General features: G+C 45.6%; 1 protein-coding gene across 1 annotated transcript; it reads right to left on the bottom strand.

Annotated features, from left to right (window-relative positions):
• Positions 1 to 32,881: 32,881 nt before the first annotated feature.
• Positions 32,882 to 69,437, bottom strand: MREG (melanoregulin). Its single transcript, XM_030581094.1, has 5 exons — positions 69,142 to 69,437; positions 57,584 to 57,743; positions 37,721 to 37,811; positions 34,992 to 35,155; positions 32,882 to 34,634 (listed from the first exon to the last, which is right to left on the bottom strand). Exons 1-5 carry the CDS (start codon positions 69,420 to 69,422, stop codon positions 34,500 to 34,502), a joined length of 831 nt encoding a protein of 276 aa, XP_030436954.1. The 5' UTR covers positions 69,423 to 69,437; the 3' UTR covers positions 32,882 to 34,499.
• Between the last annotated feature and the right edge of the window lie 2,652 nt (positions 69,438 to 72,089).

Raw genomic sequence — 72,089 nt, 5'->3', positions numbered from 1 at the left:
TAGTATGGAGTGCGCCTATACCGGCCTTCTCCTCAGTTATCTGAGCCCCGGAAATAAACCCCTGAGCTTGGTCTAGTTGTCCCAGATGACTGTCATGTTCCTGCGTTTTATATAGAGTCCAGGCTGACGCTGCAGTGTTGGCACCATGCAGTAGAGTGTCAACAATATCTCTTCTTTTTCTTTTTTCTGCAAGTCTAGCCTGCTGCTCTAGTAGGCGTATAGCCGCACCCTTGGAGCAATTAGAATAAGTACTAGTAATTTGGAAGTGAGTGAGAGGTATGGAGAAATGGACAGTTCCCAAGGTAGCATTTAGTATTGTCCATCTGAACCCTGATAAATGGGGGTTTTCAGTGGGCTCATACCACAATTGTTGGCTTTGCACCTGAATGCCCTCTTTGGCCAGTGTGATGTTGATTGAGTGTGAAGGGGTGTATTGAAGTAATGTGCAAGTCAGGTTTTCAGTGATGGGAATGTCCTGAGCACAAACAAACCCTACAGCCGCTAAACATATTCTGTTAACAGTAACATTAGTTCTTGTGGCATGAGTGGCTACAAAACATTCGGGACCCTCATCCGTGAGGGGCCAACATGTGCCTGGGATTAACATAAGGTCTATATCATGGTCAGTGTCCCACGTGTCTATAAAATTTTCGGCTTGGTCAGATTCTCCTGTGTATGTTAAATATGAGGTTATATTACGATAACTAAGGTATACCATACCAAACGCATTCCATTTAACATACCGTTGGTATACTTGACCCTGCAAGGAGAAAATCAACTTAGTTAGACAGTAGGAAAACAAATTAGTGGAAGAGGGCCTAGGCCATTGCCTGATGGTTGAGGTTTTGGGCAAGTATGGATTTGCATGGGGCTCAAGGTGGGTACTAATAGATGGGGTTACTATGGGAGGATTACTTAGAGGAGAGACCGTGGGGGGAACAGTGGAAGTGTGGTCTAGTAATTCTGGAATGACGTAGCATGGCCAGGGGACCTGTGGTGGGTTGCAATCAGCTGTACCGGGGAGAAATCCCAAATACCAATGTACCCCACATGACCAAGCCTGTCGGCCACAAGAGCCTCCCTGATACCACATCACGTAACGTCTTTTATACCATGGCCAATTTTTAACGTCCTCTATAGTAAGAGTTTTGGGTTTAGCAGTGGAGGCTTCTCGAGACCTTCTTACTTTCTTCCTTTGTTCGGCAGCAAGGTTTTGTTCGTCACACAGAGTGGAACGGGGAGTGATTTTTCCCTTTTCTTTAACTGCTATCCCGCACATTGGGTAGGGTGGGGTGGTTGTTTTGGCTTTTGGTTTTTCTGTTGACAGGAGACGTAGCGAAGTAGTCTTTCGGGCAGCAACTGAGAGTAGGTAAGAGTCATAAATGTTTAAAAGAAACATAAAAAACATTAGAATGGTAATAATCCAGATAGAGGGCATTAGCCACTTTCGCACTCGAGCAGTCTGTTTGATCTTGGTCTGTGGATCGGTCATGATGCCTTATATAACCTGCCGACTTCGAAGGTGATACTTGGGTTTTTGCTTAGGTTCACCTGCTGACGTTGTCAGCCGAGGTTGTAGAACAGCCGGGGTACTGATGGGATCCAAAGGAGGCGTTACCTTCTTGCAGTGAGATGCGTGTACCCAATTTGGGAGTCCTTGGCACTTTACTGCAGTGTGAGTAGTCAGTAAGACCTGGAACGGACCTTTCCACCTGGGCTCCAAGGCAGACTTTCGTTGGAACACCTTACAGTAAACCCAGTCACCAGGCTCCAAGGGATGGCATGCGGTCTCAGCTGGATCTGGTAGGGCACTTTGGACCTGTGAATGAATAAATCTGACATGTCTAGTTAGCGTCTTGCAGTATTCTAGTACATTTTCATCACTGAGTTGCAAATGCTGGGAGTTTGGGGATAGGGGCGGAGACACTGGCATTCTCATTGGTCTAGCCATGAGAATTTCATGGGGAGACAACCCATGTTTACGCATGGGGGTGTTCCTCATTTGCATTAGTGCTAGAGGGAGTGCATCCGGCCATTTAAGGCCTGTCTCTGCACACAGCTTTGCTAGCTTGTTTTTTAGATCCCCATTTTTTGCGTTCCACTGCTCCCGCGCTTTGAGGATGGTGAGCACAGTGCAAGCGTTGGTCCACATGAAGGGCCTTACAGATTTGTTGAGTGATTTGACCTGTAAAATGGGTTCCTCTGTCACTGTTAATTGAGACAGGGATACCAAAGCGAGGAATAAATTCCTTGAGCAACTTCTTTGTTACAGTGGTTGAGTCTGCCTTGGCGCATGGGTAAGCTTCCACCCATCCAGAATACATGCACACACACACAAGTACATACTCATATGAACAACACTTAGGCATACTTATAAAGTCTATTTGGATGTTTACAAACGGTCCCCAGGGCGGTGGGTGTGCTGCCTGGGTGGTTCGAACCGGTCGTCCACTGTTGTATGCCAGACAGATAGGGCATGTTTGGCAGTATTGCTGGGCAATGCTTGTAAACTTTGGAGCATGCCAATATTTAGCTACAGAAGCAATCATCCCCTCCTTGCCTACATGGGCTAGCCCGTGTGCTAGCCGGGCAAGGTGCGGGAGCAGAGCCAAGGGTGCCACCAGGCGACCGTCTGGAGCATACCACAAGGCATCCTCTGGATGTTTGGAACATCCAGACTGTCTCCAGCAGTTTTTCTCATCGTCTGATGCTGACTCCTGTGTAAGTGCTAAGTCCTGTAAAGAGTCAACTAAAGAGACGGGCTGGGACATACAAAGAGTAAATATTTCAGTAGGAGCCGGAGACCCGGAAAGGGCCGCTTGCTTGGCGGAGGAGTCCGCCAGTGCATTTCCTCGAGTAACATCGTCATGGGGTTTTTTATGGGCTGCACATTTGACTACAGCAATAGCAGACGGTAACTGTAAAGCAGACAAAAGAGCATTGACATATGGGCCGTGGCTAATAGGTGCTCCGGTAGAAGTAAGAAATCCCCTATATTTCCACAATTGCCCATAATCATGTACTACTCCAAAAGCATATCTTGAATCAGTATAAATAGTAACAGACGCCTCGGTTGCCAAACAACAGGCTCGAGTAAGAGCAAACAGTTCAGCAACCTGAGCTGATTTTACTGAAGGGAGAGAGAATGCTTCTATAGTTCTGTGTTGATCGCATACAGCGTAGCCTGCTACCAGCTGCCCTTCCGCATTTCTTAAACAGGAACCATCTACATAATAAATCAACTCGGGATTTTGCAGGGGAATATCCTGTAGATCAGATCTGGGAGCAGATAATTCAGCAGTTATAGATAGACAATCATGGGGTTCCCCATCGGTTACCGTGGGGAGAAGAGAAGCAGGATTTAGTACCGGACATCTAGCCAAAGTAACATTTGCAGCATTTAACAGAAGCATTTCATACTTAGTGAGTCTAGAGTTTGAAAGATGCTGTGTTTTGCTTTTAGTTAAGAGAGCGGTGACAGCATGAGGAACTGCAACAGTTAACGGACTGCCGAGAACTAGGGAGGCGGAGGCTTCAACTAATATTGCAGCTGCTGCAACAGACCGGAGGCAGGGGGGTAACCCAGCTGCTACCGGGTCTAATGAAGAACTAAAGTAAGCTATGGGTCTGTGTTTTTCTCCGTGAGTCTGAGTAAGAACACCCTGGGCTGAGCCCTCTCTTTCATGACAGAAGAGAGTAAATGGTTTTTTATAATCGGGTAAACCGAGAGCAGGGGCTTTGGTTAAAGCAGTTTTTATTTGTTGAAACGCTTCCTCTGCTTCCGTGGGCCATGGAATAGGGTCAGAGATCTTATTAAGAGTTAAATCTTGTAAGGGCCGCACAAGAGACGCATAACCCAGAATCCATTGTCTACAGTAGCCTGCCATTCCCAAGAATCCCCTGAGCTGCTTTTTTGTAATTGGCCTGGGGATCTTTTGAATTGCCTGTACCCGCGAAGAAGACAAAGCGCGTTTTCCTGCAGAAATATCATGGCCCAGATAATGCACTACAGGGAGACAGAGTTGTAACTTTTCCCTTGAAGCCTTATGACCCTTTTGAGCTAAGGCTTGGAGCAAAACCAACGTATCCGCTTTTGAAGCTTCCAGAGAGTCAGAAGCAAGCAACAAATCATCTACATATTGTATTAAGACAGACCCATTTGGAAATGAGATATCATCTAGATCTTTCTTTAAGATTTGAGAAAAGATAGTAGGGGACTCAGTATAACCTTGGGGTAATCTGGTCCAAGTATACTGAGCTCCCTGATAAGTAAATGCAAAAAGAAACTGACTATCCACATGAATAGGAATAGAAAAGAAAGCAGAGCACAAATCTATCACAGAAAAGTACTGAGCAGTGGGAGGTATACAAGAGAGAATAGTAGCAGGATTTGGAACCACCGGAAAAGTTGGGAGGACAGCAGCATTAATAGCACGTAGATCTTGTACGAATCGCCAGGTGTTTTTTCCGGGTTTTCGGACGGGTAGAATGGGAGTATTACATTCACTTACTGTTGGAACTATGACCCCCTGTTTAAGTAGAGCAGAAAGAACTGGACGAATCCCCTCCTCAGCTTGCTGAGAGAGGGGATATTGCCGGACTCTAGGAAGAGGTTTGCTTGGATTAAGTCGAATTTTAACAGGTTGAGCAGAACAAATGCGTCCTACTTGGTTAGCATGCTCAGCCCACAGTGAAGGGGGTACCCTTGCCAGTAGTTCCTGTTGCAACAAGGAAAGACTGGGATCGGGTTCCCGATCTGGGGCTGGATCAATTTGGAGGAGACCTAAAACCTCATTATGAGCCGGATCTGGGACCTCTAAAAAGACCCCTTCTGGGGAGCAAAAGATAGTGCAATGAAGTTTGCATAATAGATCTTTTCCTAAAAGGTTTACAGGGGAGCATGGACTGAGGAGGAAGGCATGGTCAGCAGAAAGAGGACCGATAGATATAGATAGAGGAGATGACACAGGGTGGGGAATAGGAGTATTTCCTACCCCCACAGCAGTTACGACTTCAGAGGAAAGAGGTACAGTAGGGAAATCTTGTGCTTTTAAGGTAGACCTAGAAGCTCCTGTATCAACCAAGCAAGGGGTAGGGACACCATTTATTAGACAAGAAACGGTTGGGCCAGTTTGATCCACATGAACAAGGGGGGCGACGACGATGTTATTAGTCTCCTGGCTTTCCTAGTAGTTAAGAGCTGGGGCTGGTGGAGCAGGAAAAGGCAATCCTTCCTGTTTTGGAAACTGTCTAGGGGGTCGTGTGGGACAATCCTTAATAAGGTGTCCCTCCTTTTTACAATACCGACACTGGTTTTCCCCTAATTGGGGACAATTGGCTCTCCAATGTCCTACCTGCCCACACGAAAAGCAGGCTGTGGAACTGAGGTTAGTCAGGGGGCTACTTCCAGCAAAAGGTTGATTTTTAGTTACAGCCTGTCTTGACCTTTTTCCGGGCCCTTTTCCAACAGAGTTTTGCATACTTTGGATTTGTAAAGCCATAAGTTTAGATTCTGTTTCATCTTTCTTTCTTTCTAACTGGCGGTGGAAGTGCTGTGCAGCTGCCAGAATTTCTTCTAAATTTTTACCTTCCCAATCCACTAAATTAACCCTTAACTGTTCTCCTACCTTTGGCAAGAGTCCTTGCACAAAGGCTGCCACTACTGCTTGTGTGGCCGTTTGTTCTGCATTATTGATCCCTGAATGTCTTTCAAACACTTGCTTTATACGTTCCATATAATCGGCCGGATTTTCTCCCTTACTTTGTTTACAGGCATTTATTTTGGCCCAATCCGTTTTCCTTGGGCATACATTGAGAACTTCAACAATTAGGTTATTTCTTCTTTGGACCAAATCGGCCTCTGACATCTGGCTGGGGTCATCCGGCCAATTTGCCCTCGCATAGAGGCGAGTAAGGGTCTCTTTGGGCACTATAGCCGATAATAGCTGGTGCATATCAGCATGTGAGGGGTTATAGCACTTGATTATCATTTCCAATTGTTCTTGGAATTTAACGGGATCTTCCCTGATTTTTGGAAACTTTTCAATAAGGTTATAAAGATCACCTGGTGACCAGGGAGCATGTACTGTCATTAAACCTCCCTGGCCTCCTGGCAGCTGACGGAGGGGGCAAAGGGCAACAGGTTTAGGTGGTTTGGGGATTTTTTCAGCCTTTCGCAGAAACTCCTTACGGCGGGTACGATAAGCCACTGCATCAGGGTCGTCAGAGACCGGGGGGTGGCGGGGATTTAAAAGGGAGTCATATTTTGGTGATGTCACAAATTGCTTCATCTCTGCTATAGTATTTGACAGCCGCCGTAGCGGCGAATCTGGAGATAATTTGTCCCAGTTAATTTCTTTGCATTCCCAATCTATATTTTCCTCACTTGATACCTGTTGCCAATCGTCTATACATTTTTCTCCCACTTCTACTATAGCTAGAGCTTCCCTTAAGTCGTCGGACATATCAGACCGGGGCGTAGACCCACCTGAAGGGGTCTTGGGAGGTGTTTGTTTATCAGAACCTGAGGGAGATGAGGGAGATGTGGTGTCTGGATGGTTACCTTGGTTGTCCTCTGCCTCACTTCTATCTCCCGGTCCAGCCCCACCCTCTGCCTGAGCATCTGGGCTATAAGCGGGCGGCCTATTAGAGTTATCGGGCCACTGTCTACATTCCAAGAACAGATCAATTAGCTCATCGGAAGGGGGTGAAGGGTAGATTCTTTTTGGGGCAGTCGGTTTCGGGCGTGTTTGAGACGGGCAGAGGGGAACTACGTTTAAGGGAGGGGGACTGAGCAAATTTTGAGCACTATTTAATTTTTCCTGTGCCTCTTTAAGTTGGGTTTTTAGTTTTTCTTGGGTATCTTTTAACCCCCTAACTTGGGATTCCTGACGCCTTTTACCCATTTCATCATGCCATTCAAAATAAGCATCAAACTGTCCCTGTCCTACAGAGTTGGCAACAAGAGCACCCCTGAGGTGCACAATCCTATCAAGATCAAAACTGCCCTCCACAGGAAATTGCAGTTTTGGGTCGTCTCTAGTATACCAATTCCACTTTTGCAAATATCTACATGTCGACGGGCCACGGTGCACATACATATAAGCAGCAGGAGTGCCTTTTGGTGGGATTGGGATCCCTTTAGATTGGGTAGACCCCATTTTCACTTCAGCCCTTTGTTTCACACAAGCCTTTCACACCAGGGAAGCGCTAATCAGGATTACCACGGTTCTAACACCAGTGGTGTCTTTACCTGCCCTGGGCAGGGGAACTAGGTGGAGTAGGCTTTCTCTGACCCGCCAAACAGCAGGTACCTACAAGGAAGGAGGTAAAGGATGGGACGGGCTCCTTTCCGGAGAACCCGCGGTCCCCGTACGCCTGTCGTTAGCCCAGGGCACCAGCCTTAAGCCAACGATGCTTCTGAAGCTACGGACTCAGCGGTACGGTTTTCCTGGAGGCTTCCCTCCTCTCCGAGAAGGGAAGGGAGCTTATGGCTCCAGTGGGCAAAATAGGGACTCTGCGGTCCTGTAAGGACAGTGCTCGAGGAGCGGTCACAGGGTCATAGGTCGTGGAAGGGAAGGGAAGAGGGACGGGGAAACACACAAGCACCCAACAGGCTAGCCACTTACCAAGGCTTGCCAGCTGGGAAGCTTCACAATCTCTGCACATACAGAAGCTCAGCTGTGGGGCTTGCTTTCGAGACACTCCCGGTCACGAGCTTTTGCTTCGCAGGAGGCTCGGGGCGTCTTCCCACAGCTGCATTCACTCTGGCCGCTTGGCCCTCACACACACAGACACAGGCACTTTCTTGACACAGACGTCAAGGCGAAACCACGGAACACTGGAACATTAAACCCGGATCCCCATCAGACCTGGTAGGAAGGGGACCCCTGATCCACGCCTGGATCAGGACTCACCGGACCAAAAGGAGCGTGGTCCGTGGGTTGTTAGCGGTACCTTTGAAACCACGGGAGCCTCTGGAAAGGCCAAAACCTTGGAATCTTAGAAACCTTAGAGAAAGGGCATCTGGTCTGTCTGATAGCTAAAAGTTCGAACCCAGCTTGTGACTTACCCAAACCGGAGCCTACAGACTAGTCCTCTGCCAAACCCCATAGAGATTTCAAAAGGTCTCTTACCTTTTAATTGGGCCCGGGGGTTGGAAGGAGACTGCCTGCGGTCCTCCGATCCAGGAGAAGCCCTCTTGTGGGTTCCCGGCCAATGCACCAAATTGTCGTGGAAATTGACCACCAGTCAGTTGAGTTGATCAGACAGCCTGAGGCTCCTTTATTGATTAATCATAGATTACAAGCATATATGCAGGGAGAGACGACAGGACCTCTAGCAAGAGGGAAGTCGCTCTACCTTACAGCAATAATACCTGGGGTTATAAAGCTTAAAACCGCAAATTACCATATGAGCTTATACATCCGAGGATACCATATTTGGTTAATACAATTACATTTCTTAACCATCTGCAAAAACTTTTACCATTACTATACTGGTTATGAGCTAATCTGCAAGCCTGCTTTTTGCAACTTCCCCTTTATACGGGTTTTTTGTTAATGTCAGGACTTTGACACCTGGTTTTCGCCTACTTGCAGTGTCAGCAGCTATGTTTCTTAAGCAAATTTGAGGAACTTGGGCCCAAACTGCATGTTCAGCCAAGTTTATTAGAGGTTAATTTTCTGTGTGCATAAGCCGCTTAATAAACTATAGTAGCCTAGCAGTTGTTAGTTTATTTGGCAGTAATGGATAGGGTTTTTAAGGGACTTTATGTCAGTTTAACCCCTTATAGCAGCATTTTGTGTTTTAGCAGCATTAAGTAACATATTAGTAGTGTATGATATAGTTAAATCAGAAAGTGAGCCTCAGGAGGGTTAGTATAAAATCAATGTTTTTACTTTGCTATGTATGTTAGTGTGATTGAGGCCTAAGGCCTTGATATGATTATTAACTTGATTAAGACCCGGTCTTTGGGCCTGGGGTCGGCTTTCTTTATCATGTTCTTGGGTAGCTGAAGAATTGGGTCCTTAAACACTTTGGGCGCTTAAATCCTGGCCCTGCTGAATGGGAGTTTAGCAGGGGTGCCAGGACTTCACCCTTTATGGAGGATTGTTTGCTGCAATATATGGCTTTCATGGTGGTCATTATGCTGGAGGAATTAGTGTGTGTATTCCCCTTTGCCCCCTTTAATTATTATCCACACTACTATGTCTTTTTGAGGCTGCTGCTGCTGCTGATTGCGTATTATGTATTTGGACTCTTGTAGCAGCTAACAGCCCCAGTCACAGACAAGCACTCCCCACCTGTGTTAGGTGCTGTACAAACACAAAACAAAAAGACAGCCCCTGCTCCAGGGAGCTAACAGTCTAGGTCCACGTTTACATGGCTGACCAACATTTGCTGAAGTTCTTACTTAACTGTGGGTGGGAAATCTGGACCAAAGAACTTGGTGAGGGACTGAGACCCTTACAGAAAAGCAACACAACAGAGTTTTGGTCCAAATTTCTCCCCTATTTACACCCAGACAATCCTGTTGAAATTAGTGCAGCTACACAAGTGAAGTTTATGTCAAAATTTGGCCCTATGTATTTTGTGAGATCAACAAGAATTATTTTTTACTTGATTTGTGCAATCAAATAGGGATCCCATTGACTTAAGTGCTGTGATGCAAGAAGGCCTCAGAGCTCAGTTATACCCTCGATCTGCACTCCCCAATTCCACTGACTGGAAGGGTGTTTGGCTTGGCCTGATTCTGTAGCTGTTAGGATTTCTGTGGAGTACTACCTCATAAAGAGCCAGATCCTCCTTTCCTTTTTGGCCGTGAATGACCCAGACAGACATCTCACAGGCCAAGGACTCCATCTGCACAGGAGCATGGCTGGAACCAGATGCTGCAAACAACAGACCAGCAAAGGAGCCAGAAGGGTTGCTGGCTATTTGCCAGTCTTGCACGTGTAGGATGCAAGATGACTGAGGATGAGCTAACTAATGTGTGAGAACGTTTGTGATAGGGGAGTAGACCCTGGAATGGGATATAATTCACCATGCAAAAAGACTCTGCTAATTAGTACACTAACAGATCCATGACCTGCATCTGTCTTTATTCTAAGAGGATCTGAGTAGCATAAAAATGTTTCAGTAACTGTGTGGTCGAAGAGCAGTGACCTGTGTGACCCAGTTCAGAACCCCTTTTCCGGTGGAAGCCACTCTGTCCAGGAGACCCGGGCACAGAGCATGTAATATTTTACAGCTGTCTGATGTTGACAGCTGAGATACTCACTTGTGCTGCTTGCTGAGTAATGCTGTCCTTGCTGTGGACTTTTTAAAGACAACATGTCAAGATAAAGCAACAAAGAATGATGTATTTTGCCTATCTTTAATGTAATAGTGTGAATGACCCTGTAGTGTCCATTGCACTAGAGAACTTTTAGACTTACTCATTTCTGATAATCTCTGATCTCCGTCAAACAGTAAGGAAACGCTATTTAAACTGAAAACAATTGTATCCCCCTGTGTTATGGGTATGTTAGTTATTTACTCAGAGGAACTTGGAAATATATTAGCTTATGTGCCTCACTGTAGGTCAGAAGTGACTTCAGTGTTGTGTAGGCTTCATGCTGGTAAACGTCACTCAGCCAGTTCAGTGGGTCTCTGAACAAGCTGAAGTAGTGGGGTCACTTAGAATTTTCCTCCAGTAGTTCTTATAACAGCTAGACTCAGCATGGTGAACTCTGCTGTACTCCACGGAATCTGGATTGCAAACACTTTGGGACAAGATTTTTTGTTATGGCTGTACAGTGCCAAGTTCCCTGATCCCAGCCACCACAGTACCAATGAAAATAGCAATTAATAGCTGAATGCCAAATTTCATACAGAAGGCTCTTTTTTTTAATAGTTTAAAACACCACGGCACTTTTATGGCCGATCTAAGTTTTGACACGAGCAAAGCAACCATGCATTTGCTCCTCTTTCCACAAAGTGCTGGTTCCATGCAAACACATTTCACGGGATTGTTGGTTTGTTTCCCCAGGCTTTGCGGGCTCTTGTGGGTTGAAAGGTTCAAACTTTAGAAGGCTGCTTGCTTAGGGTGGATCCCACTTTCTCTTTTCTTTGAGACCCTGCAGCATTAGTGATAAGCCCAGGTGAGAGCCTGGGAAGGGTTGATAGAGAAGAGAGAGAGAAAAACTTAGGAAAGCAGTTTGATTTTGCAAATAAAAAGGAGGGCATGTTCCATTCTGTTAAGTTATCTGTCTTTCTCATTTAGGAACTACACAGCAGTGTCTGATTCCATAAACACAGGGTACGTCTACACTACGGGATTATTCCGATTTTACATAAACCGGTTTTGTAAAACAGATAGTATAAAGTCGAGTGCAGGCGGCCACACTAAGCACATTAATTCGGCGGTGTGCGTCCATGGTTCGAGGCTAGCATCGATTTCCGGAGCATTGCACTGTGGGTAGCTATTCTGTAGCTATCCCATAGTTCCCGCAGTCTCCCCCGGCCCTTGGAATTCTGGGTTGAGATCCCAGTGCCTGATGGGGCAAAAATCATTGTCGCGGGTGGTTCTGGGTAAATGTCGTCACTCCTTCCTCCGGGAAAACAACAGCAGACAATCATTTCGTGCCCTTTTTCTCCGGATTGCCCTGGCAGACGCCATAGCAGCAACCATAGCAGCAACCATGGAGCCCGTTCAGCTTTTTTTTTTACTGTCACCGTATGTGTACTGCAAGCCACTAACAGAGGCGTTACTGCAGCGCTACACAGCAGCATTCATTTGCTTTTGCATGATAGCAGAGATGATTATAGTTGTTTTGTACTGTCTGCTGCTATTGTAAATTGGCAGTAAGATGACGGTTATCTGTCGTTCTGTACTGTCTGCTGCTATCATGGGTGCCCCTGGCTGAGGTCAGCTGGGGGCGCAAAAGCAAAACTGGGAATGACTCCCTGAGTCAATCCCTCCTTTATGATTTCTAAAAACAGAGTTAGTCCTGCCTAGAATATGGGGCAAGTGTACTAGAGAACCAGTGTATCAGAGAGCACAGCTGCTCAGTGTCAGATCCCGCAGAAATGATGAGCTACATGCCATTCACGGGGGGTGCCCCTGCAACAACCCCACCCGTTGCTTCCCTCCTCCCCCAACCTTCCTGGGCTACTGTGGCAGTGCCCCCCCCCATTTGTGTCATGAAGTTATAAAGAATGCAGGAATAAGAAACAGTGACTTGTTAGTGAGATAAATGAGAAGGATGCAGCCTCCCGGTGCTGTGACAGTCCAGGCAGGACATTAAGCGGTGCGGGGGAGAGGAGCCCAGCATCCCGCTGCTATGACAGTCCAGGCAGGACATTAAGCAGTGCGGGGGAGAGGAGCCCAGCATCCCGCTGCTATGATAGTCCAGCCAGTACAGAATCTTTTATTTACACAGGAAAGGGAGGGGGCTGATGGAGCTCAGCCCCCAGCGGCTATGATGAGGACGGTTACCAGCCGTTCTGTCCCATCTACTGGGAATGACCGAGAATCATTCCTATTTTCACCCAGGCACCCCCGGCCGGCCTCGCCTGAAGCCAGCCAGGAGCACTCACGGGTTGATAAGAAGGACGGCTAGCAGTCCTACTGCACCGTCTGCCACCGGGGAGGGGAGAGGAGAGGAGCGGATACTGCTCTTCACTGCGGCAGCATCGCATCTACCACCAGCATTCAGTAGACATAGGGTGACATTGAAAAAAGTCAAGAAACGATTTCTTTCCCTTTTCTTTCACATGGTAGGGGGAGGGAGTAAATTGACGATCTGTTCCCTGAACCATGCTGGATAATATGTTTGAACCTACAGGCATTGGGAGCTCAGCTAAGAATGCGAATAGTTTTCGGAGACTGCTGTGGACTGTGGGATAGCGGGAGTCCTCAGTACCCCCTCCCTCCCTCCATGAGCGTCCATTTGATTCTTTGGCTTTCCGTCACGCAGCACTGTATAGACTGGAGATTTTTTTCAAACGCTTTGGCATTTAGTCTTCTGTAACGGAGCTCTGATAGAACAGATTTGTCTCCCCGATACAGCAATCAGATCCAGTATCTCCTGTACAGTCCATGTTGGAGCTATTTTTGGATTTGGGACTGCATCGCCACCCATGCTGATCAGAGCTCCATGCTGGGCAAACAGGAAATGTAATTCAAAAGTTTGTGGGGCTTTTCCTGTTTACCTGGCCACTGCATCCGAGTTCAGATTGCTGTCCAGAGCGGTCACAGTGGTGCACTGTGGGATACCGCCCAGAGGCCAATACCGTCAATTTGCGGCCACACTAACCCTAATCCGATATGGTAATACCAATTTTAGCGCTACTCCTCTCATTGGGGAGGAGTACAGAAACCGATTTAAAGAGCCCTTTAAATCAATATAAAGTGCCTCGTAGTGTGGACGGGTGTGGCGTTAAATCGGTTTAACACTGCTAAAATCGGTTTAAATGCGTGGTGTAGACCAGGCCACAGATTAACCCATGCATACAGGAAGCTTGTCATTGAAGGGCCCATGTGTTTGCCTCTTCAGCTGCACTAGAGGAAAGAGAGTGGATGAATGGCCGCCCCCATGAGTACCAGCACATCTGTAATTTGGCAGCAGAATGCTGGTGAGCATACTTGGGAGGGTCTGGCCAGTGGTGCTGGCTGCATGCCCCAGACGGGGTACATGTTGGCATGGTGCACTCACAGGGACAAGTCAGCTCCCTCTGCTCCCCCACAGGATGTTTGTTCAGTTTTGAATTGCTCCAGCAAACAGGATCCTCAGGCCTTGTCTACAAGGAAATTTGCCCTAATTGATGGTCAGCCCCCCATGTGGCTGTGTAACACCAACAGACCCCAGGTCATCAGCGGGCGGAATCCAACTGGGGACCTCTGGAGCTTAGTGTATGAGCCTTTACTGCATGAGCTAAAAGCCAGCTGTTAACTAAGCCTGTCAAGCAGACTCATTTTTATCCCTCTCTCTAAGTGGTCTCAGTGCCACTAGATGGGACAGAACGCCACACCCAGAAGGTGTGTGGGTTACTAGGGTGACCAGATGTCCCGAATTTTGGGTCTTTTTCTTGTATAGGCTCCTATTACCCCACACCCCCAGCCCGATTTTTCACATTTGCTGTCTGGTCTCCTTAGTGGGTTACAGCTGCACCAGGGCAAAGCCCCCAAATAGAAGAAGTCATAATTTACACTGGAGGGAGCTCTGCCCTGTTTGAAATTGACTAGGATTGGGACTGGTTGCTGGGATTGGGGCAAAGTCCCCCTGTAGACAAGCGCTCCGTGCTTGCAGGTATCCAAACAAATAAATCATATTTAGCTGTATTGCAGCAGCCTCAGACCCAAAGAAAAGGTAATGCAAGCCACAGCTATGTCATGAACACAGCCTGACTCGAACCAAGACTGACTGCATGTTTGTCAAATTGAATGCTTTGCATAGCTGTGCTGCAGGCAAACATGGTAACAAAGCAAAGGGAGGGCAAGGAACCCTTGTTAACGACAGATGGCTCCTTTCTCAGCTCTTTTTCCCTTAGTAGTTATTATCTTGGCCTAAAGAGGCCTGTAAGTCTGAGGATTTGGGCAGTTAATTTCTAATAAGCCCTGCTGTAAAAACAAAAAGGGCCAATTCTGATTGGGTGTAACAGAGGGCGACCAGACAGCAAGTGTGAAAAATAAGGACAGGGGCTGTGGGGTAATAGGAGCCTATATAAGAAAAAGACCCCAAATCAGGACTGTCCCTATAACATCGAGACATCTGGGCACCCTAGTGTAACATGGTCCACGGAGTTCAGTGGAGTTCCAGCCACGTAAAGCAAAAAGGGTTTTGACTTTGCGTGCTCGCTAACTCATAGAAAGATAGGGCATCTACTGCTCATCCTTTGTGCATAACACTTTTACTAATTTTCTTTTTCATTTTCATTTTTTGCCATGAGTTATGTTTGGCTCTTCTGCACACTATTTCTGCCTGTGTGAAATGTTACCTCCCAAAAGAACAGGCTGGCCCGGAAGGAGGAGACACCACCACAATGACAAACATTTGTTTTGGGCATGAGATCTCCCTTATAAATTCAGACAGACAGTAAATATTTAACAAGAGGAGAGAAAAGCAGGGTACACTGTTTGAAGAAACAGGCAGCTGCTGAAGGTGGAATTGTGGGCAGATTATTTAGTAGCCTCACCTTCCTACAGCCTCACCTATTTTTTCTAGAAAGGTGAACTTTTTTTTTTTTAAGCTCCTAAACCATTTCTTTGGCGGAATATAGTGGCAAACAAATAACTATGTTTTGAAACACAACTTCATAATCAGAGCTGACTTCAGCTGTTGCCATCACCTAACATTGACATCAACAATTAGGAGGCAGCTGCTTTAATTGATTTAAGAGTTAGTAATGTCATAAACTGGTAAAGGAGACACCCAAGGGCCTGGACTCAGGTCTTGGCAGGTAAAATACCTTACATCATCTGTTAATTCTATTCATTCTTATTACGCACATTAATAAGGTAGACATACTCTATGTCCACAGCTCTCCTTGATATTTACTGTACGGATATTTCAAGTGAGCATCCCCACAGTATCTGTGATGTCAAGTATCTTCCTGCACTCCAGCCTGGAATACAATTTTCTTTTATACTAGTGGGTCTTTGGCATTAGAACATGGGCTCCCTGTTACTTAGAGAAAAGGCTTAGCTCACCCAGGGGTGAGATGGGTGGCAAACTGCAGACAGTTACAGGGGCCTGATTGTCAGAAGTGTTGAGCATTTACTCTCTCCAGCTGGGCATGCAGAAGTTGAGGCATTGAAAATCCCTATTCATTCATCAGTATAGTTGCAGTGGGAATTGTGGCTATTATATTTCCAAAACAAACGTAAATGAGGTACCAAGCGGCTTTCACTTTTAGATCAATGGTTTGAGTCCCATTCAAACGGGTTGTTACTTGCTGAAAGCTCCTTGGAGACCGAAATGAAATGAGCTGGTGGTCACTGGCATCAGGCCAGTTATAATGTTTAGTATCCTTAGTGAGAAGTTCTGCAAAGAGGCCAAGAACTATACGTCCATGGAGGCTGAACTACACTGTCATTCCTGGTGATGGGCTTAGATAATGAAGCTTCGATATCCCAGATCGCATGGAGGGTAGCACCCCGTACTGCCACATGTGAAGGGCTTTTGATCAGCTGCTGTGTATCTCCTTTTATTGGCTATGCAGCAATCTGTAATCCAAACTGTTAAAATACCACCTGTACAGTGGAGTTCCTAGAAATCCAAACTCTTGCTTCTGAAGATGGCAAAATGTTTCAGGATTTCTTCATTACCAGTTGGAACTGCCTTGATATGTTGCAAATAGACTCATAGACTTTAAGGTCAGAAGGGACCATTATGATCATCTAGTCTGACCTCCTGCACAATGCAGGTCACAGAATCTCACCCATCCACTTCTGTAACAAACCCCTAACCTATGTCTGAGTTATTGAAGTCCCCAAATTGCAGTTTGAAGAACTTAAGCTACAGAGAATCCTCCAGCAAGTGACCCGTGCCAATGCTGCAGAGGAAGGCAAAAAACTTCCAGGGCCTCTGCCAATCTGCCCTGGAGGAAAATTCCCTCCCAACCCCAAATATGGCGATCAGTTAAACCCTGAGCATGTGGGCAAGACTCACCAGCCAGCACCCAGGAAAGAATTCTCTGTAGTAACTCAGATCCCAACCCATCTAACATCCCATCACAGACCACTGGGCATACTTACCTGCTGATAATCAAAGATCAATTGCCAAATTAATTGCCAAAATTAGGCTATCCAATCATACCATTCCTTCTATAAACTTATCAACCTTAGTCTTAAAGCCAGATATGTCTTTGGCCCCCACTACTCCCCTTGGAAGGCTGTTCCAGAACTTCACTCCTCTAATGGTTAGAAACCTTTGTCTAATTTCAAGTCTAAACTTCCTAGTGTCCAGTTTATATCCATTTGTTCTTGTGTCTACATTGGTACTAAGCTTAAATAATTCCTCTCCCTCCCTAATATTAATCCCTCTGATATATTTATAAAGAGCAATCATATCCCCCCTCAACCTTATTTTGGTTAGGCTAAACAAGCCAAGCTCTTTGAGTCTCCTTTCATAAGACAGGTTTTCCATTCCTCGGATCATCCTAGTAGCCCGTCTCTGAACCTGTTCCAGTTTGAATTCATCCTTCTTAAACATGAGAGACCAGAACTGCACACAGTATTCCAGATGAGGTCTCACCAGCGCCTTAAATAACGGTACTAACACATCCTTATCTTTGCTGGAAATACCTCACCTGATGCATCCTAAAACCACATTAGCTTTTTTAACGGCCATATCACGTTGGTGGCTCATAGTCATCCTGTGATCAACCAATACTCCGAGGTCCTTTTCCTCCTCCATTACTTCCAACTGATGCGTCCCCAGTGTATAACTAAAATTCTTGTTATTAATCCCTAAATGCATGGGTAGGGTTCTGTGGCCTGCTTTGTGCAGGGGGTCAGACTAGATGATCACATTGGTCCCTTCGGACCCTAGAATCTATGAATCTATGACCATGCACTTTTCACTATTAAATTTCATCGTATTACTATTACTCCAGTTTACAAAGTCATCCAGATCTTCCTGTATGATATCCCGGTCCTTCTCTGTGTTAGCAATACCCCCCAGCTTTGTGTCATCCACAAACTTTATTAGCACATTCCCACTTTTTGTGCCAAGGTCAGTAATAAAAAGGTTAAATAAGATTGGTCCCAAAACTGATCCCTGAGGAACTCCACTAGTAACCTCCTTCCAGCCTGACAGTTCACCCTTCAGTACTACCCGTTGTAGTCTCCCCTTTAACCAGTTCCTTATCCACCTTTCAATTTTCATATTGATCCCCATCTTTTCCAATTTAACTAATAATTCCCCATGTGGAACCATGTCAAATGCCTTACTGAAATTGAGGTAAATTAGAGCTACTGCATTTCCTTTGTCTAAAAAATCTGTTACCTTCTCAAAGAAGGAGATCAGGTTGCTTTGGCACGATCTACCTTTTGTGAAACCATGTTGTATTTTGTCTCAATTACCTTTGATCTCAATGTCCTTAACTACTTTCTCCTTCAAAATTTTTTCCAAGACCTTACATACTACAGATGTCAAACTAACAGGCCTATAGTTACTCAGATCACATTTTTTTCCTTTCTTAAAAATAGGAACTATGTTAACAATTCTCCAGTCGTACGGTACAACCCCTGAGTTTACCGATTCATTAAAAATTCTTGCTAATGGGCTTCCAATTTCTTGTGCCAGTTCCTTTAATATTCTTGGATGAAGATTATCTGGGCCCTCCAGTTTTGTCCCATTAAGCTGTTTGAGTTTGGCTTCTACCTCGGATGTGGTAATATCTACCTTCATATCCTCATTCCCATTTGTCATCCTTCCATTATCCCTAAACTCCTCATTAGCCTTATTAAAGACTGAGGCAAAGTATTTATTTAGATATTGGGCCATGCCTAGATTCTCTTTAACCTCCATTCCATCCTCAGTGTTTAGCAGTCCCACTTCTTTCTTTGTTCTCTTCTTATTTATATGGCTATAGAACCTTTTACTATTGGTTTAATTCCCTTTGCAAGGTCCAACTCTACATGGCTTTCTCACTTTATCCCTACATGTTCTGACCTCAATAAGGTAGCTTTCCTTGCTAATCCCACCCATCTTCCACTCCTTGTAGGCTTTCTGCTTTTTCTTAATCACCTCTCTGAGATGCCTGCTCATCCAGCTTGGTCTACAACTCCTGCCTATGATTTTTTCCCCCTTTCTTGGGATGCAGGCTTCTGATAGTTTCTGCAACTTTGACTTGAAGTAATTCCAGGCCTCCTCTGCCTTTAGATCCACGAGTACTTCAGTTCAATCCACTTCCCTAACTAATTTCCTTTATTCTTTAAAGTTAGCCCTTTTGAAATAAAAAACCCTAGTCCCAGATCTATTTTTGTTTATCCTTCCATCTAGTTTGAACTGAATTAGCTCATGATCACTCGAACAATCATTTCTTCTATGAGGTCCTCACTACTCACCAAAACCAAATCTTAAATGGCATCCCCCCTTGTTGGTTCTTCAACTACTTGGTGAAGAAATCCATCTGCTATCGCATCCAGAAAAATCTGAGCCCTATTATTATTACTACTAGCACTTGTCCTCCAGTCTATATCTGAGAAGTTAAAGTCTCCCATGATCACACAATTCTCATTAATGTTTACTTCATTAAAAACATTAAAGAGGTCTCTATCCATATCCAGATCAGATCCTGGCAGTCTGTAGCACACACCAAGCACTATCTAAGGGGAGATTCTAGTAGCTTTCTTCCCCTATGTGATTTTTGCCCAGACAGACTCTGTCTTATCCATTCCTTCACTTCTCATTTCTTTACAGTTAACCTCATCACTGATACCTCAGATGGCTACAGCCAGGCCTAGCTAGCTACATGCAGCTCTCAGCAAAGTACATACAGTACTGAGCAGCCTGATCGGAGCAGAGGCCCCCATTTCACCTCAGTAAAGGACATAGGGCCACAAATACAGCCCTTCGCACTTTCCCATAAGTGCTCCTGTCCTTGTAATAGTCAAACTCCACTGACTGAACTTAAATCATCAGGTCAGAGAACATAAACAATACCATGTGTCTTTAGAGACCAATCACACAACTAATCATCAAAGAACTCAGTTTATGACTAACCCATGGGCTGTAATTTCTCTGGATAACTTACCCGATGAACAATTACTAGTAAAACACATTCAGGAACACCTGGTATCCTCTCAGGTTGTTAAACATTTGAACTATTTCTAATGATTGAATTTGTACTAGTGAATCAAATTAGGATTCAGCTCTGATGAAATATCTCTTTTTCACTGGTGCATATTCAAGGCTCTTTGTAAAATCAAGAATTCTCTGTCTGTGCATTAAAAGGGATGGATCAAAGCGTCACCCTGACACATCAGAAACCTGAGGCCTCCAAACTGCTTTTTGGGACACAGGAGATAGGGTGCAAGGATGATACTGTTGGTATACATACTCAAGGAATATTGGGATTAATGGGGCGGGGGGCTTTTATATGAGTTCTATATAATCTTCTCTGCTTTGTCAGACTTTCATCCACCATTGATAGATGTATGGTGAATGAACTGGGGCTGACAGCAATGCTTCCGTCTGTGTGAAATCAACAGTGTAAACCTGTTCTGATAGGCCAGAACGAACACAAAACAGACCTAATACCGCAATTTCATCTCCCCCAACTGCCAACCAAGGCAACCCATGTACAGTATTCACCTTGTGGTAACCCAGGGCCTGTGATCCCTCCCGCCTGTCTCAAGGTTGCCTACAAATTGCATATTCAGTATCTATGGAGCCGGCTGAAACATGTGCTCCCTAAACAAATCCTCCCTTTGAAAGCTTCTCTGTGATGTCCCTTCTGGGCTTTGCATGCACAGAATCAGGACACCTCCCAGTTTGTTTCAAGTGATCCTTGTTAGCATGGAAGTAGGGAGCACCGCTGAACAAATTTGTTTAAACCCTCCAGGTCTGCTCCAGACTTGAACAGCAAAGGGATTTATGAGACGTGGTGTCTGGAGAGGAGGAAAACATTGAGTAACCAGAGCAGTGGCTTGAAGGATCTGGCTCCGCTTTCTTGCTCAGTGCAGACAGCTGGAGCATGTCCCCTTGAGCTCCCAAAAAACATCCCCTGCATAATGCATAAAACCCAACACTTACCCTCAGACACACATGAGTGCATAGACAGAAAGCCCCTTTATTTCACTGTGATCAGCTTCAGGCTGGGTTGATATGGGATGCCTTCATTTCCTGTGTTTTTACACTATGTGTAGTCTGATTCTGTGTGTGTGTGTGTCTCCCTCTCTCTCTCAAGCAGGTCACAGGAGGCTGCCAGGTTTTCCCTCTCTCCTCTATTTGCAGAGAGTTTTGATGGGAAAAGCAGGGCCACTGTAATTACATGTTGTACCAGTCAGGTGATGAGCTGGAGGGAACAAGGACTAAATTCTCTCCTGATTTAGAAATGAGAGGCAGGAAAAGTGCAGCAGGAGAACTCAAGCAAGTGCCCCCAGAATGATAGATCAGGCATGTCTGCCTGGTCGGAATCAGATATGCCTGGGATAAGGGAGGCTAGGGGTGGGGTCTGAACAGTTATTTCGATGAATGGCTTTCAAATACCATCCCATGTGTGTTTCTCTTTGAGGTTGGCTCTGCTTTCTCTCCTGCCTGAATAGCAAAGCCTGGGGCCTCGCCTGGTGCAAATTGGCGTAGCTCCAGCTGTTGGCCCCACCTGTCTGATTTGTTAACTGGCTTATCCATTTTAAGGTATTCTTCTTGTTCTGGCCATGGGGCCTGGTTTTCCAGAATAGTGCTTCCTTTCCCCTGCCTCGGACCCGATGTCAAGTCTGGCTACTAGCTTTCTGCATCTGACGTACAAACGAAGTGCAGCAGAGACAAGAGATGAGGCAGGATTTTCTTTTCTTCACCAGTCAACCTGTGGGAGTGCAGCAGCTCCCCTCCACCACTGGGGACTGGGAACCAGCCAGGTAAGGGATGAAATTCCTCCCCAGGAGAACACAGGTTGAAAACAAACATGGATAAACATGTTTCATAGGGTCATTTCTCTAATAAGCGAATAACGTGCAGTTCAACAGGGGACAACCAATGCAAAGGCAGAGAGCACTACACATCTACCCATTAGTACCATGCACAGGCCTCTAGCCAACTTCCTCTGATCGCTATGCAGTCTCATATTGATTCCATTCCCAATGATGGGAATGACGAACATGAGACTCTCCTGCTAGATGCCCAGGTGACTGGGATATTCAGCTGGCCCCCATCCCTGTACTATCTCTGTGGTGCACAGACATTCATGACTTTATCTTTGCAGCCTCAGTGTGAACTGTAAGGCCCATTTTACCAATGGAGAACTGAGGCACAGAGATTAAGGGCCAGATTTTCAAAAGATAAGTGGCCGAGTGCTAAGTGCTTTTGGAAATCTGTCCCCAGTTTTGAGTAGGAAGCACTTGAAAATGCCACCCACAGAAGCTGGTTAAGGTCACATGGGGTCTTGAGCTAGGAGTTGAATCCAGGTCTGCACAGTCCCTGTTCCATTCTTTAACCACAAGACCCTCCTTCCTTGCCCTCAACAATTCCACGTGGGCAGCTAGGTGCCTGAGACACTTAATAAAGCACACACACAATTATAAATGGATCAAAAGCCACACAAAAAACCCACCCAACCCAATACAAATAACACCCTAAGACCCCACTCAAGCCCGCTGTCCCCAAAGAACCCTGGGGACAATAAATAAGCCTTGAATTGTTTTGTGAGACTCAATAAATCCCAGGTCTGTCAGACCAAGAGGGGGAATGGAGGATTTGCGAGGGATGAAAGCTAGCTGGCGGAGACTCTCTGCAGAGAAGCCTATGGAAGAGCTGGTATCGTAGGCTGGGAGCAGCAACCCCAAGAAATGGTAGGAATCATAGCCACTTCCTTGATTGAGGGAGTTTGCCTGCTGTTTGTAGTTCAGGTTCACAACCTGGGGGTATTTTGGTTTCTGGATGTCCAGGGTTCTTTTCATAAACAGAGGAAAACAATGGAGTAAAGCAAAGAGGGTGTTGCTGGTCCAGTTAGTCCTAAAAACCTAGGCCCAGGTTTTTCAAAGTATTTAGACCTGGCTTCACTTAGCGTTGCATGGTATAAGTGACTTAGATGACTAAGTCCCATTTTGAGTAGTGAGTCTAAAAACAGCAGCAGCCTGATTAAGTTAATTTGTTTTTCCAAGATGTAAACCCCATGGGCCTGACTGTGGAACATAAAGCTATGACACCTTTTGTACTGCGCCTTTAAATGTATCTTCGTTCTCACTGCAGGTACAGTTCTGCAGCCATTTGTATTGCCAAAGCTGAGCTCAGGACAAAGGAGGCCCCTATCTGCTTGAGGGAGGAGACCTCGTGCCTTTCTTGTTTTGTTGTTCTCCTAAGGCCTGATCCCACTGCCATTACATCAATGGAAAAGCCCCCACTGGTTTCACTGGGAACTGGATCAGGGCCTCAGTCTAAAACCAAGGTCATTATACCTGAAAATATCTGTTTTCCCCTGTATAACACTGACAACTCATGGGTATTGAAGACCCCATGGCACTTTTAGAAAGAGCTTAAGTTCTAGTGTACTCACTAAACTTGATCCTTATTACCTAGACCTGATTGAAAAATGGGACCACTTTCCATGAAAAATTTGTCCCTTTTTTGTCAATTTCCCCCCCCCCCCCAAAAAAAATTCTGTTGATCAGATTTCTAATTAACTTCAATCTGGTGTGGTATTCTTCTTCTCTTTCTGAATAGCGATAGTGTTAAAGAAGAATGAAACTAAATTAAAGCCCAAAACTGTATGGCCTAAAATTGGTCCTCTCCCATGGGTGGATTTGATACGATGATGGAGACCCCCTTGTCCCATTAAGGTGAGCTGCTGAAATAGGCCAGGTGAAGCCGCTGTAGAGATGAATAGTCAGTATAAACACTCCTGCCTTTCCAAGCAGCTGGAAAGACATTTAAAATTTCTCTTAACTGCTGTAAAGATTTCCACAGAACTAAAATGTCGACAGCTAAGAACACCTGTGCTCCCTCCACCTGAGTTGTTGAGTTCTTACCGCTGAGGATCAAAGCAGATGCACTTCACTTTCACTTAGTGTAGACCTACTGAGAACCGTTACACAGCTGCCATTGTAGAGGTCTCTGCACTTCACTGTTCGATGAATTTAAATGTGTGTAGTTAAAGGATGTAAACCATCCTGGGGATTGTTCAGGAGGAAAGATACTGTGGCCCAGATCTCATCTCATTAAAATCAGTGGGAATTAAGTGGCTAAATACTTCAAAGGATCTAGACTTATGTAAATACCAGATTTTGGGCTAGATGCTGAGTGGGTGCAAATCAGCACAGCACTATTGATTTCAATAGAGATAAGTCAACGTACACCAGCCAAGGACATGACCCACTACTTTTCACAAAACAGAGAGGCAGTTTACTACCCGAATAAGTTGGAAGAAAGGCTAAAGGAAGAAGGTTTCGTTCCCAGGGACTTGAGTGGAAAAACTAGAGTTGACTTCAGTGGGTGTTTCCACTGATTTCGATAGACTACGGATTGAGCCCCTAGTGATTAGTTAAACCTGTGCCTTTCCTAGTTGCAAAGGGAGTTCTTAAAAGTGAAGATTTGCTGACTATTAGTCACATGGCTATATCCTTACATCTTATTCTATGTCTAGGGAAAACCTGAATCTCAGACACCAGTCACCCTGCTCCCCAGAGGGAGCCTCACTCCAGAAGCAGCTGCGGCATCTACTTAGAGACTTTGTGGGAGGAGACACAGTGGTTGGGAGAGGCCATGGGCCTTGAGCCACTTGTCTCACAGCCATAAAAGAGGGGGTGGTTTGGGTCGTAGGATATAATCAAGGGATGGGTGGGAGTAGTTCAGGCAGAGTCAGGGGAAACAGAGTTAGTCCCTCATCCTGCAAAGACTTTTGCACATGCTGAACTTTCTGCACTGTGAATAGTCTCATTGAAATCAATGTGACTTCTTAGCAGGGCACCCCTGGGTACATACTGTCTGATCCATGTAGAGCCATCCCCACTGTAGCCACTGACCCGAGCACCTCACCTATTGAGTGTGCACCTTGCTCAGCCTTCGCCTTCCAGGCCAGCCCGCCCTGATGCAGTGTCTCTCTCCCTCCCTGGGAGGGGACTTGGGCTGCTGGAAGCAGCGTGAGAGCGGGCAGGCCCCTGGGGGGGAATTAGTGCAAGAGCTGGCCCCATGGCAGCAGCAAGGAGAAGTCCATTCAGATTTGGCCCTGTGGCTCCTCCATCATGATGGTAGAGGGGCCAAAACTGAGTCACTGTCATTGCAAGTTGGTGCACTCAGGTTTGGCCTTGCGGTTCCTCCTGATCATGACGGAGGCGCCATGAGGCCAAACCTGAGTGGCGCTGCGACTCCCATGCACCAGGTCACACCACCACCAACAGAAAGCTGCAGAGCCAAACCTGAGTGGGCAGTGGAGCAGCCAGTGCTGCTCCTCCTTCCAGTGCCACTGATACACACCGTGCCTAACGTATACAGCTGTGGGCACCACTGCTTCTTACCGTATGTAAAAGCTAAACAACTGCATGGGTCTTTGCAAAATAGGGGCTTAGGCCAGTTCTAGGGAGTTTTGCCATTGACTTTAATGGGTCCAGGATTTCATCATAGAAGATTAGGGTTGGAAGGGACCTCAGGAGGTCACCTAGTCCAACCTCCTGCTCAAAGCAGGACCAATCCCCAACTAAATCATCCCAGCCAGGGCTTTGTCAAGCCAGACCTTAAAAACCTCTAAGGAAGGAGATTCCACCACCTCCCTAGGTAACCCATTCCAGTGCTTCATCACCCTCCTAGTGAAACAGTTTTTCCTAATATCCAACCTAAACCTCCCTCACTGCAACTTGAGACTATTATCCATTTTCTTTTGTACAGCTGTAAGATCCAACCCAGTGGAAAGCATCCCACTGACTGCCATAGATGTTAGACTGTCTGGCTAGAGCATAGTGAATTATTGGTGGTAAATCATTTCATCAGTGAATTTATTCCCCACCACCACCTTATGAATTATCTGAAAACAGACTTTGATTTTTCTAAATGTATTTGTCATTCAAAGTTGAATAATGCTCACCTTACAAGAAAATATTTCATCCTGGGGATCATTCTCAAGCTAGACACTTTGATTCTATCTTTGACTATTCTTCAGTCATGGTCTTTGATCAGCTAAATCCATTTACGTTAATAATGCGGTTAGGGTACCTAGAGCCTTGGATATGTTTTTGTTATTTTAAATCTAAATAAATAAGTCAGCTCTTTTAAAAACAGAAATACAATTAGATTTCAATATGGCTGCTGCTGTGCTTCTGATATGAATGTATTTATAAGACTTTCACTTTCCAAATGGTCTTGCAAAGAAACCCTGTGGATAAACATACTTAGGAAATGCATGAAAAGGATGGCAAGTGGTATCAAAGCAAGGTCACTGTTCTTACTCAAATCAATGCTCATGGAGACTTATTTTGCAATTGACTCAGTCTACCAGTCTTCATTATATTAGAAAAGTACAACCGTTAACCCCAGAGAGAGAGAAGTACACAACCTGCCGTAGTCCCCAATACTAGAAACTGACTCATTCAAAAATATTTTCATTTTTATAGCACTTATAAAAAGAAAAAAACATTTTCTCCTTCACAGTCCATTCCCATTGTTCCTTAGAATTAATTTCAGATGGTGTTTATGTCGCTCTATTGCAAATAAAAGTGCAAGTCGCCCTTACAGGCCATCACCTTCTTCCCCCGCACTGCCGGCCCGTTTTATTCCCCTTAAGAGAACACCTACACCGCCACCTTCTGGCTATTTCATATTACAGCAGCTAGCCAATGAATTGCAGCGTGTGACCCAGAGAAAACAAAAATAAGCCTTTTCACATTCTTGAACTTGTGATTCACATGTGATTCACATTCAAGCCACGCCATCAGTAAAAATACTCTGAACTACTTTGTAGCAGCTGAGCTCCCATTTCATATTGTGACAAAGTTTCTTTCCCCACTTCATCACACATACTCCAGCTCCTTTTTTCTCAGTTCGTTGGTCTAAATGGAGCAGAGGTGAGGTCTAACATTAAATTTGCAAAGAATTACGTCCTAATGTCTCCACCATGCTCACTTTGAGACAATGCACTGCTTCCACATTGTCAGACCAACTCATTTGTCCAACAGCCGTCACAGACTGTTGCACAGGTCTGATTCAGTGTTCCAGATAGTGCAAGTTACCAGGTGGAGGGGTTGGTAATAGACTGATGGCCTGTTTGTCAGCTGGTATAAATCAGAGGAACTCAGTGGAGCTCCACCAATTTATAAAAACTGAAAACCCGACCCAGGTTGTTGTACCAGAGGGTGGAGATTGTGTTTACTTCTTACCAGTGCTGCTTGGAAAAAGAGAAACCATCCAATTGGAACATATTATTTATTTGGGGGGAGGGGGTAGGAAACAATTTTTTCCCCTCCTGTTTAAGTAGCATCTGGATTCAAAGCCAACGTGAGGTGTTATTTTCCTATTCGAGGGCCAAATACACCCTGCGACACAGTATTTAAAAACAGTCCATGATGAGGAAGAAGATTTGGTGGTAAGAGGGTAAAACGAGAAAAAACATGCCAATCTCTCCCTCAAATTAGGAAAGGGAGCAAGCTACAACCCCCAGAATTTGCTCATGTATCACTGACAGGGAAAGGTATTTACTGGAAAAGCAGGGTGGAGCTGTAGCAACGGGGCCCTACTGTCCTTTGCAAGGGAAGGGGGATGGGGTGAGCCCATCTAGAAACTGCCAGCAGAGAGAAAATCTTAAAAATAAAATCAGCCAGTAACAGAAAGCCAGCTCAAGCACACTGAAGGACAGCCTGTGCGTGCAACAAGGGGTCTGAACAATTCTATTGCCTTCAGATTCCATCAGCACAGCATAGCGTGGATGATACAACAGTGGCATCTAGTGTTCAGTCAGCTTTCTAGCAATCTAGGTTTTAAGAGGGGGCTCTTCAGAGGCTGCAGGGGTACAAACATGCCAGCTGATTGTAGTGAACTGTGCAATCAAGGTGCTTGACTAGTAAAACTCATCCCTGTTCAGAGGGCACAAGGCCTGGGCACTGCTCAAGAACCACTACATACACCTTCCACTTTGGCCATTCACCACTTTCAGGCCCCTCTGCACAGGGATGTTTTGCACCCCCACTGAGTTCTGCTGAGTCAGGTTGTGGAGTATCCCACTTCTCTGAAGGCCTTTGATACAACAGGTCTCCAGCAGGACAGCACTCATCTGAGTAAGTATTCCAGTTTAGTTGTGTGCACAACCTGTCTGCTCTGAAATGACTGATCACCTCAGTCTCACACTATGGATCAAATTGGACAATCAAAGCACGAGAAGATACAAGCTGGCCCCTCCAACACTGGAGCTCAGAATAAGCTTATTCTGGCTAGTATGTATTTCTCATTTTCCCCCCCAATTCTTTATTGCTCTGTTTTAAGAGCATCCCTGAATCTCTTCTGCATCGGCGTTCGTCACGGATGAACTCTTGTTCATTTTCTCTGAGAACTGCGTTTCTCTCTCTCCTGTACAGGCAGGAAGTTTACATCAGATGGATCTAAAAGTAAATCTAAAATCGGAAAGATTCCAATTGATCTAGGAACGACCAGGAATATTTAGAAGTTTAATTATCATCTCTAATCCCTATCTGTAAGTGAAGAGCAGTATCAGATACTTAATTGGAAGGCTTCAAGGATAACAGCTCTAGAGATGGCATTGGCACTGATATTACCATACAGATCCATCTAAGTTCCTAGTAACTCTGAAAACAAGCCCTGATGGCTTCTGGGTTTAAAAGGCAGACATTTCGACATTCTGCATCCTTGTGGTGTTTACACATTCTCTTTCAACACCATGCCTTGCAACTTGAGCGCTTCTCCTCGATAACCTATTTTTGATGGTGAACGTGCAGAGCTTTCACTATTCAAACACTGTTGTGGATAGTACATACTAGTGCACTAGCATAAAACTGGACCGGCCCCTGGCAATATTTCTTCCCCCTGGAGAAATGAGAGCACTCACTCTACTAAGATGAAAATTTTGCTACTGCTGTCCTTGCTCATGTGGTTGTCTCCCCAAAACTGTCACCTGTTATAGCTGCTTATCTAGGCAGCTAGCCTCCCACAAACTCTTCAATCCTGGCTATTGCCTTTTTTAGATTGCTTTTGTCCTGTACCTCTTTTGACATACTGCAAATGAAATGGGGTGTAGGTATAACTGGCAGGCATTGGCCACAGCCAAGAACAATTCATAAAGAGAAATGTAGACAGCAGACTTTACTGGTGAAAGGAAAAGCACCACAGCTAACCGTAAGCATCCCCCACCTGCCACATCTAATCCAAAAGAACTAAAGAAACCATATGAAGTGGTGCCATTTGGTGACTTCCAATCCTGTTACAAAATGGAAATAAAGTCACCAGTTCCATCATGTCTAGTATTTGAAGGGTTTAATAATCCTGCAAATTCCTCCACCTCATGTTCTTTCTGCCATCCAATTTCCAGAACTATTTGATCCCCACATAATCAAACGGTACTTTCATGGGGGAAGGCTCTAGAGCACTGACCAACATGCAATAAGAGCCAGAGGGGAAGATTTTCAGATGCACAAATGGCAGTTAGGCTCTTAACTCCTATTGGAAAAAAATCAATGGAAGTTAGACCCCTAGGCCTGGGTTCCTAAAGAAACTTCGGTGTGGTGATGCTCAGTGTTGTCAGCCCTACCTTTTAGGGGCCTAGAAAAATCACTGAGATTCATGAAGCGTGAGTTTGGTACCTTGGCTACCTGTATAGCAAATGGAAAGGTAGAGGCATGGCAGAAAGGGATTCAGAGAAGCCAGCAGGCTAAGTGGCACCTCACCTAAGCTAGCCAATGGAAGATGCCCAGGGGGAGAGGGTGCGTCCTAAGCCCTGCCCTGGGAGGGAGTTCAGCGCCCAGCTCCAGGAAGGTTACACACTCTGCTTGGGATTCTCCACGCAGATCCTCTTGATATACTGGTACTGTTTTAGCCTGGAGAAGGAGGACCACCTCCTTTCATAACTTAGCCCCACGGTTAAGGTACTCATCCCAATTGTGTGTGAGGGGGAGAAGGGATTTGAACTGGGAGCTGCCACCTCTCAGGCCTATGGGATATTCTGATGTAGGGCACCTGGAGACACTCCAGTTGAAGCTATTGCACTGTGGCTAAATGATGAAAGAGTCATTGGGCCAGAGAAGGAGCAAGTAATGAGAATGACACAGTAGCCTTGTAGTTAGTGCACTTACCTGGGAGGTGGGGGATCCAGTCCCCCTGCACCAATGATTTTTTCCCCATTATTGGAACAGCTTCAAATGGGAAAGGATGAGGGAGCCCACATCAAAATATCCCACAGCTCAGTGGCAAAGGCACTGAGTGATAGCAGATCCCTCCCTTCAGGTGGAGCAGGGAATTGATCCAGAGGTCTTCCACATCCCAGGGAACTATCCTAACCACTGGGCTAAAAATTCTGAGGAAAGTCCTCACCCACACACAATCACCCCCAGTTCTGTGTAATATCACCTACACGGGCAAACACCACCTATCCTTAAAAAGGGGAACAAATAGAACCCAGGGAATTATAGACCAGTCAGCCTAACTTTGATACCAGGAAAGATACTGGAACCAATTATTAAACAATCCCTTTGTAAACACTGAAAAGGGAATAGGGTTGAAAGGACTAGCCAACATGGATTTGTCAAGAACAAATCATGCCAGACCAACCTAATTTCCTTCTTCGGCAGAGTTACAGGCCTAGTGAATGGGGGAAGCAGCGGACACAATTTATCTTGATTTTGTACAGCTTTTGACATGGTCCAACATGAGGTTCTCCTAAGCAAACTAGAGAAATATGGTCTAGATGAAATTACTATTAGGTGAGCGCACAGCTGGCTGACAGACCCAACTCAGTAGTTATCAATGACTGACTGTCTAATTGGGAGAGTGTCTAGTGGGATCCCACGGGGGGTCTCTCCTGGTGCAGTACTCGTCAATATTTTCAGTAATGATTTGGATAATGGAGTGGAAGGCATGCTTATAAAATCTGCAGATGACCACAGGCTGGAAGGGACTGCTAGCACTTTGGAGAACAGAATTAGAATTCAGGACAATCTTCACAAACTAGAGAATTGGTCTGAAAAAACATCAACCAGATGAAATTCAGTAAAGACAAGTGCAAAGTACTACACTTAGGAAGAAAAAAAAATCAAATGCACAGCTACAAAACAGGGAGTAACTGGCTAGGTGGCAGTACCACTGAAGGATATGGGAGAGTCAATTTGTGATCCACAATAAATCTGAGTTACCAATGGGATAGAGTTGCACACACACACCCCCAAAGAAAAAGGCTAATATTATTCTGACGTGTATTAACAGGAGCGTCGTATGTAAGACATGGGAGGTAACCATCCTGCTCTACTTAACACTGGTGAGACCTCAGCTGGAGTACTCGATCTAATTCTGGGTGTGACACTTTAGGAAGGATGCGGATAAATTGGAGAGAAGCCGAAGGAGAGCAAAAAAAAAAAAAAAGAAAAAGAAAAAAAAAGATAAAAGGTTTAGAAAAAAACCTGACCTCTGAGGAAAGAAAGGAACTGGACACATTTAACCTTGAGAAGAGAAGGCGTTGGGGCGGGGCTGATAATCTTTACATACATTAAAGGGCTGTTATAATGTGGACAGTGAACAACTGTTCCCTGAGTACACTGATGATATGACAAGTAGTAATGGGTTTAATCTGCAGCAAAAGAAAATTATGTTAGATATTAGAGGAAAAAAACCTAACTAAGTGTAGTTAAGTTCTGGAATAGGCTTCAGAATCCCCATTATTGGAGGTTTTTAAGAACAGGTTGGACAAACACCTGTCAGGGATGCGCTAGGTTTACTTGGTCCTGCTTCAGCACAGGGGGCTAGATTTGATGACTTTGAGATCCCTTCTGGTCCTGCATGTCTATAAATCTACAGCACGGGTAGGCAACCTATGGCACGTGTGCCGAAGGTGGCATGTGAGCCAATTTTCAGTGGCACACTCACTACCCAGGTCCTGGTCACTGGTTCGGGGGGCTCTGCATTTTAATTTAATTTTAGATGAAGCTTCTTAAACATTTTAAAAACCTTATTTACTTTACATACAACAATAGTTTAATTATATATTATAGACTTATAGAAAGAGACCTTCTTAAAAACGTTGCAATGTATTACTGGCACGCAAAACATTTAAATTAGAGTGAATAAATGAAGACTCAGCACACCACTTCTGAAAGGTTGCCGAACCCTGATCTACAGGGACCCAATGCAGTAGGTGAGCTCTGAGCACACTTCCTGGATCAGGCCCTGCAGGCGAGTTAAGCGGAGGAACACTGATCTTCCCTCATTCATCCATTGCTCTGGGGCTTCAGTGTCTGGACACTTCAAGTGGGGCTGCAGTGCACATGCCCAGAAGCAAAAATGTTGACACCTAGGGAACTTTTACTGCAAAAAAAATATAGGTGCTGAGTGAGTTTAGGCAGCTATAGGATTCAACAGCAGCTGAGCAGGGGCTTTCTGAATCCCAGAGGGGCCTGATTCTTGGCTTTATATGCCTAAAGTGGCAGTTAGATACCTAAATCCTTTTGTGAATTTAGCCCCTAGCTGCTATGTGCCTTTAAGCTGTGCCCCCCTCATAAGGGCAAGATTCTCAGAGGAGTTTGAGCAAGTGAGGTGTTCAAATCACACTGAAATCCAATGGGACTGGGGTGCCTAATCCTCCCAGGCTCCTTTGAAAAATCTCAGCTGTACTCCTTACGGAGGGCAGAACTCCAGCTGAATTGCACAAGGGACGCAAAGTTAGGTTGGCTTAACTACATTGCCCAGGGCTGTGAAAACGGTCACTCCCTGTGCTGAGTAATTAAGGTGACCTAAGCCATGGTGTGAAGAATTCTTTGACTGACCCAGTTACTGCCTTTCAGAGAGGCGGACTTCCTGCAGTGACAGAACTACTCCTCCTGTCTTTGTAGCAAGTGTCTGCATTACAGCAGCACAGGTGTTGCATTTCTAGCATAGACACACCCTGACCATCATATACAAGTGCATGAAGTAGATGCTCTGCATTCCCCCAGCCACTCAAGCAGTAGCAAAACTGCATTTTTTTTGGTTCAGAAAGACTCACTGAGCAGGTCCCCAGGGAGGCAGACACCCCCTCAAATGAGAACTTGGCCTGATTGTCACAGAACTTTGTGTTTATTAAAGTTAGGTTTCATCAATGTACAGAACTGACAAAAAATGTCCAGGAAGATTGACAAACATTTACAATTTATATATTTGAACACTGTAGGTATAAACAAATAAAAGTTCTCTCACTATTTTGTTTCCTGGGAAGCCTCCAATGAAACCAACTCTCTCAGCTGGCCCCTCTGCAGCAGTTCTATTAACCACTGATGAACAAGAACTCCTACTTATTCTTAACATCCAGTGTTTTAAAATTATTGCTTATTACCAGATAAAAGAGCAAGATGACATATTATGGGTCATTATTAAAAATATCGTGTCACAAGCTTTGTAACAGCACACTCTTTTTTGCGCAATACACTCCTCTTTTTCCATTTAAAATAATGCAGTTATGACGACAAAGGTTTTCCAGAAGCAACTAGTGATTTTGGGTACCCAACCAGAGGTGCCTTAAAGGGGCCTGCTCGTCACACATTAGTGCTTAGCACACCCTGAAAACCAGTCTCCTCTAAAGAGTCAAGTTGAGTATCAAACAATGGAGCCATCCCAAAATCACTAGTCTCTTTGGAAGGTCTTGGCCGATTTGTTTATAGAGATTCAGTGAAAAGGTTTTAATAACCCAGCATCACACGTGCTTTGCAAAACAAGTCTTTAGAACAGAATCTCACTGGGAGCTAAGCTTGGACTAAGCACTGGCTTCATGCTTGAGTTACAGAGCTCAGTCCTGAACAAGCAGTTTTCAATCTCAGGAGGGGAGATGCCAGCCGGAGGAACAGGATTTGATTTTCTGCCACCACACCTACAGGAGTAGTTCCAGGGCTGAATAAATAAGAAGGGAAGGAATGTTCTCTTTGTGTAGTGCTGCTGATGAAATGGGAAATCATACCCGTGTCGAAATCTTACCACATCATTGGACAAGTGCAGTCCTTGACACATGCAACTAAATCCACTCACAAATTTACTCACCCGCTCACTGCCTAGAGTGATCAGCCCCCACGTGTCTTAGCTTGGCTGCTGACGGAATGGGGGAAGATAAAGTCTAATTTACATAATGCACAATACAGTCCATTTTAGTCGAGGGATGATACCACCATGGAGAGAGATTTAATACGTTTCTAGTCAAAGGCGGTTAAAAAAAAAGTCTCCCTCAGAGGTTCTCCTGACTACAAAGGACAATGTAGGGAACGTCCAGTTATGAGATGCCACTGGAGAGCCACCAGAAATAGAGAATTTTATATGCTGCTCTAACTAGAGGCATCCCAGCCTTTACAACACTTGGTACAGTGGGTTCCCCTCCTCCCCAAACACATCCATGTCCTTGCTCAGAGATTGATCTCGTATAGACTTCCACCTGCAGAACTCAGGTTCATAGTAGCACTTGCTCCTTTCCACTGGGAGACATCCCTGCACCAAGGCCCACTCTTAGCCCTGATGGATCTTTTTGATTGTTCCACCCTTGCACTCCTTGCTCATAATAAAGTCATTTTACTTGGGCACTTTGCTCTTGTCCTCCGAAGGAAAGAAATCACGTTGCTTTGGCTAACCTCAGCGAGTGAACCAACTCCCATGAGGAAACGGAAACCCAGCACACCTCCTGCCCAAGCAGTCTCTTCAGGGCAATGGAGCAAGGACATGCTGCATTTCTTTCCGATGGCCTTCCACTTTCGCTGCACTGGGTCTCTTTGGATAGGCGATCCTGGCCATCTTAAAGAATTCATTGGCAGCGTCCAGTGCAATAAGACGATCCTGTCAAAATAATGGAGTCGTCAGAATTGCTGGTATCCATTCAAAAATGCCCTCTCAGACAGGCTTGAAAAGATGTAAGGCCTAATCCTTCATGCTGTCATGCCAGTGTCCTGGCTCCAAGAGAAATAATGGCATAAAACTGGAGTAACTCTTAGCTGAATCAGGCTTGTGGTCTACAATGCACACGTTTCTATCTGTGCCCAAGCCGGCCACCAGTGCAATCTTGGACTGAACAGTCCTATTTGGGAGACGGAGGTACACGGGGCTTTGATCCCGTGCATTTCACTACTCATGCCACTTGTGACCTCATTAGCAGAGACAGAGTGGGTTAGATAAGATAGAAACTTAGCTACCTACCACCACAAAGAGGTATCGCTCACAGAGCTCCCAGCTGTTTGGGAAAATGTTTGTCTCCTCAGAGAGCTTTAACAGGATCTCCCGGGCTTTCCTCATGTTCTGAGTATCGCTGATGATGCTAAGTTTAGTCACCGATAACAGGGAGTCTGCTTCCTTGTGAAACCCTACGGCAGAGAGAATCAGTCCAGTTTAAATGAAAGGCACAAAACATGGCAGGATGTAAGTGGGCAATAACATTACTGCAAAGAACCAACCCATCCAATCCAGCTCTCTGCTAGTAGACAGCTTGGTATATATTTGGAGGTTCGCTGTTCCCCCTCTGCCTTGTGTGTTTGCCTTTTAGTGTTCCTATTTTATACCCCATGACAGGAAAAAATAAATCACACTTGGATAAAATGAACTAGCATTTCCTTTGAGCAGGCTTCACTGTGTGCCCTTGCTGTAGGGTGAAAGGGAGGCCACCAGTGAGACACCATTTGAAACTGCAACACGTGCATTGTGCTCTCTCAATTAAAGGCCACCTTTACTTGTGCTGATTCAGTCTTTGCCTACTCTGTGTGCATAGACAGTGAGTACGTTCAGTATAGGCTGGGTGCCCTGCTCTTTCCATGAGCCAGCAAGTCCCGGTGCTGCTGATAGAACTGAACACATTCAGCACCTTTCAGGCTCCCCCCAAAAAAGCCAACCAACTGAAGGGAAAAAGCAACACAGAGTAAAAGTGCAGGTAGTTGTTTGGGACTGAAACACTCAGCATGGTTTGTTTTTTGTTTTTTTTTAAATAAGAGTAGCATCTGTGAGAAGAAAGCGACTTGGAATGTAACCTCCATGATGTACCCATAAGCCTGGCCCCAGGAATTATGTGACTGCAGCATCATAAAGGTCCTACTGATAAAGTCTGTCTGTATGCGCTTGTGGTTAAAGCATGGGACTGGGAGTCTGGAGATCTGGTGGTTTATATCTAGTTTTGCTATTGACTTCCTGTGTAGGCCCATCAAATTACTTGCTTTGTGTCTCATGTTTTCCGGCTCCGCTCTGTAAGACAGGTAGAGGATTTCTTATACGTCACAGGGGTGTTAGTGTTTGAAAAGGATTTTGTGCTAGTGTAGTACTTTAAGGGCTTCGGTGCATTATGGATTTGTAATAAGCGGTGTGTAGGAGCTAACCAAGTCTGGTTGATAAAGGTTAACAATGATTCACAGCTTCAGTGCATAAGATTCCCTCCATCATCACGTTTGGGAAAACAAGATTCCTTTGCTCTTAGTGGTCACGTCTTTGCAAAAGCAAAAAGTCCAGGAACTGACACCTGAGGGATCCAGTTCCCCTGTGCAAGAGAGACTTCCACGTGAGCAGTGCAAATCACTGCCTTCCTGATCTGCCAAAATTTTGCATCAGTTTTGTCCAGGTGTCAGTAACTACACAAGGCCCTGGGGACTCTAGCCCCACATATCGTTGCAGTTTCCTCCAGAGGACCAGCCAGATGTGTTTGGTGGATTTAACTCTTTCCAGGACATGTAGGCAAAGCAGTGGAAAGAAAAGGGAATTAACAAGTAGTTTTATTCATTTAAACTCTATTTAAAATTTCTTTCCGGTTCTTCAGATCTGCTGGTATTAACCAGAGGAGGGAAATGGATATTTTCACATCATTTTCATCAGAAAAAGCTTTGGGAAAAATGTAGTTGTAGTGAAAATCAGTGCTCTTTCATACTGAGCTGCCTGGCTCTTAAAAAGACAGGATAATCCCCAACCCCATTGTCCAAATAGCCTGGGGACAGGCATTTTATTTGGATAATCAGAATTTGGTTAATCAAGGGGACTGGACCCAGCCAGCCATTCAGCAGCAGGGTGGCCTCCCCCAGGGCTGGAGGCTCATCCTTTTCCTCTGCAGTCCTGGCCAGAGTCTCTGCCCTGCTCCCTCACTCCTGTGACAGCAGGACTGCAGATGCTCCCTGCACTGCCACAGGGCCGGTGACATCTGCCTCCTGCAGGCACAAGGTGTGGGACAGAGCAGAGACCCCTGGCCAGGACTCTGCTAGAACTGCAGATCCTCAGTCCTCCCCTGCACCTCCAGGAGCCCTCTGCAGCTCCATTGTCAGGGCACTGTTTGCTCTCTCCTGTGCCAGAGAGGCTGAAGAGAGCTCCTGGTTCTGCCACAGGAGCCATTCAACAGGGTGGGCTCCCCCACAGATGGGGGCTCCTCCTCCCAGTCCTGGCCCTGAGATGCATGGGAGACAGCAAATGGATCTGGATAATGCAGTGGTTTGGATAAATGGGAGTATACTGTATACCGGATCACAATGCAGGCGTTAAATAGACGAACACCATGCATGTCATGGCAGGGCAGAGGGGACACCCCCTTTCTTATCTGGTGGAGCACCTACCGCCACTCTCTGTAACCACCCTAGGCAACTTTTTGACTAGTGGACCCACCCAGAATTTACAGAACCAGTGACCAGACGCTTCCTCCAAGCCCACCCACCCATAAGCTGCTGCGGAGAGCCACAGCACAGCACTCCTTTGCATGGCAGGAGGGAAAGGACCCAGTGTCCCTCTGCGCTACCTCTTTCCAACTGCACCCCTCTTCAGTGAAGCCTTGGTGGCTCTGTCATTTTGCATCTACGCAAAACAAAAGAAATGGAGGGGAGATTACCCTAAGATATGAAGGCATCAGTAACAGCCTTTGCTGAACAGCTGTCCTGCTGCAAATAAAATAGCCACGACCTCGAGTTTACCTAATTCTTCCAAAACACGCTTCCATCTGCTTCTCACTTCCCTTCGGGTTTGCCGCAAGGTATAGATGTCGTAGTTCAGTTTTTGCCATTCCTGCAAGGCAAAGGGAGAACAGATTCAGACTTCTTCATTCTGTACGGCTCATCCCACCTGGCTCTTTTCCAGCGATTTGTACTTCTGGCGACACAGCCACATTCATAGGCCTATGACAGAGTAACGGCTCACCCCACAGGTCTGTTCCCAGTGTGGATTTATGGCCAGAGCTGCTTACTTTACCAACTAAAATAATTTTTTCCTATTTTAACCTTGCCACAGCTGTGGGAGAATGGACATGATTTTGGCTTAAGCATCAACATAATTAACTAAGTTCTAATCACAAGGCCCAGTTTAACTGCATTTTAAAATATGGGCTCATCTTTCCATAGCATTGGACCTACAGCTGGTTGAAAAGTGCAAAGTATTGTCAGTGAAAAAATGCTGAACAGAAAGCTAAAAACCACAAAATGCTTCTATTTCTGTCGGAAAACCAGAACACTTCCATTCCTCCACCTCCAGAAAAGGCAGCTTTTTTCCATCAAAAACAAATGGACCAGAACATTTCAGCTGGTCTCACTTGGACCCAGTTCTTTTCCCAATGAAGCCACTGACCTAACTCCCATTTATTTCAATGGAAGCTAGGTTGCTCTCTTCAAAATATGGACGAGCTCTACTCAACACTAATTAAACTTGGGTTTCCTCGTAAATGTATTCTGCGCTCAGTTACACTGGTATAATCCCCAAGAAAATCCATGGTCTTCAAGTTGTACTGTATTGCAGAGTTTAGCCTATACTTTTTGAAAACTTTGCCAATGATTTATGGGTCCAATAGCTAAAAATGGACTCCTTATTTGGGGCAGAGGAGAGAAAGAGGGCAATAATCTAGAAACAGAGCCCAACCCTCAGCTGGATTCTGCAATGCTATCCTAGGATGCAGAACAAGGTGTGCTGGAGGAACTGGTTCATTTCCACTCCCACTCAGTTGGTCTGAAGCCCAACTGAAGCCCTAGATATATCCTCCCATCAAAGAGCTTTTCCTGGAATTTGGAGACACAAAAAGTTGTTCCTGTGATGATCTCTTATCTACTTATACCAAACCTTCCATTGCAACTGCTGATTTTCCCAGGCTTCTAGCTTCCAAAGAAATGGCACCTTTGGCTTGCAATTTTCCATGTCTGATCACAACCCACAGGATTTGTGGTTGTTAAAGTTTGAGCATAACCCAGTGACACATTTCAATTAGGCCAGGACCAGATTTGCAGAAGAGCTCAGCTCCCATTTAGGCACCTAAATGAAGATTTTCAGAAGTGCTTACGGTATGTCTACGCTGCCTGCCGGATCGGCGGGCAGCAATCAATCCAGCAGGGATCGATTTATCACATCTAGTCTAGACACGATAAAAATCTACCCCCAAGCCCTCTCCCTTCGACTCCTGTACTCCAGCGCTGCAAGAGGTGCAGGCAGAGTCGACAGGGGAGCAGCACAAGTCAACTCATTGTGGTGAAGACATCACGGTAAGTCAATCTAAATACTATGACTTCCGCTACATTAGTCACATAGCTGAAGTTGCTTAACTTAGATCGACCTCTCCCCCCGCCCCCAGTGTAGACCAGGGCTCAGAGAACAATAGAAATCGAGCCCTTTAGAAAACCTGGGCCACTATTATTTAAATAGCCAAAAAAAGATATTTGTTTTGTCCATGCTTAACTCAGAAATGGCTGATTTTTACAAGCCAGGACTTATCGCCTCGCAGGACTAGCCTTCAAGCTAAAAGAGAACATTAATAGTTAAAAATGACTGAACAACTAGGTTTGCATATATGATTTCCATTCAATTTACAGTTACTATGCAATTTGTTGTGCTGCGGAATACAAAGTATCCGGGTTTTAGTGTCATTTCGTACTTATCTTTTAATCTGGTATCCCAGATCTTACAGTGACATTAGTATAGCTATTTCTGCATTAATATTTCAATTGACATTACAGAGATTAAATGCCAACGCTTATTTATATAACATCAAAACTGTGCACACAACAGTCAGGGAAACTGGAAAGTTTAAGCAGTGATGGTTCAGCTTCTTTCCAATCCCCACCCAATTGCCCAACTACCACCCCATACACACACTTTCCTCCTCTAAAAACAAAACAGACACCTCACTTAGGAAGGCACAAAGCCATCTATCAAAGAACTGCCGGGGGGTTGGGGAGGGTGTGCAAACACTTGGACAGTTCATTACAATCAAAACCAGTTAAATTACATATGAGAAATTAGATCCATATGTTTAATAGCCATTGTGGAGGAGACAGATGTCACCAACAGCCAGTCATAGCTGCATTGTATGCCTGACTTTCTAATCCCATTTCACCATTGTAATAAAGACAGCTGTATACAATGTACCTTTCCCTGCACATTCGTATGCATCTTGTTTATTAACCTGCCATTTTGATTAAAGTAATTTTTATATGTTTTAATGTCCAGAAATTAGAGAGCCATTAACTAAAATTATGGAGCACATCCAGATCAATTAAAGAAGGGAGAATGATCTGCCAGTAAAACGCATTATGTTGATAATTTTCCTACAATTACACAGAAAGTCTGCAAGAGAAACTTGTCATTTTTAACAGGAAATAACTAACAGGTAAATGCTAATTTAGCTTTTAAAGGTGACCAGCAGATATTGGGATATTGTCCCATTTCCTCTCCCCCCTCCTTTCTTTTTTAAATTTAAACAGGCATTAAAATTCACTTTAAATATTTGTTTTTGTTTTTCCTGAAGGCTGATTTTGCTCAAATTCGCTCCAAAACAACAACACTGCTTTTAATTTTGGGTTAAAAAAACAAAAACCAAAAACTTAACATTCTGTCCTATTTTGTTTTAATATGTTGGACTTTTAAAAGGGAATCCACCCCACAAACTTGCACTGAATAAGGGGGTGGGGGGTGGGAAGAGGTGAGAGTTAAAACCAATTAGGTATTTCGATCAGTCTGAGTGCAGATAGAGGGTGGGGTTCTGTTTGCATTTTACCCAGAAATATCGCAGTTAGCAGAAGGTTTGGGCAATGGAGTGGGCTCAGTCTCTGCTCTCAGTTGATAGGTCAGACATGTTTTAATCTTTCACATACACATACTCCTTTCAAAGTGTTTTTCAAAAGTTTGAAATTAAAAAAAAAAATAATCTCAAAATCCCATGTGCTCTTAATTAGTTGATTTTATTGCTCTTGTGAGGACATAGCCTGCCTAGTTCTCCAGCCCACTCCACCCTCAAGAGTCCTGCAACAAAGAACACAGAAGAAGAGAGTTTTTAAGAGAAACTGAAAAGCAGAAATTCCATTCTATGGAATCATATTGACAACTTCTCCCCCTCCCCCCGAGTCATCAGCAAGGTCGAGATGTTTAGATCCACAGCACTGAGCTAAGAGAGTCACTGATAGCAGTAGTAGGCTGTTATTTTCTGTGCGAAGCAGCCTGTACAAGGGGATGAGACACTCTGCCTCTCGGTCTCACAGCTATTTACTAGCCTGCACAGGAATGTTGAGACTCAGGACACCTCGGTTCTAGTCCCAGTTCTGGAAGCGTGTGCGCTCTGGGGGTTACAGAGCCTTCTGCCCCCAACTCATCCTCCAATTGCTTTCTCTGCCCCCACCCCCGAGACCTTTGGTTCCCAGACCCCTGGCTCTCACACCTCTGAATCCCACTCCGACTGACGGCTCCTCCTCGCTGCCTCGGCACCTGCAGCACTGAACACAGACTATTCATGCTCTCAGCTTGGATTCAGAGGCCTCAGTGGCCCCCTGCAAGGAGGAGGAGACATGGCAGGGAAAGTCCTACCCAGCCCAGCAGCTCTTGAATGCAGCACGCTCAGTCTTGACAGCGGAGGTGGCACATGTGTTGTCTAGTTGGCACATAGCCGCTGTGCTGCGAGGTGATGGAGCACGCTCAGTGAAGACAGGCTCTTCGGAGATGTCACCACCGTTTTCTCTTCTGAGCTTGTGGGAGCTGAGATTTTCGGATGCTTATAACCCTGCTTGTGAAAATCTGGCCAAGCCACATCCTTCCTGCCAAATATCAAGTCCCTGCTGCAAAACTTGGGCATGCTTGAGCTTCTCGGTGAAGTTACTGTAAGAAATTGGAGTCAGCTGAACAACTCCCTCACCCACACCCCTCTGGAAAAAAAAGCCTGAGGCAGACACCTGACAAAGCAAAGTTCAGCCTGAACTATTACAGTTTGGCAAAGCTAAAGGCAACTGTGGAACAGGGTCTTATAATGGAAGTGAAGTTTGCCTGGCACTATAGCCCTCAATACCAGCTCTCCCTCAACTGACTCATGACAACACCTGTGTGTTACTAGGAGACAAACTGGATGTTTCCATATTGCACGTCTAGCACATTCATACTTGGAGCGCTTTGTGTAATTACTGTGTGCGCCTCTGTACTGGAATGGAAAAGTGCCTTAGGTGCACTGAGCAGAAGGACACCATGTTCTTCCAGTGATGACTCAAGACATTTGGGTACCAGTCATATTTACAGTAGGGTGAGGCATGGTCCATCAAATTGAGGCTCTGGCAAGAAATGATGAAGACAAGAACGTCTCACTCATTGTCTCCTGACTCACTAACGAACTCTCTCGCCCTGCCACGTCACAGAGACAGGTGAGTGTGGGCTGCTGACTCCTTGCATCCATGATGAGCTAGGTTTACAGCACCAGGAAATCCACATCTTACCTTGTTAATGCAGAAGAGTTTCAGGCAGAGATTTTCAGCTTAGCCAAGTAGGCGGATTTAGCCATACCTCTCCCATTGAAGTTCATGGAATTAGGAGTGAAATCCCTTAGCTGATTTTGAACATATCAGCCTCAGTTTCCAGCACAGTATCAAGCAGGTGCATTCTCTCTGCTCATTACTTGGCAGTCACCAGCCCTTGCTTCCCTTTCTCCTGGTTGCCATCTTGTCATGATGCCAATGTGTGACTAAAGCTGAACGCCAGTACAGCACTGACCCATGGGCACACGAGCCAGAAAAAGGCCAAGAACAGAAACAGCCCTGCAGTTACTATCACCCCTGGGCTCAGAACTGGGACTGGGACACCCGGACCAAGAGAACCATCCCCATGATTGTGGCAGCCCCCGTTTGTAGGCTGGTCTCACTTCTCCCTAGGGACTGGCCTTGTAAAGAGCGGCTCTAAGATCAGGGAGTGCAAAAGTGGCTCAAGGCCTCTTCGTACACACTGGCCCACCCAGCTGCACTAACTGCTCCCTAGTCACACGTCCAGCCCTGTACGTATGAAGTTGGTGACATCAGAGCAGAGCTGCAGGATCCCCATCCCTGGAACTGGACAGCTCTTGTATGTGAGAGGACTAGCAACAACCATCTAGCAAGATCTTCAGTAGCCTGCGGGCAGCATCAAAGGAAAGTAACTTAGAACAGATTCAAGGACTCTGACTAGGGAACAAACCAAGCTGGAACCGTGACCAGGTCTCAGGGAAGAAGAGACAGCACAAAATGACCCACATCTCAGAAGCAGGACCCTAGATAAGAACAGAGGCACTAACCCCTCCTATTGCCTGCCACATTGGTCTCAAAGATATAAAGAAGCCAAGCCATAAAACACACACTCAATTGTCACTCATACATCTCCCGCTGAAATCATACATAGGCACTATATACAGTGCCTAGGGCAGAATTTGTCTCTGTAATGCAGTGTCTAATGCCAACACATGTGTAGCCCTAGCATTATCGGGTTGAGCAATTTTCAATTTCAGTGTTTTCCTGGCCTAAGTCTAGTCTGAATTCCTGTATTTGAATGATGGATACAAATCTTGTTTGCATGTCACAATCACACTGCGAGATCGGATGAATTCACCAAGTAGTACTGGCTGATCGCTTGCTGTCTATCAGACCAGTAAGATCAGAATCTCATTTCCCAGATATGCAGCATCCTGGGCAAGATTTCTATCTCAAAGGAGCACACATCAGTTTAGGCCCTGATTCAGTAATTCAAATCAGTGGGGGGAAACTTCCAATGCTTTAATTGAGAACCGGGTCCAGCCCTTGAGGTACACTACCAAAGCAGCCTTTAAGAAAGTCACTTTAAGACGTCGCGTTGATGAAATGTTCTTTTGTACTATAAACCACTGAGGTGACGCAAGTATTGTCATTTGTTTGTAACAAATGGGATTAGATACTTATGCCAAAAAATAATGTAAACCCAGGTGCTAAGATTAGACTCCTAATTAGAAGTGTCCTGATTTTTAGAAGTGCTGATTTGTGGGTGTCCAGTACAGATCAGGCCACTCTTTGAGCAACTAACTCAGATTAGGATCCAAACTTTAGGCATCAGGTTTGAAAATGTTGGCCCCCAGCTTCTCTGGTTACAAGCAGAATATCTCTATACTTCTTCTATGTGCAGCCAGCCAAGTCAAGACTGCAGCACTCCAAGTGAATAATCCGTTTCCCCCTATTGCTCAAATATAATCAAAGGAACTCCTCTGAGATTATTTTGAGTGAGAGGATCACTGATATTAAGATAAATTCATGACTATGTCAGGAGAGAAGGGGAAATGCATATCAGCACACAGCAGCTTGTACTGTTTTTTCCCCAGCCTGGGAGTAGGAAGAAATCCTTCATTCTTAGCCAAGAGTATTGGTGCTATTTACTGATCTGCAAAGCAAAACGGAGGTGTTTCCCTTCCCCACCCCCTCCCTTGGAGCCTCAAAATGGCCTCATTGTTCCAGTTTTGCACATGACCCGGATACACCATTTAAGTTCTGAAAAAGGAGAGGATACAGTAACAACCTGGAAGTCCTCTCTTTTGTGATGCAGCCTGGACACTAGGATGTGAACTCTGGCTCAATGAGAAGAGAAAGATTGTTTTTTAACTGAAGAAGAGACTGCAGTTTGTAAGTGAGAGCTTGAGGGGGAGTTGACTGCAACCTGGAGAGCAAAAATCCCCAAACCTCAGCCTTTGCAGTGCGAGGCACATACTGCCAAGGCCTATTCTTGGCAGAGATCTGTTGGAATCCTCCCAAAGTCCTCATGACCCAAAGTATTAACAAGGAAGGAAGGAAAGGTCTATGCAAAAAATAAGCAGTGAATCTCTGACCGCCTCTTTAGACAAATACATTTTTAATATACAAACTATTCGCTCATTTGAGTTGAATCCAATAATTAGTTTCCATTATTAGGAGCCCTGGATGAGTGGAAAGTGTTTTTACCATATTGTTTTATACCAGTCCATGGACCTCTGGGGGTCTGCAAACTATGTCTGGGATTTCCAAAGGGGTCTGCACCTCCATTCGAAATTGTTTAGGGGTCCACAAATGTTAAAAGGTTGAAAACCACTGCTGTATACTAATCACCCCAGAAATCCCTGATCTCTGTCTCCACCTGAATTTTACATTAACAGGAATCTTGCTAGAACCCATCTGCAGCAAAGCAATGTTCATACAGGTCTGGCTTTAATTACACTTAGAATTACTGGGCCAAACTCTGCTCTCTAATGTAAATCCAGAGCAATTTCATTAGTATCAAAGGAGCTGCTCCTGATTTACCCCAGCAGAACTGGTTCCATTGTCTGTTTTGTTTAGAAACTAGGCTGCCGCTTTCTTTTAAAATCTGTAGTCACTGAATTATTCCGTTGACATTTAAAGGCTATAACACAGGCAGCAACAGCAAACTCTCCTCCTCTACCACCCCACATCGCCTGGGTAATAGCTTCATCTCACCCTTTTCATAGAAACTGCTACTCAACACTAACTGTGGTACAGGTAGGTAGGGGCGGATTCTCCATCTCTGGCGGTCTTCAAATCCAGACTGGCTGCCTTTCTGGATGATAGACTTTGGTCAAACAAGTTATTGGGCTCAGTACGGGGAGATCTGGGTCAAACTCTATGGCCTGTGTTATTAAGGTCAGACCAGATGTTCTAATGCCTTTAACGTCTCGGAATCGAACAATGCCACCTCATGGTGAACCTACCCCGAGGATCACTCCTTGGCTTCTTCCCTGGACTGGGCGTTCAGAGTTGCCAAAGATGAGGGCAATTTTAGTGACCGTCCACAGAGTGCAGGCCAAAGACTAACTTTTGTCCAAATAGTCTGACTGTTTGATGGTTAATAGAAGCAGTTAATATTAATACAGGATGGATAGAACTAGTGACCTAAAAGTGGAAGGTGATGCATCTTGTTACAACCTTTGAAGCCATCAAACTTCCCTCATTGATGAATTAGAGGGTGCATGTGCCTGCAGTCTAGTCAGAATTGCTATGTACTGCAGGTTATTGTCCGTGACACTCCTGATAAGCATATGGTTTAATTCCCATCTAACATTTTTGTTAGCATTAATTATTTTAACGCTGGGTCTTCTTTTTATCGATATAAATGTCCCATCCCTCTTTGAATATAAAGAGGGCATACAAAGGGCTGAAACCAGACTGAAGAGTTTTTGTAAACAACATACAAAAGCATGACAATGAGAAGACACTCTGGGAAAATGCTCGCTAGGGACGCTTCCTGTTTCGCCAACCATCTTGCAGAAAGCAGCTTCTTTCCTTTAGGAAGTTAAGTTGGTTTTGCTTCTATGAAAATTAAATAAATTGAACCCCCTTCCCTAAATGTTGGGCCATTTTAAAGTCCGCCATCTGTTGAACACAGCAGACTATTAACAGAGTGATGGATTCAAGAGAGCAAAGGAATGGAAACCACACACTTTACTGGTAACCATGACATCGGTATGGAAACGCATCACAGCTCCTGCCACCACCTATGACTCTTGTGCAACAGCAGTCACAGCTCCCAGGGCTGAAAATGAAGTGTAGGGAGGAGGTGACAGGTGGGAAGGAGAAGACCCTTGGCTAGTTAGAACACTGCAGCTGGTGGCTTTAGAGGCTTTGTACAGCTGTTCGGGGCAGGACGCAGCAGCACTTGCTACTGTAAGGGGAAGAAGAGGACGTGGTGTCCCATCAGAGCATGAGTTAGCAGAGAGGCAGCGTGGACTTGTGGGTGGGGCACTGGACTGGGAGTCCAGAGAGCTCGTTTCTATTCTTGGGTCTGCCTTTAACTTGCTACGTGATCTTGAGCAAATCACTCGCTTCTTTGTGCCTCTGGTTCCCCTTTTACTTCTTGTCTATTCAGATTGGAAATTCTTCAGTACAGGGACTGTCTTATGATGTTCCTGAACATTGTCTAGTACAACGGAGGAATCAGGCCTCAACTGGGTTCTGTAGGTGCTACCATAATAAAAATATTAGTACAAAAGCAGCAAGAGGTCCTAGCTCGGCCTAACGAAGCTTTTTGAAAAGAACCAGAAACGAGTCGCTAGCACTGTGTCCCCTTTCCTACTCCACCCTTCTGCCACTTGCAAGGGATGCATCTAAACTCCAAGGAGGGTTTTAGGTAAAGCCAACCTTTTAAGCTGTTACTCCCTGCAACTTTCCAACTCAAAGTCCCCACCAACAGGCTGCGGCCACAATACACAACTGCAGCTGTCCCCACAATAGTTGGGGAAGCTTTAATGGAGGACATGCTCTGAAAGGAGCATGTCTGAACTTCTGCAAAGCTTTGGAGAAGCATGGTCCGAGTGCACCAGAAACCCCTGAAAAGGGGAGAAGGTTCTCAAGCCTCAGCTGAAAATGCTTTGCATGGCTCTCCCAAGTCAAGAGTTCTCATCCAGCTGTGCCACACTGCACAAGTAACTTCAATCTCTGTGCCTTTGTTTCTACTACTTAGTTCAACGTGCTGCAGAAACATTGACTAACTGATCCTTGTACCGCTCAGGCTGAGTAGTCGTATTCCTACAAAATGGCATAGGGAACCTCACAAATGGCAGCAAGCAAACCCTTCTTTTTCTGCTACTCACTAACACTACAGCCCTTCAGAAAGCAAATATTAATGAAAATAGTCTCACTTGGGGGAGGGGATTTGCTTCCAAATTCTGATTGAATGAGAAAATTCAGTATCCAGACATGTGGCCTTGACTTCAGCTGGTAAATAGCCATAACTCCACTGAAGATCTGAACCCTTGAGTGACTTACCACCTCACTCACTGTCAGAAATATCAGGAATGTTGATTTGGGTCAGTCCCGGTTTGGTTGATTCTACACTAGATGTGTCAGAGCTGAGAGCTCTCGTACCTTAATAGAATATTCATCAATGATGATCTTTAACACAGATGTCCTTTCTCCCAAATGTTAATTGGATATGGATGTTAAAAAGGTGTTAGCAAAAGAAACCCAAATATATTAAAGCAATCTAAAAATCCTCACTCTTAGCTGCAGAGCTCTTACTTTTGTGAATTTAGTAAGTTATCATTTTACTAGTTCTCCAGTCAGTCTTCCAGAGTAGATGGAACCTGAATGTTTATTGTAATAAGCAGGGGGAAGTTTTAAAAAAGCCCCTGTGGACATTTTATCCATCCTAGAAAAGTAAAAAGTATTTCCACACTTTGTGGGTCATCTTTAATGGCCAAGTTGGATAATGGAGATCAATAAATCCATTTATTAAACTATCTGTTCTTACAGATAATGTTCCACATTATTATTCGGCTACACAGGTACATACTTGTGGTAATTGTGCTTCAATCAGGGAATGACATCACTACAAGAGAGAGGCAGGATGGATTTATGGTCAAAGCACTCATCTGGAGTCCATTCCTGGCTTCACTCAGATTTCCCACATGATCGTGGGCAGATCTTACCTATTCTCAGAGTCTTGGTTCCCCAAATGCAAAATAATTTTCTCCTTTCCATCATGCATGTAGTGGTACAATCTATGCCAGTGAAGACTAGAGAAAAACCTTGATGCAAGACTAAGGAGCAGCAGATACAGGCACCGGTGGAGAGCATAAGAATTTCCACAGAAACAGTTCTAAAGACTGCAGGACCCCAAGAAGTAACCATGGCTTCTTGCATTAATTGTCTGTGCTGTCCAAGTGCTCCAGTGGTGGCCAAACTACAAGCATGTAGCTTCAGCCACTTCTGCCATCCCTACACCACTGGCAATGATCTTCAGTGAAGGAACAAGCAGTTTTGTGATGCTGCTCAAACACATCAATCCATTTTGTTCAGACTTTACTTGTTCCTTCATAGGAGTTGCCCAAAGGGTTGTCAGAAACCCTAGGACCAGATAGGGAGATGTAGCAGCATGTTGAAATTTCACAAGAATCTACCACTAGGCTGTGGACAGGGGGTACACAAGGGCAACTGCAAAAACATCACATTCAAGTAGTTGTCAAGTTGGCCAACTCAGCTCTTCCCAACCTGTGATCCACAGCCATCTGTGTTAGATTCAGTTCATACAGATCCTGCTCCCCAGTGTGGAGCGGGGGACAGATGATGGCTGTGATCTGAATCACCTGATACACACACACACACACACTTCTGCTGATTGTTTAATGCTGCTGCCTCTGAGTGGCAACTGTTCCAATATCAGATTGGAAATGCTTTCCTGGAAATCTCAGTCTCAGACCAATGAAAGCTCAAAGGGAAGTGATGACTAATTCCATGCATCACAGATGGCTTGTGAGAAAGCGTGAGTTTGTGTTAGCAGATACACACACCAGCCTGCCCTGCTGATCTGAACACTCAGCTGTTCAAATATTTACCTGGAAAAGTTCCATGGAATCAGTACAATGTACTAAATACTGAAATGCCAGATTGAAGTGGGGAAATTCTAGGCATTCAATATGAGCCAGACTGGCACAGAACTGGAAGCTGAACAAAGATCAATGCTATCAAATACCCTCCTCCTGATATGGAAACGTATTAATTAGTTGGTGGTTTTCTTCATGCTGCCAAAGCAATCCTCCATCAGAGCTGTTTCTTCATTCCCTTGAAGTTAATTTGCAGTGCTGTTCTCAGGAGTTGTACCCAGGAAATTAGGTCAAATAGCCTAAAGATCATCAGACATGGGCCCAAGCTTTAAAACAGAAATCCAGACCTGTACTGCTCCAGCCTTCAGGGCTTGTTCTGAGCTAGTGGTGCGGTTCAGCTCATTGGAGACATGATCAGATACAAAATATGGATCCATGTTCATATTCTGGAAAAAGTCTCCCTATGCCTTGACCCTAAATAATCCCAAATTAAATTAAGTTCCAGGTATGCTGCAAAAAGCAGGGTTTGCGGGAAGCTTGAGGATATATTTCTGGGACAGTTACAGGGTCTGCTTTGCAGGTTTGATTTATTGGCGGAACTTAGTTTTATATGATTGAAGGCAGTGTGACTTAGTGGATAGATCACTCAGGAGACCTGAGTTCTATTTCCTGGTCTGCCACTGACCTGCTAGGTTATCTTGGCAGGTCACTTCATCTCCCTGTACCTCACCTTCCCCATCTGTAAAATGGGGATAATGATACTGACCTCTTTTGAAAAATGCTTTGAGATTTATGGATGAAGAGCGCTGGATAGGAGCTAGGCATTATTACTAAAGAGCAGAAATTTAGGCCCTGTCTATTTTAAAAAGGGTTTGCTTGTGTAGAAAGCAGGCATATTTCCCACTGAGTGGAAGTTCTTTGGCTGGAAGTATCCACATTAGTCAACTGGAGACAGGCTGAATGGGGAAGAGCTGGCTCATGTCACACGCTTACATCTGTGCAACAACAGCACTCAAGGAACTACACTTACAAAGCATCAGTATTGGAGCCATTTAAAGGATAACTTTCTCCTTCCATCTTGCAGCGTATATGGGCATGTCTCCACGTCCAGGAAAATTAATCCAAATTAACTAAAATGTGTTAATTTGAAGCAGAGTAGTTAAACTGCATTAAACCCCATGTGAATACCCTCACTCAGAATTAAAAAAAGAGAGAGAGAGAGAGAGACTTTAATTCCTTTTATTTTGATTCACTTCCAAAGTGAATTAAGGCAAACCAAATTAAAGCCACTTTAATTCTGAATAAGGGTGTCCACAGAGGGATTTAATGCAGTTTAACTAATCCATTTTACATTCACACCTTTAGTTAATTTGGATTAATTTTCTGGATGTCCCTGTGGAGACAAGCCCTTAGAGTTGTACAAATGAAAGAGCCTGTTGCTGAATCTTTTAGAGGCACATGGTAAACCTCTCTCACAGCTTTGATGACTATGCTATGCAAGACTTGTTTTAACACAATACAACAGGAAAGAGGCGCTCTGTCCCAACATGCCGACCATTTCCAACTTAATCCCATCTTCTGGCTTCTCTGCATAATACGTCTCCACCCCCACCTTTGTCAGAACTAAGTGCAGAGGTCTCTTGAATTCTGCATTTCAGTTGCTTTCTCCAGTAACTCAATAAACATGATCATTGTGCTCTGAGTTATAGATCTCAGAGCACTTCACAAAGGAAGCCAAGTTATCATCTCCCCTATTTTAATGGTAGGGAAATGGAGACAGGTCAGTGACGTGAACAACCCACCCTCAAACAGCAGTTCAGTGGCATATCTGGAAATGTGACCCCGGTCCCAGACCCCCAGTCCAATGCCCTGGCCACTAGATCACACTGCCCCATAACTGCGAGGAGATTCATTACAAATTACTCATTAACTTGCAAGATAATCCATCACAAAATGAACTTTAGCACACATACCTCGGTTTTATTTATTTACAGGTACATTGTGGAGCACTGCAAGTGATCTGTAGTACACAACGGCAAAGGAATGAAGATTTCCAGCACTGTGCATTGAGAGTCATAGCTTCTAAGGCCAGCAGGGACCATTACATCAGCTACCCTGACCTCCTGCATAACACAGGACACAGAATTTCTCCCAGTGGTTCTGGCACAAAGATCATAGCTGACTGAGATACAGCATGGCTTCTGGAAAGACATCCACTCTTGATTTAAAAACTGGCAGTGAAAACACTTTACAGGCAAGTGAGCTAAGACAACCCTTTTGGTGCCTGAATTACAAGGTTACTGATGAGCAGAATGTAAAGTAGCAAGGCTTTAACGATACCAAAAATTTGTTTCAGACAAGTCACAACCTTAGAATTTATTTATATCCCAACAGTGGACTCCAAGAGAGACTGCAGACTCCTCTGTTTATAAAAACTTCTTTTATCAAGTCATTATGGGCTATACATTTACCCTGCTGTTATTCAGAACTTCTGCTATCACCACCACCAAGTGCTTGTCTTCACATACCGTGCAGCTGCACCGTGTCAGTGAAAATGCTGCTATGCCCACAGGAAAGCGTCTCCCATTGCCATAGTTAGTTACTGCCTCTTGGGGAGGTGAATGATGTCAACGGGAGAAACTCTGTTCAGGTGGGATAGCTAATGCATGCTGGCTCTGCTGTTTACTTTTTGATGCACAAGATCAACCCAGGAACTACCCCCCCTTCCTCCATTCCCCCCTCCCTCCGTCACTTGCTTCCCCCCATCTTCACCTCACTTTCACCGGCAGAGTGATGGGGTGCAGCAGGGATAGGGGTGCAGACTCTGGGAGGAAGTTTGGTGGAGAAGGGCTCCAGGCTGGGGTGCGACTTGTAGGCTCCGGCTGGGAGGCACTAACCACAGGCGGTTCCTGGCCGTGGCCCCACGCCACTCCTGGAAGCGTCTGGCTGCTGGCCCAGGGAGCTGGGGGGCAGCGGGTCTCCATGCGCTGCCTGTGCCTGAAAGCACCACCCCTGCCAATGGGAGCTACAGGGACAGTGCTGGGGGCAGGGACAGTGCATGGAGCTGCCCCTTTCCCCCTCAAGGGGATGCAGAGACATGCTAGCAGCCAGATGCTTCTAGGAGTGATGTGGGGACATGGCAGGCAGCCTGCCTGCACCCCACTGCACTGCTGGACTTTTAGCCGCCCAGAGATCATGATCAACAGGCAGAGGCTCCATGATCAACCCATGCCAGTATAGTCTCTGTAGCATACACATATCTTTGAATTCTATTCCTGACTCTGCCACTAATCTGCACAATGCTGGGCAAAACATTTCACTTCCCGGTGACTCAGTTTCCCCATCTTTAAAAGACACCTTGTGTGAATCATATTGAGATTCACAGTTTAAGCGCACCATCTTGGATCTTCCATAATTATTCTATCTTGGGACATCACATTCCAGGAAGCTTCAGTCCCAGAAGTACTGTGTCAGAAAGGATGCACTTCTGGGAATGACCTAATAGGGCTGTAATTAGCCACTGGAACAATTTAAAAGAGATCATGGTGAATTCTCCATCACTGACCATTTTTAAATCCAGAGTGGATGTTTTAGAAAAGTTCTGCTCTAGGAATTACCTTGGGGAAGTTTTGTACAGTATGTCAAACTAGATCACAATAGTCCTTTCTGGCCTTGGGATCTAAGAAGATGCCTGCATTTCTCACAGGAATTAGTCATGATTTTTCTTGTTGTTTGCATAAAGATTAAAAACAAAGTGGGTTGAACACTGTGATTCAGAAGGGGTAGACTCCGCACTCAGTAAAGCTCCCAGGCATGTCAGTGTAACTTTGTATTTAGAAAAGAACAAAAAATTGATCATATTGTGAGGTAGGTGTCACCATATGGTGCTCTTACACCCGGTCTCAAGTTCTTAACAGGTCTGAATAACCGTCCTGTGTTAATCATTCTCTTTAGAGGACCTGTTGCAAACAGCAAGACAGTTTCCTCTCTGCCATAATCTCTGTAAAAAGAGTTAATCCTTGGGGCAAAGTTGCTTCCTGGGAATTGTTTGAGATTTTTGAAGCACAGATTTCACAGTGTGTTTGTGACCACCTCTGTTCAAGGACTGGCATGAACTGTAAACGAATTACATTTAAAAACTATCTAGACACCCGAAAGGCTCCCAAATCTGCTACCACATGGCACAGAGGCAACAGTAGGAATGAGGGGGTTCAAGCAACACTGCATTATATAAACCATTAACACCACTAGAGCTCTGACCAAATGAATAGGGAGTTTCACATTAGCACCACATCGGCTTAGTTTGTAGGAAAGAAGCTCCTCCAACAACACTGAATTCCAGCTCGTTTTGTGTTGGCAATGACAAGTTACAGTGAGAGAGAGAGAACCAGGCTTCATGCTGATGCATGTTACAAATTCTTCCCTTTCCTACATATAGGCCAGGAAACACTGTTTGTCCTTCAACCCTTGATATTAATGTTCTTCCTCGTTAACAAAGTAAGGCTACAAAAGAAATTTTAAAACCATATTTGTTACAAAACTCCAGAATAAAGATCAATTAAGATCTCAGCTCACAAAAACCTCAGTCACAGTCAGAGTAAGTAATGTTAAGGTCAAAAATACTAATAAAAGTAAAGTTGAAGGAGTTAAATCAGACACTCAGTTCTTAGCTCCACTTGGTGATGGAAAGATAACAAAACTAGTTTCCCAGGGGTTTGTTTCTCTCTTAGAGTGAAGGCCTCCAGCTTTCCAACGCTGACCACCACTCCAAATACTCCAAGTGTTAAGAGTTTTTAAAAGGGACTAACAAGCAACCTGATCCAACATCTGTTGTAGTAAACACGAGTCTTTCACTAGAGGTAGGGCAGTCCAGTTAGTGAGGTGCTCAGGTAGGGAATTCCCTGCTCCGCCATTGGCTTCCTGTGACACCTTGGGCAACTTACTTAGTCTCTGTGCCTCAGTTTTCCATCTGTGCAATGGGGGTAACAGCCCTGTCCTACCTCACAGGGGGTGTTGTAAGAATCAGTACATTAAAGACTGAGAGATAGTCACGGGGAGCCATATAAATACCTTAGATAGACTGGCTGGGGTGCACGATGTACATGCACCAACACACACATCTCATGATCTCTTCTCTTAACTGCCCATCTTTCCTTATTGTGTTTAGGCTCAAAGTTCTTCAGGACTGGGACCTGACCTTTTAAGCACCACAGACATAACATAACTACTACTGGCTTTCATAGTCCGTCATCAGGAAATAGTTCTAGCTCATACTTAGATTAAAGGACTGCTCTAATCCAGAATAAATTAAATATTTAACAAGTGAGGAGACAAATCACAAACCACTAACTCAGCTACATTCCTTTACATCATATTAGCTTAAAGTGCCCACATTTCCAACAATCATTTAGGGACTGATCCGAATTGTGGCCCATCGAAGTCAATGAAAAGATCCCCATTAGTTTCAATTAAGAAACAAGTGGTCATGAACCTAAGAGCATTAGAGAAGTTGTTGTTTCTATATCAATAAGGGTCATGTGTAGTCATGAGAATTTTTGTTGCAATTTTGTTTCCTGTAATTTAGTCCCAGTATGAATTTCCCCCAGCACTACAAAACAGCTAACACTAACAACCGCAGAAGCTCACTTAATGACAATACAGGCTAAAATTATATTCTCTCATTTCAACTAAGGGTCAAAAGTATGAGGATTCATTAAAAAAAACAACTGGCTCATTTTCACTTAAAAGCAGTCCCAAATCCTAGAAAAGAAAAAAAATAAAATTACATTGACCCAATTTTATATTAAAAAGTCTGCATTTTCATGGGATCAGAATGAAATTATATGCTCTCAAGTTTTACTGCAAACATTTCACAGTTGTAATAGCTGTCAATTTCATCTTAAAAGAATATTTTGTACAGCCTGTTTCAATCCATGCCCCAGGTCACTGATGTCACACAAAGTCCATTAGGGAAATAAATCAGGCCTATAAAATATAGTTGATATAATGAAGACAATTTCCCCCACACTATCCTAACCAGCTGCACAAGTTCTTCTACACTTGATCATTACCATATTCTGATTATACAATATTTAACTTGACAAGCTACTGCAGTTCAGATTCAGCACGAGGACAGGAACATTCCTGTGGCAATGTCAAGTTTATGGTGTGGTGATAACATAAGGGAAGGGAATAGTGAAAGCAGCATTGAACATGCAAAGGCCAACATATGCAAATAAGGGACAGAAGCATCTAATAATGGCAATGTGAATAATCAAGCAGGAAGTTAAATCCTGTGACCCCCCCCGCCCCAAGAAGTATTGCTCTCTGGAGAATCATAGTTCAGGTTGGGAGCACATCTTATGTCAAAGGGGTCTTATCCAGAGGTCAGAACAGCTACTCAGTCCCCACTGCTTCTACAACTACAAAGTATTATAGAATATACCTACTGGGGGGAGGGGGGAATTCCCATAGCAGAGAATGGGTCAACTGACTCAGGCTCATGCTAAGACCTAGAAACCATAGGGGCCTACTCCATGGGTGCTCCGGGGCTGGAGCCCCTATGGGGAAAAATTAGTGGGTGCTCTGTACCCACTGTCAACCAAGCTCCCCTCACCCCCCGCCCCACCTCCTCCCCATCCCCTGAGCATGCTGCATCCCCACTCCTCCTGCCTGGCTGCCACCGAACACCTGTTTGGCAGCATTAGCATGCTCCGGGGGGTGGAGGAGGAGCAGGAATGTGGCATGCTCAGGGGAGGGGATGGAGAAGAGGCGGGGCAGGGGCGGGGATTTGGGGAAGGGGTTGGAATAGGAGCAGGGAGGGGGTGGAGTTGGGGTGGGGACTTGGGGGAAGGGGTGATGCCTTATGGAATGGGTGGGATGGGGGTGGGGCCGAGGGAGGGTCGAGCATTCATGGGAAAGAGGGAAGTTGGTGCCTATGCTAGAAACAGCAGTTTAGACATTTGGACTTGGGACCCAGTGAGGAGGAAAGTCTCCAGCCTGAGGCCGAACATCTGCACTGCTATTTCTAGTCCCATAGCATGAGCCCCACAAGCCCAAATCAGTTGACTTGGGTGCTAAGATCTGGCATCACAGCTCTTTCCCCACCCCCACCCCTAGTGTAGACCTACCCATACTAACATCTTAGACAACTGTGGAAGTAGAGCTAGAACTGACAGGGATTTGAAGGAGATTTCAAATCCACACAGTCTCCTTATGTGAGCAAGAGTCAGGCTAGCTGTAACCCTAATAACGCAAGATTTGTAGAAGCAAGGATTGTGTGAGGCAAGTGGGAAAGAACCATGTGAGAAGTGTTGCGACCTTGTGTTAGATAAGTATGGAATGTAGACTGGAGTCTAAATAGAATTGAGACAAGATAGATATCAGGATGACCTAAATGCAGCTGTTGCTCATTATTGTACGTAACAAAAGGTATAAATGCTTGCTGTAATTGTTTACCTGTAGAGAGACCTGTTTAGCTCTCTCCCTCCACACAATTGCTAGAGATAAAGTATCTGACTTGCTACACCCAACATGAGAGTGAGAACTCTGTTTTTCTCCGACAGGACCCAGCCATGATGGGGATCCCACTGTACTAAAAATTGTAGAAACGCATTGTAAGCTCTTTGGGGCGGGGATTCTCTGAATGTCTGCAGAGACAAGAGAGACGTTACTTTGTCTATTAGTGGTTTAATTTAATAGATGTCTGAAAGAGCCTTAAGTGTGTGTGCTGGTATAGGAAACGTATCACAGAGACCACTCTTTGACCAGGGAATAGAAAGGCTTCCCTACTTCACCTCTTACCAAATTTAGTACAGGGGGAAAATAAGTAGAATTCTCTTTCTCCAGAGTAATACTTACTATATGGTACACACAACCTCCAACCCAACCTAGATATACAAGCATCAGCAACTCTTTGATGTAGTCCGTTGGACACTTCCTTTCATTAAAGGAAGAGAAACATCTGCTCTGCCTCAACTATATTTCACATCAGCATATATAACCTCCTCTTCTTTGATACTGCTACTCAGCTAAGCTACCATAGCAATAACACTCCATATAGACTTGAAAGGTACACAGAGAATGATCAGACTTACCATTTGGTTAAGTTTACCTCTAATATGACCAACCACCAGGATTTGCAATGATATCTGTTCTTGGCTTTTCAGCAGTTCGGGGCTGGTTTGTAATTGTGGCAAGTGTTTGTTCAATGACTCTGTATCCATGAACAACAGTCCTTTAGCCTTACCTCAGAATCTTTCTCCAGCTGGTTCCTGACAACAATCAGATTATACAGTATCCTGTCATCATCAGCTTCAGTGTGGGACATGTCGTGAGGTGTGCTCCACAGGTTCTTCTCCTCGTCCCTCGCCAAGGTGGCTCCAAATGAGGCATAAGGGTTTTTATTACTGAAAAGGGGAAAATATTGACGTGCAGTTGTCAGTGACTGAGTTTATAGACCTTGACTGCAGCTCTCCTGTCAGGTGTATTCAGTAAGTGGTGTCTGTATGGCTCAGCTTTTGCCCCAAAACAGAAAAGTAGGTGTGCCAGCCTGGTGTGAGCACTTAGGGTATGTCTACATCTACAATTTTGCAGCGCTGGTTGTTACAGCTGTATTAGTACAGCTGTATAGGGCCAGCGCTGCAGAGTGGCCACACTTACAGCAACCAGCGCTGCAAGTGGTGTTAGATGTGGCCACACTGCAGCGCTGTTGGGCGGCTTCAAGGGGGGTTCGGGGAACGCGAGAGCAAACCGCAGGGAAGCAAGTCTCCTTCCCCGGGTTGCTCCAGTGTTCCCCGAACCCCCCTGCAAGCAGATCTCCTTCCCCGTGGTTTGCTATCACGTTCCCCGAACCCCCCTGCAAACCGCAGGGAAGGAGACCTGCTTGCAGGGGGGTTCGGGGAACGCAAGAGCACACCGCGGGGAAGGAGACCTGCTTTCCCGCGGTGTGCTCTCGTGTTCCCCGAACCCCCCTGCAAACTGCGGGGAAGGAGACCCGCTTGGGGGGGGATTCGGAGAACACCGGAGCAAACCGCGGGGAAGGAGACCTGCTTGATTACCAGAGAGGTATCCTCAGGTATGCTGGGATACCTGCTTATTCCACGGAGGTCAAGAAAAGTGCTGGTAAGTGTCTACACTTGATTACCAGCACTGGATCACCAGCGCTGGATCCTCTACACCCGAGACAAAACGGGAGTATGGCCAGCGCTGCAAACAGAGAGTTGCAGCGCTGGTGATGCCCTGCAGATGTGTACACCTCCTAAGTTGCAGCGCTGTAACCCCCTCACCAGCGCTGCAACTTTGTGATGTAGACAAGCCCTCAGTCTAGTACTCACGGCTCTCCCTCAAGACATTACTGGTGGTGTTGCTCTGTTAAAGGTGCTGTACTCTGAACGAGACAGGAAACCCATTCATCTTAAGCATTCACATGATACCTTTCAAACCAACATCCTTCTGCACAATACAACAGGTCATTCAAACACCTGATAGCTACAACCATCATCTACACAACCACCGCTAGGCCCCAGGTGAATGTCTTTCTTTGGAAAGGCACAACATGAAAAGTGGACTTATCCTTCTAAATACACTATCCTACAGTCCCACAGCATTAATTCCATTCAGCCTTGGTACAGTTGCCTTCTTCCAGTCAACTGGTTCTGGTGTGCATTGGTGACAACTCTGGAACTTTCAAGTCAGCTGTACGCTGACTGAGTTTGCCAGTAGTCAGCTCCAGTGCACGTTGTTGCTCCAGTTGGCAGTGATTGCTGGAATACTGGGGGGCTTCCCTTTATCTTGGGAAATTACCCAAACCTCCTACACCCCAAAAGCAGATTAAACATCCCTTTACAAGTTCTTAAAGCAGCACCATAAGTCCCCCAGGTCCCAGACTTACATAGGGGGTGAAGAGAATGGTTCTGAGCATTGCAAAGCTCTCTCTATTTCTGAATCAGAAATAGGGAAAAATGTCAAGGACGGAGATACAATTTATCTTTCCTTCCTCCCTCCAACACCCCAGTTTCCCTTTTACATTGGCTTGGAAAGTTAATCTCATCCTTATATGGGAAAAAGGGTTCCCCCCTCCAAAACAAAACCCATTCACTACTACTCCACTAACAGCCTTGTCCAGACACTTCAGTCCCACCAGCCACTGATCACAAGTAAACATTGTTCTGGTGCCCAGTCAGATCCTCTGAATGCTGACACTACAGCAATTGCACTTAGCTGAACCATTCGCTCCCTGGGGCAGGAGAGTCGAAGTGTTAGCTATTGCATATTTCAAGCCTCCAGCACATTTGCAAGGAGCATTGAATATTTAATGGAAGAAAAGAGGCAGAAATTAAGTCTGCTCTCTACTGGCTTCCAGAGCCTATGGCTCCCATGAGTGTCACTAAGATTTCTCTGCTCACCCAGATCATTACAAAGCCCACGACATTAAGAGGATTAGATGTATAGTTCTTAGTATGACGATCACATTTGTGTTTTATCTTGGCTGCCAGTTCCCATGTAACCACTCAATCCATGGCATGAACATAAAGACTTCAGGGGCCTCTTAACCTGCCTTTGTTCTTTGACAGGCCGATGTCAGAGAGGCCACCTTCAGATAAGAGACCAATATTTCAGGAGGCCTATAACCAGTGGCAGGTTTCACAACTATCAATCAGGAGAGGGAGTCGGCTGTGGCAGCTGTTGCCACTTTCGCTGGTGTTGCAGAAGGAGCTGGTAAATCCTGCAGCTGTCGCTGGGAAAACGAGCAAGGGATTCAGGGGACAAAAGACCCCCTAACTTCTACTTAGTTCCTTGGCAGCTTTGCAGAACAAGCCTAGGTAGTGGTCAGCAGCTCCCCCTCCTTTTCAGGGCTCATGGTGGGTCCCTGCCCTTTGTAGATTTCACCATAGGACTCTGTGTCACAGCACAGCCCAGGATCCAACTGTCATCTTCAAAGACGGGGCTCTGATCTCCTGCCCCACCCAGCTCCTGACTTTATCGAAGGACTGTATATTTCTAAACTTGAGCTCTGAGTTAGCTGCTTAAGAAATGCAATGGTAGGTTGGGACTATAGGGAGATTTAGTGGACCCTACTATTTACGTCACGTTTGACTTCATGCCACTGCCGAAACACAAGGAAATTCAAGAAGCCCGGCCTTCCATCCTTAACTCCTGTTGTCTCCAGGTATTGTAGCTCCTGCAGTCTACTTCAATGCAAAGGGCACAAGCTGAGGATAGTGTCATTTGAGCTCTTTTACCTTGTTGTGCCTGCTTTTGTCACACCCTTTGCAGTGCATGCTTGCTATACTGCTTGCTTTCATCTAATGCTTGGTGCGGAGGATGGAGTGGCATCAATACTTTTCATACTAGCAAACAGACAGAGTACTCTTCCTATTAAATGCCAGGAAATTTCAGCCCCTAAAATCAAACAAATTCCAATTGTGCATACAAGAGATCATACATCTAGGCGCATAGTGTAAGAAATTAACTTCTCACAAGTGTTATTCATGGCCTGCATGCTCCATACATATTATAGCAGTGACTAGGGGCCAAATTACACCCTTCCTCCACAAAAGCCTACCAAAGACAAGAGATACTCTGATAATTCCACAGACCCAAACTCACAAAGTTCCCAAGGAACCCTGCCGTCAGCAGGAAGTTTGCTTGTCCACAGCACAAGCAGGGGAGTCATTGTCTCAGCCAGCAGACATCACAAGTCTTAAAGGGAAATGCCCCAAGGGATCACAGGGCCTTTAAGGAGAGCAGCGGTATCTGCAGAGAGGCCTAGATCCTTCCCCATCCCTCATGGGAGCACAGTTTGCTGAAGACCTGAGAGGCCTTGGCCTTATCACCTGTCTTCTGATAGGATTTGAAAGGGCAGAACAGGAAAGTGCTCAGCTTAATGCAGAAAGGGACATAAATTAACTTAGGCTAGAAAAATCCCCAGCTTTCCAGTGATGGGGTGACACTATGGGGAATGCCCCTTCCCCCACAGGAATCCATAGTTTGGGAGGGGCAGGTTTGGAGAGTATGCTTCTCCTACCCCTTCTAACAGATCCTGGGCCAGCAGAACAGTCTCCATTCCTTTCATTTCTCTGATGAGAGAAAGTCACTGGAATGCAATGGTACTTTATTCTGGCTAGGGACACAGTGTTATCTCTCAAAGCCTGGGTGTTGAAGACACTTGATAAATACAAACCCTGGATAAGGCAGCAGAGTATATGCCTGAATATACTGTACCTGACCAGTAAGGACACTGGGTACTCAGTAGCATTAGAGGAGGATGGATTTGTGTTTGGAGCATTAGCCTAGGACTGGGCTGCACTCCTGGCTCTGTCACAGACCTGCTCTATGATCCCAGGCAAGTTGTTTGGTCTCTGTGCCTCAGTTCCCTACCTGTAAAATGGGGATAACACTGCCTTTGACTGGTCTATTTAGACTGCAAGCTCTTTGGGGCAGGAACTGTCTCTTTCTAGGTGATTGCTCAGTGGCTAGCACAGTAGGGCCCCCATGTAGGTGGGGTCCCCTGGTGCTACAATGATACAAAGAACATTTCTGTTTTGATTTACTGGCTGGCAGTTGGACTGTTTAATTTACTCGTGTGTGTTGTCCAACGAGGGTTGTGTAGTCCTGCTGGATGTTCATTATGATGTTGTAACACTAATTCAGTTTTCTTAATCATGGTGACTAGATCTTTTTTGTAGGTATTTTCAAATTACTCCTTAAATTTAAAGAAATAATAATATCACATGGGGATTCTGAAAGGAGAGGAGTAAATCTGCTCACTTCTTGTGAGGGACAAGCTGACTGGACTTAATATTTATACTATTTTCTCCCTTAAATTTAGTACTTTAATTTGTTTTTATTCAGTACAGCCATTAACAACCTCTAGGCATTTTACCTGTGAATAAGGCCCCTTATAAAATATACTTATAGGAGCGCTAACTTGTGAAGAATCATTTTTATACTTTATCATAAATATCCATACAGGAAGGTTATTTAGGCTTCTACTAGGCCAGGAAACCGTGTTTCCTTGTATTACCTGTTGCTTAATCCCTTGCAAAACTCTAATTAACAAACAAGCCAAGGAAAGAAACTTCAGAGGCAAGGATGGCACAACACCACTATTTCTAGACTAGTGCTGGCATGTGTTCAGTAAAACCATTTCCAAATTAAATCTTTCTGTACTTCACCACTTTATATCCCAAACACTTCATATAAGGTGCAACCCTGCTCCTATTAAGATTAATTGAAGTTTTGCTCTTAATTTCAACAGGACTAAGCTGTCATAAATAAAATCAGCGTGCTTGCTACCTTTTAATAGGTTTTCAAGCTGCATTTCAATTATACACCCTGATTTGATCTTAAGCGTGAGCACAGTTTTACTCACTGGCCTGATGTAAGATGAACAACTCAGGAAATTCTGCATGTTCATACTGCCCCATGCCACAAAAAAAATCATCTTTTTGGACCATCTTCAACAAGTACAAGACCTAACTCAGGGTCACTTAAAGTTCAGCTAGTCAGGTCAAAACAACGCCAGATGTGAACCTCAAATATTTTGTTATTCATACGTTTATAGCAGCAATGCTTTTCTCCAGCCCGGGAAAAGCTCCACACAGTGTGACTGAAATGCAGCCACCTCTGGGGTGGAGGGCAGTAGCATCTCACCATGTAGCACACTACACAAGACTGTACAAGGAGGGATATTGTTGGGATGCTGGGGAAAATGCCTGCTAGAGCTGGAAGGAGTTGTTTTAAGTGTCCATGCAGGTCAGACAGGTTCTCAGCTTCCAAGGTATCATTACAAAGTCTCCCATGGGAAGAGATTCACTGCTGGAATAAAAGCAACCACAACCCTATTGCCTTTAGTAGAATTGCTCCCACTTATCCGCCAACAGCATTTAGTCCTCATGTGGTCTCTTGTAGAAGAATACAGGGCTGATTCCATCCTAGTGGGTTCGGAAACCTTGTGTTCCAAATGCTAAGACAATCCCAGACACTGGTCTTGAAACAATCATGCATTCCCCACTCCTGAAAGCACATGGGATACCACATAACTTGCGGAGACCCCAGCAATGATTATTCCTATAGTGACGCATCTTCCTACATGACATTTAGAAGGAAGAGATGGGGAAAAGCCAGCACTAGACCACCACCACACCCTTCCAGGTACAGAAGCTGAGGTGAGAGCATTTGGCACATTGCCCAGCCTGGCCTCTATCCAGCAATTGCTGAGAGTTAGTGTTTCATAAACAGGTCACTGCTCCAAGGAGCTTTCAATATTTGAGCATGTATTATCTACACTAAGAGCTTCAATTCTCTCTGTTCAGCTGCCTCCTGAGAAGGCCCTCCTTCCAGACAGCTCACTTTCAGAGCGAGAGATTACCATGCATTTGTGTTTGAAGGAAGAGGCTACCAAACTAAATTTTTAATCACAGTCTGCCATTTACAAAGGTTACATTAAACGCTCAGCAATTCATTTAGACTGAAAGCTCTGACATGCTAGATTTCACTATTGTCTAGAGCGAAACCTGAGTATATTGGGAAACAAATCTCTCCCTCTCTTAACATCAGTTGAGTAATATGTTATTTTAATTTGGTTGGAACCCTTCAGACGGGACTCGGGGAAGTTTTCATGATTTTCATTCAAAACTCACTTGTCCGGGCATTAGAACTGCCAGAATAATCTTCTAAAAACTACTTACAGGAGCTGAAATGCCAAACAATAAAAAGATGGCTGCAAGGTCCTCAGTTTAAACAGAAAGTGCAACTCTGTCAAATAACGGCTACTAGGTTGTGGTGACACAAATAGCAAGGAGGGACTCATGATACAAGCTGGCAGTCAGATGGATAGTGCTTCTATAGGATTTTCTGTGAAAAGCCAGCATTAACTAACAGGATCATCACTGTAATGTGTTACTAAAGAAAGGTGTTCCATGCAATCAGCTCACAGACTGAAGACTCATAAGGCTTTGCAAAACCATGAAACAATAAGAGGCTATTCCTCTCTCCATGCAGGTGCTTAACTCTCAGTAAGTTAACGGGACTTTCCTGTAGCCGTGTCCACCAAGGTCAGGATTAAATGTCTATCTGTGTTATTATTTAGGTAGCGTATTTAAAAGCAAGAGCTCAGGAGAGTTAAATCCTTATTGCTCCCCACCTTAGTTTGGGATATCGATGCCAGTGAAGTCCTGCACTTGCTCATTAAAAATAGAGGGGTTCTCCCCCTCTAGGGAGGTGGTCTCTGCACTAGGTCTGAGCAGACGGGTGCATAGGAGGACAGGGATGTGTGGCAAGGGCAAGACTATTGAATTCGTTAGCATATGCAAACTCCTGGAGAGCCAGAGTTACTGAAGTCAGTGGAAAGATTTTGCCTACATAGGGGGCTTTGGATCAGGCTCTAATAGCCCAAGTGATGTTAGGAAGAGGGCGGGAAGGAGAGAGGCTGCAAGCAGCTGCTACTCCCGTCACCAGTCTGCAATTCTGCACGCTGCTCCAGGGTGGGTCAAGGATTTCCGACCCTCCGCACATGCACAGTTCATCCACAGAGAGCCTGATTGCCTGGGCCTTCTGCAGCTGAAGTGCCTCCAGATCACTGGAGACTGAAGTGCCTCCTCTCCCTTCACAGCATAGTTAATATAAGCCTCTGAAATATGCCTGCAGAAACTGCCTATGTTTATACTAGCCATGAGGTGTGACTGCCACTCGAGTAGATGGAGTACCCCCCGAGGGGCAATTCCACGGCAGCGTGTGCGTCGGTGTGGTCTGACCAACCTGCCCAGAACCCTGGGTTCTTACCCACTAGCCCAGTGGCAAAGAGGGGTCCATGTGAGCATAACCCAGATCCTGCAAAGACTTACACACGTACTTAACACGGACATCTATGCACAGTCACAGCAGTCACCATGAGTTGTATCTTAAGCGCCCCAATCCTGAACTATTTTATTCAAACACTTCACTTTGCACAGATTTCAAGGAGACTCTTCACAGCACTCAAAGTCATGCATGTGCTTTGCAGGAGCAAAATCCTAATTTAGACGACTGAGGGAGAAATTGTTTTTGCCATTTTCAAACAAGACCTGAAGCATTTTAAGTCATGCATGCGCCATTTGCAAAGAAGAAGAAACTGAAGGTGCAATATACTTCTGACTTTTATAAAACTGAAAAAAAATCTGGGTTTTTTTAAATGAAATTTGTGAGGGGGGGAGGAAAATAAATCACAGTATTAGTAAAGCGAGTGTGAAAATAAAACTCACCAAGGGAATGTTGTAGAATTCTTGTATCACATATTAATGCAAGGCCAGATTCTGCCAGCTTTATGCTGACCGGTATGTGTGAACAATCCCCTGGACATCAATGAGATAATGGGTGCACAAGATCACAGGCCTTACTGCACATGCTTAACTACATAGTGATCAGTCAGTGAGGCTACTCACAGTGCATAAAGTACATGAGTAAATCTTGTATAGGATTGAGGCCTTAAGGTTCTAGTGAACTAGAGAATCTGACCCAGGGTATTTACATGCAAGGGGTACAGCCACTGGCACTGAAATCTTATGAAGGCAAGAATGGAGCCCCCTTTTGTTCAAAGTCTGTCTCTCCTACCTAGTGTAAGATTTTAAATAGAAATGGACACAAATACGCTACATAAAATGGATATTTCTAATGCGTTCATCAGCATAGAAGCTACCTTAGACACAGATATAGATTCATTTAATTAAATATACTGCATTAAAATATTTTTAGATCTAGCATATTTACCACACAATGGTAACTGACACCACAGCTCATCCCCTAATCTACAGGAGCTCGATGTACAGGAATTACAGGATGAGGCCCTTAGAATAAGGAGGTAACACCAGCATCTTGAACACCTGCATGGGGAGTGCTGACAGATGCTGAAATTTAGTGGTTATCACTATACAAACTATAATACAAGCTTTCCTAAATGTAATACAAGCACCTCTCCTATTCTATACGTATTATGGAAAAAAATAGTGTAAATACCTAGAGAAGAGCCGTTTACTGCTCAGGTCTATCGATATTGCCAGTTAAAATTTAACAGATTCATAGACTATGGCCAGAATGCACGTCAGTTGTTGGATGAACAACTACTATAAGGGTTCAATCAACTGAATTAATCCACATGCTAAGAATGATTTACTCCACTGACCAAACCTTTACAGTCTAAACCTATTGTTTAAGAGGGGTCACTCCCTGACCTGACAAAGCTGGATGTCAGTGTTAAAACTCAAATACCAAATAGTGCTCCTAGAGAAGCAGCACTTGGGTAGAGTTGACAAGAGCAGAGCAGGCTGTATTACTAATGCTTGGGGAAGCCACTAATAAAATGGATTGCATAACATGAATATTTAGAACATTTGACAGGAAATACTGTCTGAGTCAGTTTCAGGACATTTAAATTTAAAGATACTGTATTAATGAAAGATCATAATCTCCTTAGACAAAGTCTGAGTCCCTTTTTAAAAAATAGGGATTCTATTCTTTAGGAAGAATAGCTTTACTGACTAGGAATAGGGATTTCAAAAGGAGACTAGCTCCTTTTATATGATGTTTTACATAGTAGTTCTAGTTACTACTACTGTATTTATTGAGACCAATAAACTCTGACATGCCCTCTTAATACTCTGGCTATTTAGAGCATAACAGGTGCCATATTGGGTCAGAGCATGGTCCATCTTGTCCATTTTTGACAGTGGTCCTTACCAGAGCTTCAAGGGGAATGCACAGAACAGGGCACTTCTGGAGTGATCTAACCCAGTCTTCCACTCCTAGCTTCTGGCAATCAGAGGTTTAGGGTCACCTCGAGCATGGGGTTGTGTCCCTGACCATGTTGGCTAATAGCCACTGATGGACCTACCCTGCATGAAGTTATCCAGTTCTATTTTTGGCCATCATCTCATCCCTCAGCAATGAGTTCCACAGGTTACCCGTGTAAAAAACTACTTCCTCTTGTTCATATTAAACCTGTTGCCTATTAATTTCATCAAGTGGCCCTTGGTTTTTATATTTTGTACCATTTCACAAAAATGGTAAGAACACTTTTGTTCCACACCACACGTGACTGTATAGACCTCTATCGTATCCCTCCTTGGTGGTCTCTTGTGTACGCTGAACACAATCTTTTTAGACTCTCCTCAAACAGAAGCCATTCCATACCCTTGATCATTTGTGTTGCCCTTCTTTGAACCTTTTCCAGTATATCCTTTTTGAGATGGGATGATCAAACTGGACATAGTATTCAAGGTGTGGGAACACCATGGATTTTTCCAGATCATCAATGAATACATTGCACCATACGAGTTGCGGTACAGTTCTGTTACGTCTCTTCATTCCGAAAATGGACTATTTATTCCTACCCTTCCCCCACTCCCATCTTTTAACCAGTTATTGATCCATGTCAGGACATTCCCCCCAGGGGCGGCTCTAGACATTTCGTCGCCACAAGCATGGTGGCACGCCACGGGGGGCGCTCTGCCAGTCGCCGGTCCCACAGCTCCAGTGGACCTCTCACAGGTGTGCCTGCAGAGGATCCGCTGGTTCCGTGGCTCCATCAGCTGCAGGACCAGTGGATCCTCCGCAGGCACACCTGCGGGAGGTCCACCGGAGCCACAGGACCGGCGCACCTTCCGCAGGCCTGCTGCCCTCCCAGCAACCGGCAGAGCGCCCCCCGCGGCATGCCGCCCCAAGCACGTGCTTGGCATGCTGGGGCCTGGAGCCGCCCCTGCTTCCCCCTTGTCCCATGGCTCCTTAGTTTCCTTAAGAGCCTTTGAGGAGGGGCCTTATCAAAAGCTTTCCAAGTACATCATATCAACTGGATCACCCTTATTCATATACTTCTTGACCCCCTCTGGGAATTCTAACAGAATTAAGTAATTCTACCTAATAGAGATCCTGTTTAAAGTAGGGCACATACAGATACCTGCTTTTATTCCAGATTTCCAGTGACAATAAACAGACATCAGACCTTCAAGCATCTGCATTCACTCACATTTCTAATTACTTTATTAAGCAATTGTTGTTGGTATAAAATGAACCTGGGCAATTCCCACTCACCACCATTAAAATTATCTGATGTAAGAAAAATACTAAATTCTATCAAGTGCCAGTGGGCAGGGGTGGGGTGGGGATGATGCCAGTGTCAGTTTGTAAACCGGTTTCAGAGCAGTAGCCCTGTTAGTCTGTAGCAGCAAAAACAACAAGCAGTGCTTGTGGCATCTTAGAGACTAACATTTATTTGGGCGAAAGTTTTCTTGGGCTAAAACCCACTTCATGAACCGTAGGGTTTGCACAGTTAAGATTATCACCTTTGCATGTGGCGGTGTTCCAGCCCTTACCCCACCCACGGGGGCACCAGAATTACAATGTTTGGTAGCGTTTAGTTCTCAAGAGTCCCAACAACCTCCTGCTCCTTCCCATCTGCGATTCCTCCGCTTTGCACGCAAATCAGCCCCCCAGTGCTCGGGAACCGACGCGTCCCGGGACTGAACAGGCTGCGGGTGTTTCTAAGCTTTGTCCCAGAGCTCAGCCAAGTCTGTTCGCTGCCGTTTACTTCGGTAGCCCCCGCCCCTTCCTCTGACCACCGAGCTCCTGCTGAGCCGGAGCAGGTGCCCGAGGAAGCCAGGAGCGAGCCCCAGCCGAGGCTCCGACCCGCCACACCGGAGCCGGCTCTGGGCACGAAGCGGGACAGGCTGCGGGGCCGGGACCCGGGGGACCCCTCACGCACCCCCGGGCGGGGACCCCTCACGCACCCCCGGGCGGGGACCCCTCACGCACCCCCGGGCGGGGCGCCCTTACCTGACCAGCGGTTCCTTCTCTGCCCGCGCAGCATCCCCCGGGCAGCGGCGGCAGCAACAGCAGCACAGCGCGTCCAGCCAGTCCCGCAGCTCCATGGAGCCGCCGCTGCTCCGCCCCGCGGGGCGCGACCTTAGCCGGCCTCGGGCCCGGCGCAGCCCCCGGCCGCCCTGCCCGCCCCGCGCCGCTGTGCGCAGGCTGGGCGAGCGCCTGGCCGCGCTACCATTGCAAGCGCGTCTGTCTGCCCGGCCGCGGGCTTCCCCTGCCCCGGGCCCGCTGCGCATGGGCCGCGGCTGCCTCCGCCCCCCGGGGAGCTGCAGCCGCCCGCCCGCGGGGCGGGGACGCGGGCTGGGAAAACCCCGCCGGCTCCTCGCATCACCTGCGAAAGCGGGAAACCCCAGCGCCTGGCCTCCCCCGGTCCCTTTATGTGCCCGCCCCGCAGCCAGCCGGGGCAATCAGCCGTAAACGGGTCCAGCGGGAGGAGAGGAACCAGCTAGGACGGAGCCAGGGGAAATCAGGCCGCGCCGCTTAGCCTGGCACATGTGAGCAGTGACACCCCCTGCCCAGGGTCGGCGGAACCGGCGGGCTGGGAAGGTGGGGCCGCCCCTGTGCAGGACACTTAAGGGTGCCCCTAGATTTAAGCACCTGCGGAGCCCCATGGAGGCCGATACAGAATGGACTGAGAAGGCAGGAAGCGGCAGAAAAGGTTTATAATGAAAAGAATCAAACCTCTGCCTCGCTCTTCCCTGATAACAGACAGGGCGCCGAGCAGCACGTTGGAGCACCCCAGCAGCACTGTATTTATAGGGTCACGGAGCCTGAGCATATCTAGCTATGCCAGGAGAGAGGGATCGCCCTTTCCCCCAGATCAGGAGGCTGGGGTTGGATTCCTCAGAAGTTGAGAGTCCCGTTTACACAACCCTCATTCACATTTGGGGAGGACTTTGGCCTGGAGCCTCAAAGGAGTTTAGCTGCCCAACTCCCATTGAGGATCCGGGTCTTGCTCACTTGAGTAATCCCCACTGAAGTGAATTGTGTTATTCATGTGAGTAAGAGTTCAGTGTAGATAAGGATAAGGGCCCTTAATTTATTTGCTTGAGTAAAATGGGATAATACTTGATTACCTTACAGGGGAATGGGTTTATGATCCTTAATTCATTTTTGTGAAAATCACTTTGCTCTCTCAGCCTTTCTGCCAAAAGGCTCTGTACTATATACAGTATTATCATTTCAGTATTAATTCATAGCAGCAGCACTATTATATATATATATATGTTTTACCATAGCCCCTAGAAACCCTACTCATGTATCAAGACCCCATCGTGCTAAGCATTGTACAAACACAGAGCAAAAAGATGGTCTCTGCGGCAAGGAGATTACAGTCTAAGGATATAATCCCAGTTCATGCAGACATACATGAGCTAGCTCCGATCGAGGTAGCATGCTAGAAATAGCAGTGTGACCACCGTGGCATGGATGGGGTCTCGGGCTGGCCGCCTGAGTACAATTCCACCCAGCATCCTGTGTATGTACTTGGGTGGTTAGCCCGAGCCTCTGCCCATGCAGTGCTGGTCACACTGCTAACTTTAGTGCACTGGGTCAAGCAGAGCTAATGCGTGCATGTCTGCCTGAGCTGGGAGTCAGAGCTATACAGCAGCTGGAGACATAAGACGAGACAATAATTGGATAGAGGAAGACAGACAGGTACAGCAGAGTACAAGAAAACACAGCCATGTTAGTGTGATAGACTGTGGTCTCAGCACACCCACAGCTAACTGTTGTCAGGCATCACGGCAAAGGAGAGTTGTGAGGAGGGGTTGGCAGGAGGATAATGAGGTGATGTAGTCAGGGCTGGTGCAAGGAAGTTTCGAGCCCTAGGCGAAACTTCCACCTTGCGTCTCCCCCCTGCTAACCCAGCCCCCCGTGGCAGCTGAGCCCCCCCACCCAGGGAGCTGCCACCCCGCCCTCACCCACGGAGCCCCCTCCCTGCAGCAGCTACCCCCCCTCTTCAGCTAACCCTGCCTGGGAAGACCCCCCCCCGCCGCAGCAACTAACCCCACCTTGGGAGCCCACCTTCACGGCAGCTAACCCTGCCTGGCTTGCGGTGCCAATTGGAGGAGACTTAGAGCAGGGGCTGTGTGCTCAGCAGAGGAGGCAGAGTGTAGGTGATCTGGGGCAGGGAGCGGTTCCCCTGTGCGCCCTCCCCCTTACTGTGGACGGCCCTCCCTGCGCCCCACCACCACCCCAGCTCTTCTCCACTCCACCTCCTCGCCTGAGTGGGCTTTTAGGCGCCCCCAATCACTAGGCGCCGTAGGCAGCCGCCTAATTTGCCTAAATGGTTGCACCGGCCCTGGATGTAGTGGCTGTTTACAAGGAGTGCCCCGTGTTGGGCAGTGTGGCAAGCATACTTGTTTGACAGTTGAACAAGTCGTCAGTGGAGCTGGCATCATTGGCCAATTGGAGGTGAGCACGGACAGCTCAATAGCTAATGAGTTAACTAATGATTAACAATTACCCTATTTTCCCTCTTCCTTTCTGAGGTGAGCTGTGTTGTGTGCCATTCATTGTTGTAAAACTGGACCTGTGTGCGTGGAGGAATTACACCAATGTGTGAAAGTATTTACGGAGAAGTCCTGGCCCTATTTAAGTCAACTGGAGCTTTGTCATTGATTTCAGTGGGCCCAGGATTTCACTCTTAAACTGGAAGGGAGGAGCGTCAACCTGATGGAGCAACCGATGTCTGGATTTGGAATGCAGGTGATGTGTCACCCAAGTTACGGAAGTGCTGCTGTGCTGAATGTATGGCATCAAACTGAAAGACAATTGTTTTGCTGTGGACCTAATTATGAGGCTCTTACTCCAGTTTAGTAGAACCTTCTCACCCCAGGCTTGTCCGAGCACAGCATCCAGCCGGCATCCTCCTCTGCTTTGGCTTTTGGAGAGGAGAAGGG

Source organism: Gopherus evgoodei, chromosome 11 (genome assembly GCF_007399415.2).
Source record: "Gopherus evgoodei ecotype Sinaloan lineage chromosome 11, rGopEvg1_v1.p, whole genome shotgun sequence".
Taxonomy (NCBI): Eukaryota; Metazoa; Chordata; order Testudines; family Testudinidae; genus Gopherus; species Gopherus evgoodei.
Note: the sequence above shows the minus strand (reverse complement) of the source record. Positions and strands in the feature narration are given on the sequence as shown.

Coding starts and splice junctions, on each gene's coding strand:
- MREG (XM_030581094.1), bottom strand. CDS start 69,422: ATGCGCAGCGGGCCCGGGGCAGGGGAAGCCCGCGGCCGGGCAGACAGA. Junction 57,744..69,141: donor GAGAAGGAACCGCTGGTCAG/GTAAGGGCGCCC, acceptor TCCCCTTTTCAG/TAATAAAAACCCTTATGCCT. Junction 34,635..34,991: donor AGCGATACCTCTTTGTGGTG/GTAGGTAGCTAA, acceptor TTATTTTGACAG/GATCGTCTTATTGCACTGGA.